This window comes from Zingiber officinale, chromosome 6A (assembly GCF_018446385.1).
Source record: "Zingiber officinale cultivar Zhangliang chromosome 6A, Zo_v1.1, whole genome shotgun sequence".
NCBI lineage: Eukaryota > Viridiplantae > Streptophyta > Magnoliopsida > Zingiberales > Zingiberaceae > Zingiber > Zingiber officinale.
Genome location: NC_055997.1, coordinates 129749924 through 129819324, shown reverse-complemented (window position 1 = coordinate 129819324; position 69401 = coordinate 129749924). Strand labels below are relative to the sequence as shown.

The 69401-nt window shown below is 40.6% G+C and overlaps 7 protein-coding genes across 14 annotated transcripts; 2 read left to right on the top strand and 5 right to left on the bottom strand.

Moving 5' to 3' along the window:
- Positions 1-12261: 12261 nt before the first annotated feature.
- Positions 12262-19390, bottom strand: LOC121998083 (coleoptile phototropism protein 1-like). Of its 2 annotated transcripts, XR_006116432.1 has the most exons (4): positions 16458-19390; positions 16204-16266; positions 16061-16122; positions 12749-12885 (listed from the first exon to the last, which is right to left on the bottom strand). XR_006116432.1 is itself a non-coding variant. In XM_042552834.1 (2 exons), exons 1-2 carry the CDS (start codon positions 14337-14339, stop codon positions 12334-12336), a joined length of 1338 nt encoding a protein of 445 aa, XP_042408768.1. In that variant the 5' UTR covers positions 14340-14609; the 3' UTR covers positions 12262-12333. The 2 variants fall into 2 exon arrangements, 1 of the variants encoding a protein (XP_042408768.1); XM_042552834.1 differs by lacking the exons at positions 16061-16122; positions 16204-16266; positions 16458-19390 and adding an exon at positions 13554-14609 and having other exon boundaries at positions 12262-12885.
- Positions 19391-20089: 699 nt separating this feature from the next.
- On the top strand, positions 20090-22802 carry LOC121998081 (protein Brevis radix-like 1). 4 transcript variants are annotated; one of them, XM_042552828.1, is made up of 6 exons: positions 20090-20275; positions 20795-20929; positions 21453-21838; positions 21924-22059; positions 22129-22514; positions 22583-22802. In XM_042552828.1, the coding sequence occupies exons 2-6, from the start codon at positions 20822-20824 to the stop codon at positions 22659-22661; spliced, it is 1095 nt and encodes a 364-aa protein (XP_042408762.1). In that variant the 5' UTR covers positions 20090-20275; positions 20795-20821; the 3' UTR covers positions 22662-22802. The 4 variants fall into 4 exon arrangements, with proteins under 4 accessions (XP_042408762.1, XP_042408763.1, XP_042408764.1 ...); XM_042552829.1 differs by lacking the exon at positions 20090-20275 and adding an exon at positions 20309-20696; XM_042552830.1 differs by lacking the exons at positions 20090-20275; positions 20795-20929 and adding an exon at positions 20949-21357.
- Positions 22803-22947: 145 nt separating this feature from the next.
- LOC121998079 lies at positions 22948-25672 on the bottom strand. 4 transcript variants are annotated; one of them, XM_042552824.1, is made up of 7 exons: positions 25491-25672; positions 24793-25414; positions 24524-24700; positions 24192-24425; positions 24025-24099; positions 23227-23939; positions 22948-23133 (listed from the first exon to the last, which is right to left on the bottom strand). In XM_042552824.1, the coding sequence occupies exons 1-7, from the start codon at positions 25602-25604 to the stop codon at positions 23083-23085; spliced, it is 1986 nt and encodes a 661-aa protein (XP_042408758.1). In that variant the 5' UTR covers positions 25605-25672; the 3' UTR covers positions 22948-23082. The 4 variants fall into 4 exon arrangements, with proteins under 4 accessions (XP_042408758.1, XP_042408760.1, XP_042408761.1 ...); XM_042552826.1 differs by having other exon boundaries at positions 24025-24096; XM_042552827.1 differs by having other exon boundaries at positions 24192-24380.
- A 193-nt stretch (positions 25673-25865) lies between these two features.
- On the bottom strand, positions 25866-26626 carry LOC121998078. The gene has a single exon (XM_042552823.1). It carries the CDS (start codon positions 26569-26571, stop codon positions 26077-26079), a length of 495 nt encoding a protein of 164 aa, XP_042408757.1. The 5' UTR covers positions 26572-26626; the 3' UTR covers positions 25866-26076.
- Positions 26627-26675: 49 nt separating this feature from the next.
- On the bottom strand, positions 26676-30787 carry LOC121998077 (protein NRT1/ PTR FAMILY 8.3-like). The gene is made up of 5 exons (XM_042552822.1): positions 30666-30787; positions 29761-29842; positions 29318-29535; positions 28678-29216; positions 26676-27612 (listed from the first exon to the last, which is right to left on the bottom strand). Exons 1-5 carry the CDS (start codon positions 30717-30719, stop codon positions 26805-26807), a joined length of 1701 nt encoding a protein of 566 aa, XP_042408756.1. The 5' UTR covers positions 30720-30787; the 3' UTR covers positions 26676-26804.
- Positions 30788-50257: 19470 nt separating this feature from the next.
- On the top strand, positions 50258-53380 carry LOC121998076. The gene is made up of 4 exons (XM_042552821.1): positions 50258-50566; positions 50703-50800; positions 50880-50964; positions 53046-53380. Exons 1-4 carry the CDS (start codon positions 50369-50371, stop codon positions 53133-53135), a joined length of 471 nt encoding a protein of 156 aa, XP_042408755.1. The 5' UTR covers positions 50258-50368; the 3' UTR covers positions 53136-53380.
- A 1666-nt stretch (positions 53381-55046) lies between these two features.
- On the bottom strand, positions 55047-56766 carry LOC121994411 (probable WRKY transcription factor 14). Its single transcript, XM_042548455.1, has 3 exons — positions 56257-56766; positions 55885-56037; positions 55047-55724 (listed from the first exon to the last, which is right to left on the bottom strand). The coding sequence occupies exons 1-3, from the start codon at positions 56748-56750 to the stop codon at positions 55235-55237; spliced, it is 1137 nt and encodes a 378-aa protein (XP_042404389.1). The 5' UTR covers positions 56751-56766; the 3' UTR covers positions 55047-55234.
- Between the last annotated feature and the right edge of the window lie 12635 nt (positions 56767-69401).

Sequence of the window (69401 nt, the reverse complement as noted above, 5' to 3'; positions counted from 1 at the left end):
TCAAGTCTAGTCGAAGGAGGCAGTGAGTCCGACTGACTGGACTATGTGTCCGAGCAGGCGGTCGTCGCCTTACCATCGCTTATAATATCCCTTGAGCCGTTCGGCCTTTATGCCAAATTCAGCCGCTCGGCTCTTCGTTTTGGATGTCTTGACGCTCAACATGGATGTTTGCTTGTCTAAATCTTCTCAAAAATCACGCAAATCCTTTTCATTAAGTCGAAGCATGCGCGGTATGGGCGCATTAATTGCGCCTGGTGATAGAGCGCCACGTGGCTCTTCTCGCGTGGCGGTGATGATCCGTACGATGGGACACCGATTGTTTTGAAATGGACGGTTAGATGATGACTTCGTCTCTCGTGACCTGCATCCGACGGACGAGGCCGACCAGCCTCGTTCGCATAAAGCCTTCGTCTTCGCCCTTACGCTGCATTCTCTGTTTAATTGCGCGTCCTCCGTCGAAGGTGCCCACGGCTGCATCGTTCCGGCTGTCCTAGTTCTTGCCTCTTGGTGGTTTTCGGCTTTCTGGTGATCCTCTCCGTTCATCTTCCCTCAGTAAGCCTCTCCCTTCCTTTCGTTCGGCCTTTCCCTTTCGCGTGGGACTCCTTTCGTCCCCTTGCTTGCGAACTTTTATCTGTCCTCCGTTTCCGAGTTTCTTTCGGCTTCCTTCTTTCTTTTTCTTGGTACTTTAGTCATGGCGAGCACTTCCGTACCCGCTGTTGATGTTCATGGTCCCTGGTATATGACCATGGAAAGTAAATTTGACGAGGAGGGCGCTCGGCGTCTTGTTCGGACGTACGGGATCCCGGACGACCATGAAATAGTTGTAGCCGACCCGACCGACCGGCCCCATAACCCGCCGATCGGTACCATTTGTTTTTTTCTGGACCAATTCCAGGGCGGCCTTAGATTTCCTACCCATCGTTTTGTTTTGGAAGTTTGTAATTACTTTCGCATCCCGCTCGGCCAACTTGTGTCGAATTCCTTTAGGCTGCTGAGCGGGGTGGTCGTCCTCTTTAAGCTGCACAGTATCCCACTCAACCCCAAAATATTCCACTACTTCTTCTACCCCAAACAATCTGAGTTGGGTACTTTTATTTTCCAAAGTAGAATAGGCTTCAAATTTTTTGAGAATATGCCGACCTCCAACAAGCACTGGAAGGAGTTCTTCTTCTATATACGACTTCCCGAGCGGCCAGCATTCAGAACCAAATGGCAGACCGCTGTGCCGACTCAGCTTCAGAAGCAATCCAGCCTACCTTCATGCGGCAAACTGGTTATCCGGTCAGCGGTACAAAATCGACCAGTTGCTTCTCAAGGGGGTGTTGTACATCTTTGGATTATCTCCCGTTCGGGCCAATCTTCCCTACCGCATGGGTAAGGACTCTTTACTCACTTCGCCTTTTTTGTCTAACTGATTTTAATTTTTTCTACTGCAGCTGAAGTCATGTGGCGCTCCAAGGCTACTGATCATCTGAAATTGAAAGTCGTGGAAATTGAGGCAGCTACCAAAAAAGAACTCACCGAGCGGGGTCTAATCCCCAGCCGCCCGGCAGATGCAGGCGAGGGGGGGACGCAGTCCGCCCCTGAAATAGAAGTTACCCAATCCGCTTCAACGGAGGTTGAGCCGGATCCTGTTTCCTCTGCTCCAGCCGAGCTGGGAGTCCCCCAGGCCGGGGGTTCACTACTGGAAGTTCGGCGGAAACGTCGAAGGGACTCCAGCCTTCCGCCGACCCCAGAGGGCGAACCACAGGCGCCGATCGAGATCGCTTCGCCAGATCGCAAGCCGTCGCAGATCAGGACCCCCGTGGCCTCGCCCATCGCACAGCCCTCTGGCTCTCCTCCACGGACTCGTCGTCGCTTACGACGGATGGGCGAGACTTCAACCATAGGGGAGTCCTCGGGCCAGGCGATTGCGGCTGAGGAAGTGTCGACCGACCACCCGACCATCAAGACTACCCTTCGATTCCCATCGGAGGAATATTTATTGTCTGCCGATCGGCCATCAAGCCCCGTTCATGAAATAACCTTGACGGGTCCGCTCGCCAAACTTTTCGAGGACGCCCAGATTCGGGTGGCCCTCATGACGCCAAAGCAGCTCGGCGATAACCACATGCAGCATGCCACTCAGGTAGGTTCATTTTTCTTCCTGCGCCATGCTACTGTTTGGTTTCTGATTTTATTATTTCACTTACAGCATTGGGCGGAGCAAATCGCCACTAGCCATCGGCTGGCCGAGCTGGAGGATCTCATGGAAAAACTCCAAGTCTCGGGGGGTCCATCGGCCGAGCGGGAGAAACAAGCCCGCGAGGCCGAACAGAAGAAGGCCGCCGACCTGGCTACAGAGGTGGCTCGACTTGAAGGATTGGTGAAGAAACGCGACGTAGACGTGAAGCGCGCCAGTAGCCGGAAGAAGCGGGCGATCGCTGATCTGGACAAGATGAAAGTTGAAGTCCGAGCCCTAGATCAGCAATCTAAGGATCTGGAAGCCCAATTAACTGCCGAACGGGATGGACGCTCAGCTGAACGCACTAAAGCGGAGGTGGACCAAAAAGTTCTCCAAGATTCACTAATTGCCTCCCGAGCGGCGCTCAGAAAGTACAAGGAGGGGGAGCCGAGTCGCCTAGCAGCAGCGCGCCAAGAATACCTCCGCTCGGAGCTGTTCGGCGAAAAGTTCGGTGGCAACGTCTCCTCAACTTTCGCCGAGGCGGTCAAGGTCACCACGGCGTACTTGAAGAAGGGTGGCCACCTCCCGGCGGAAATGCACATTCCCGCCTCCGATCTGGCGGCCATGATAGACGACATTCCGGACGGTTTCTTTAACTTCGAACACCCCGAGTGAAGAGTGTTCCTCGTCTCTATCTTGTTTTTGCGTTTCTTACGCCCAGCGCAACCTTTTGTACTTGTCGTTCGGCATGCTTTCCCTTTAATGTAATTATGTTTCTGCTTGCGTCTTCCTGATCATTATCCATAATATTCTTCTGTTTGCTGAACATTTATGCTTAGAGTCAGTCATGCTCTAAGTGTTCTCCGTCACGCGGCCGATCAGCTTAATCAGTTGACTTGTTTTCCTCGAAATCATTTAACTTCGAACACCCCGAGTGAAGAGTGTTCCTCGTCTCTATCTTGTTTTTGCGTTTCTTACGCCCAGCGCAACCTTTTGTACTTGTCGTTCGGCATGCTTTCCCTTTAATGTAATTATGTTTCTGCTTGCGTCTTCCTGATCATTATCCATAATATTCTTCTGTTTGCTGAACATTTATGCTTAGAGTCAGTCATGCTCTAAGTGTTCTCCGTCACGCGGCCGATCAGCTTAATCAGTTGACTTGTTATCCTCGAAATCGTTTAGCGCTTGGCTATGCTGTTTGCATTCAGTGAATACGAAGTATTGGCAAACTGATGGTCGATCGGACTTAATCAATTTAGTACTTGCGAACGCTCGTTATTTGGCGTCCTTAGTTTCGTCCAGTAAGCTCACAGTCGCGGGTTCGACTCTCGATCTATAACGGCGGAGCTCGTCGGAGCGGCTCTCGATCTTTAACGACGGAGCTCCCGGCGCGGATATTTATAGCCGATCGGCGCGGCTCTCGATCTTTAACGACGGAGCTCGTCGGCGCGGATATTTATAGCCGGTCGGGGCGGCTCTCGATCTTTAACGACGGAGCTCGTCGGTCTTCGGCTCGGGGATTTATATATGCCGGCTCGTCTCTCGAGGTTTATAGACGCCGGACCGTCTCTCGATCTTTAACGACGGAGCTCGTCGACGCGAATATTTATAGCCGGTCGATCTTTAATGATGGAGCTCACGGATATTTATAGCCGGCCGCCGCGGCTCTCGATACGGCTCGTCGTCGCGGATATTTATAGCCGGTCCGCGGCGCTCGATCTTTAACGACGGAGCTCGTCGATATTCCGCTCGGCGCGGCTCTCGATCTTTAACGACGGAGCTCGCCGGTATAGTCGGTCGGCGCGACTCTCGATCTTTATCGACGGAGCTCGCTGGCGATATTTATAGCCGGTCTGCGCGGCTTCGATCTTTAACGACGGAGCTCGTCGGCGGATATTTATAGCGGTCGGCGCTCTCGATCTTTAACGACGGAGCTCGTCGGCGCGATTATTTGATCGGCGGCTCTCGATCTTTAACGATGGAGCTCGCGGTCTTCGGCTCGGGATTTATAGACGCCTTCTCCGCTTCCTACGGAGGTTTTATAGACGGACCGCCTCGATCTTTAACGACGGAGCTCGCGCGGATATTTATAGCTGGTCGCGGCTCTCGATCTTTAACGACGAGCTCGTCGGCCGGATATTTATAGCCGGTCGGGCTCTCGATCTTTAACGACCGAGCTCGTCGGCGGATATTTATAGCCGGTTCTCAATCTTTAACGACGGAGCTCGTCGGTTTCCGCTCGGAGGAGCTCGACGGTCTTCCGGCGGAGGGTTTATAGACGCCGGCTCTCGATCTTTAACGACGAGCTCGTCGGCGCGGATATGGCGCCGCTCTCGATCTTTAACGACGAGCTCGCGCGCGGATATTTATAGCCGGTCGCGCGCTCTCGATCTTTAACGACGGAGCTCGCCGGCGCGGAGCCGGTTGGCGCGGCCCTCGATCTTTAACGACGGAGCTCGGGGGGGATATTTATAGCCGGTCGGCGGCTCTCGATCTTTAACGACGGAGCTCGCGGCGGATATTTATAGCCGGTCGCGGCTCTCGATCTTTAACGACGGAGCTCGCCGGCGCGGATATTTATAGCCGGTCGGCGTGGCTTTCGATCTTTATCGACGGAGCTCGCCGGCGTGGATATTTATAGTCGGTCGGCGGCTCGATCTTTAACGACGGAGCTCGTCGGCGCGGATATTTATAGCCGGTCGGCGCGACTCGATCTTTAACGACGGAGCTCGTCGGCGCGGATATTTATAGCCGGCCGACGCGGCTCGATCTTTAACGACGAGCTCGTCGGTGCGGATATTTATAGCCGGCCGCGACTCTCGATCTTTAACGACGAGCTCGCTCTTGCCTCGGGATTTATAGACGCCGCTCCCGGTTTCCTACCAAGGGTTTATAGACGCCGGACCGCCTCTCGATCTTTAACGACGGAGCTCGTCGGCGCGGATATTTATAGCCGGTCGGCGCGGCTCTCGATCTTTAACGACGGAGCTCGTCGGCGCGGATATTTATAGCCGGTCGGAGCGGCTCTCAATCTTTAACGACGGAGCTCGTCGGTCTTCGGCTCGGGGATTTATAGACGCCGGTTCGTCTCCCGGTTTCCCGGCCGGGGGGTTTATAGATGTCGGACCGTCTCTCGATCTTTAACGACGGAGCTCGTCGGCGCGAATATTTATAGCCGGTCGGGGCGGCTCTCGATCTTTAACGACGGAGCTCGTCGGCGCGGATATTTATAGCCGGTCGGCGCGGCTCTCGATCTTTAACGGCAGAGCTCGTCGGCGCGGATATTTATAGCCGGTCGGCGCGGCTCTCGATCTTTAACGACGGAGCTCGTCGGTCTTCGGCTCGGGGATTTATAGACGTCGGCTCGTCTCAGTATCACGTTGTTGGATGAAGGGGAGTCGACTACCACAAAGTTTGTTGTCCTTGTTCTCCGGAGCGGTTCTTCCCCCAAGGAGATAGCCAGTCTTACCTGTCCGACCGGGAGAACCTCGTTGCCCGTAAACCCGTAGAGGGGGGTTGTCATGGGCAGCAGCTCGGCTTGATCGATTTGTAGTTGATCAAAGGCCTTTCTGAAGATGATGTTGACCGAGCTGCCAGTATCAATGAAAATACGATGGATGGTGTAGTTGGCTATCACCGCTTTGATGATAAGGGCATCATCATGCGACACTTCAACTCCCTCAAGATCCTTGGGCCCGAAACTGATCTCGGGCCCGCTCGCCTTTTCTTGACTACAACCCACCTCATGGATTCTGAGTTGCCGGGCGCTTGCCTTTCTTGCCCTGTGTGAATCTCCTCCGGTCGGCCCACCCGCAATAATATTGATTTCTCCCCGGGAGGTGTTGTTTCTGTTCTCCTCTTCCCGAGCGGACTGCCTAGGTCGCTCATTGGACCGAGAACGATCTTCATGCCTTGGAGGGAAGCGCTGTTTGGGAGATCTCCCATATGTTCGCCGACCGGACTCTTGATGCCGCTGCCGGCGGTCGGGCGAAGGCGGTCGACGCGGGCCACCCCGTCGTACGGGATGGGTGATTGAAGGCAGGCCCCGACAGTCGCGGGTGTTGTGGGAGTCTGTATTATGGAAAGAGCAAAACATTGGGGTCCATACCCTCTTTTTCTTCATCTTTGACCGCTTGGCCGCTACCTCTTGGACCACCGGGGACTTCGCATGATGTGCCCGGGATGCCTCAACTCTTGGTCCTCTTGGTGGCTGATGGGCAGCGGGCTGCTTCCGTTCGGCATGGGCCGGACGTTCAGCATGAGTTCCCTTCCGGCGGGCAGCCTCCGCCTCTTCCACGTTTATATACTCATTCGCCCGGTGTAGCATGTAGTCGTAGTCTCTGGGCGGTTTGCGAATGAGCGCGCGGAAGAAGTCCCCTTCCACGAGACCTTGCGTGAAGGCGTTTACCATTGTCTCTGAGGTGGCTGTGGGGATGTCCACCGCTACCTGATTAAATCGCTGTATATACGCCCGGAGAGATTCTCTTGGTTCTTGTTTGATGGTGAACAGGCTTACGCTTGTCCTTTGATAACGTCGGCTGCTCGCAAAGTGATGAAGAAATGCCGTTCGGAACTCCTGAAAACTAGTGATAGAGCCGTCCGGCAACCTCCGAAACCACCTATGTGCAGATTCCGATAGAGTGGTGAGAAATACCCGGCACTTTACGCCATCGGAGTACTGATGCAAGGTGGCGATGCTGTCGAACTTCCCCAAATGATCGTCGGGGTCGGTCGTCCCATTGTAAGCTCCGATCGGCGGTGGTGTGTAGTATTTTGGTAACGGATCCCGATGTATGGCTTCAGAGAACTGTCGGTGAACCTGCTCGGGCGGTGCGTTCGCTCGGGGAGCTTTGCCCTTCCTATGATCCCGAACGGGAGGCTCATCAGATGAAGATCCTTGCTCCCCGTGAGCAGGCGCGATTTCTGGGGGAGTACGGAAGAGTGCCTGAGGGAACCCTCCTGTTGAAACATATTCTGGGCGGTCTGCTTGCGCCACCCGGCCTGCTGAAGCCGAGGTTTGCTGTTGCGCTCGCTCAGCCTGTGCTTTCTCCTTTTGCTGCGCCACTATCTTGGCTGCCCTCGCCTCGACTATAGCGTCCAACTCTTCTTGTGAGAGTGCCACGGTATGTATTCTTCCAGCCTCGTCCATTGCCTCTGCTCGGATGCAGGTGCATTCCCACAGATGGCGCCAAATTGATCCTGTCCGAACCAGGAGTCAACGGACGCTGGGGATGTGGTGCTCCCTGCCGGATCCTCGAGTGCTCCGGCGAACCTCCGGTGAAGAAATGGAGACCTTATATAGACCTCTCGAAGGAGCCTGGGCGCGCCAATCAAAGCAATCACCTGCTTTCGACCATGCCCAGGTATGGGTCTGTCAGAAGGGCATGCCATACCGCTACTGTATCGACCTCTCCATGATGTGACGACACGACCCTCTATCGTGAAATCTTGTGTACGACATAATCATCAGACATGCCTTTGCTGACATCCCATATCCCGAGCCGAACGAATAGGCCGCTCGGCTAACCTTTGTATCCTCGCCCTTATCCTGGCCGAACGGACCACCCGCTCGGCCCTTTGGTTCCAGCCGGGCAGACACCCGCTCGGCCATTCAGTCCTCCCGCCTTGGCGTCGGAAACCCAAGCCTATGGCTAGGTTATCTCTGGCTCCGCTCGGACCTGCTCAACTGCTTGACGCGGCCATTACCCGCTTAGTCAGCCCTCCATCCGTCCTCAGGCTGGGACCCTTCAGGAAGTGGGTCCCCCATTCTTACCGCCGGATCAGATGGATTATATGTCATTACTAGTATTAAACTTGAACACAATAATGCATTAAGTCCAAGGAAGTCAAGACATTTTAGATGTAATAAAGTGTTAGATTCCCAAATTAAGAGAAGTTAGAGTTGAATGATCAAACATAAATAACTTTGAATAAAAGTTTTTAATCATTTATTGTTAAAGCTGGTAGATATGAAAATTTGTTGTTTGATAAGAGAAAGTGTACTAATTATGTGAATGAAGCACAAAGATTAAGATTTGAGAATGGTGATGTAGAAGCCTTGAATAATTACTTTTGTCATATGCAAAGTAGAAATTCAAATTTCCTTTATGTGATTGACGTAGATGAAAATTTTCGCATAAGAAATATATTTTGGACTGATATAAGATGTAGGGTTGCATGTGATTCTTTTACTGATGTCATTACATTTGATACTACATATCTTACCAATAGTTATAATATGTTATTTGCTCCGTTTGTTGGAGTAAATCATCGTGTGAATCTATATTACTTTGTTGTGGTTTAATATTTAAAGAAGATTCTGAAACTTTCATTTGGTTATTTAAATCATGGTTGACACGCATGAGAGGATGAGCTCCATGAGCTATTATTATGGATCAATGCAAAACCATGGAAATTGTAATTCTTGAAATATTTTCGGGCTCTCATCATCGTTTATGTCTTTAGCATATTACAAGTTGTTTCAATATGAACTGTGAAGTTTGATGCTTTCTAACACTTCATTTGTGAAGTAAGAAGGGCCAACACTCTTTTTTGTGGTGACGGAAACTGTATATGGAAAAGAGGAAGCAACTCCAAAAGATATTTCTTTTTTGGTACAATATAGTGAGTTATAATGTCAAATAAAGTGTTTGTGTCATCTCTTTAAGTTTCGTTGAATTGTGTACAGATTTGATGTCTACTCTGGTGAAAAGAAATGTCACTATAGTTCTAGAAAATTATATTTTGGAACGATGGCATAAAGGTATTAAACGTGGATATCAAAGAATCATCAATATTTATGATAATTCGTATCATCATATAGAGGAACAACGAATATTTAAAAATCTCAATCATTGTTACAAAAAATGGGACAGCTTGGGTCAAAAAATGATGAGAGGTGCTTTGTTTTACCAGGGATATTGAAAGAAGCAAAAAAAAAAAGAATTATGGATATAAATGTATGTGATTCATTGGATGGTGATCAGGACAACAACAGAATACATGAGGAATCAAGAAATGAGAGAAACAAATTTTACAGACCACTAAAAGTAAGGTCTCGTGGACGTCCACCGACTAAACAAAAACAATCCAAAATTAAGCAAATTATGAAAAAGGCGAAGGCAAAGTCTCAGAAAAATGTTTGGTTGTATATTTGGTGCAATTTGCTTTTGGTGTTATGTTTTTGTGATAATTGATTTTACTTTTGTTAATTGTTAACGTTAAACATAAGTACATCTATCTACAATGTTCTATAGTTGATAGAAAGTAAGATGAGTTATCAAATTTGAATTCTTCAAGTATGATCAATGATCAGTCCAGTCAAAATGTAAGTTAGACGCATGAAATTTTTTAAATTTAGAATTTATCATTTTACATTTCATTTGTATATGTACTTAGAGTTAATTTTGGTAAGAAATTGGTACTTTTTTATTTAAGAGGCCATTTAAAATTAAAAAATGTGATTTTTAAATTTTGCTACTGTTGATATGATTACAATTGATAATAGTTTGTTAATACTTGTTATTCTTTTTTATAATGGACCTATATCATTTTGGAAATAATATGATGTTAAAGATGTAGAGTCCATAAGTACTATTTTTCTAGCTACCTTTTATTAAAATTATTTATGCACATTAAAAGTCCTGCATTTTCTTAGTTCTGGATTTCTATGTAGACCTAAATAAAGTCCTATATTTTGTTTGATTGCTCTTTTCATAATCCTCAACTATGTTAATCCAAGTTGTGTAAGTATCTAAGATTTTGATTGGTTTACATACAAATTTATTTTAAACTGAATTTATCAGATGTTTCTTCTATAGTGTTTAACTTTCTTTTCTTGACCTTTTATGATTCCTTCATTACTAGAATAATTTCATAGGTTATAGGGTATTTGGCAGAACACCTCTTTGCTGGGAGACAAGGGAGATTGTAATGTTGGCTCTCTCGGGAGTTGCAAGATTTATGTTGAACTTGTACTGGGTTCGTAATGTAATTAGGTTTACATGTAATATACTTCAGTAAAAGACATATTATGTTATTGATTTGATTATTTTTGGACCTTTTATGCAAAATCCAATTAGTGTAACTGGAATTTGAAATTTTTGATGGATCTGATTTATTTGAATATCATATATATTATATAGTAAAAGTGTAAGTTCACTTCCAATACACAAAACAGTCATAAATTCACTTCTCTTTCCACTCCCATACTCCTTTTGAAAACTCCTCTTTACTCAGTTCAAACCCTTGGATGCCTTCAGATGCAAGTATTTTTTTTTCCACTACCAACTAAAAGATAGTAACACAGAAGCACTTGACAAGCACTAGACAAAAGGAAATAGTTCGTGCTCAAGTTGCCTAGTGTCACAGTATATACATAGGACTTACCTGAGTTGTTATGCCAGCATCTGTACCATGAATCCAAAGTGTAGGCCTACCTTTCATGCGGTTATATCTGACAATTATGTCCTAGTATAAGAAAATTTTCATATGAAAGATCAAATTTAACTAATAATTTCAACTATAGAAATCTTTGGAGAAACTTATTATTTTCTAAAAATTTAAGTCATTGCATCAACCAAGAATAACATAATTTCATCCAACAACCCCCAAAAAAAAACCAAAAAACATTGAGAATACACATTAAAAAATTTTAAAAAAAATATTTTTCAACCGTTATTTGCTTATAGCAAATTACATCCATCATCTTAAAATCATCATAATATAAGTAAATACAACTACAGTAATAATAACTTTAAACTCCTATTCACTGAACAAATTTCATCACTCAACTTCATAATAATAGAGTTGTTCATATTCTCCAAGAGATTGCAATCAACTATACATTTAATGTACATATTAGATTTTTTTTCAATTCACTAATCTCTATCTGTAATTTTTTGTTATCCTTCTTTATATCATTAATAACGATCTTAATTCTCTCTAATAATTCTGGATCATGTCATAAGAAGAAGTCATATCCTCTTTCCTTAATATCAAAAAAAATTTAATAAAAACCGAATAATTAAAAAACATATAAATACAATTAGTTTTGAAACAATTTTATATAACGCAAGACTTACTATAAATTTTAAACATGAAAAAAATAGTCTTCCTAAATTGATTTCCTTCCATGATGTCTAGAAAGTAGCTATTAACCCATAATAATATAATATATGAGGAGTTTCACTTTGTTCATCATTCATGCGTCTTTGAGTGAAAGATGTTGATGAACAGCAAATAGACATGAATATCTGTTACTTTGTCTTGTAATTTTTTCATATTAATTAATGTAAAAAATTATCAGCAAACCTAATTGAATATTAAAGATATTGATCATAGAGTGACCAAGTAAAATATTACCCAATAAATAATTAAAAATAATAGTAAATGATAAATCACTTGGCAAAGTACCCAAAAGCTAAAGTCCGTTCAAACTAGCTAAATCTGACCATAAATACATGAACAACAAAATCTCCAATTACAAATCCGTAAAACATAGCATAAATCTATTAAAAGCAGATAAACTTTGATACACACATCAACTCTCGAAAAAAAATTGGAACTGAAAAATAAATTTGAGGAAAAAAACAAACTTAGTTCGTCACTTCTAGAGGCGGCAACGATAGAACGCTAAACTTGGACGAGACAGATAAAGTGAAAGGAATTTCTGGGATCACTTACATCCTTCTAAAGAAGGACGAGATCAATACCTAAGATCTCGAAACCGATCATAAATGAATATTGGTGGAACGGGCTAGCCATGTCGTAACGACAGTTAGGAAAATCCTAAGTAACGAGAGCACATTGGAAAAGCGAAATAGGAAATTTATATACAAGCCGATCTCCGCTGCCTGTGAAACTAGAGTTTTTAATAAGAGACTTCGTACCCTTTTTTTTCACGTAGGATAAATTATTTATTTCTGTTTTTTCTGACAACATATCATCTCTCTATAACAATAATTCATAATCATCAGCTTTTATATTAATTCAATAAATTAAGATATTGCAAATTTTAATTAATTTTGATAAAAAAAAATTATAAGATATTTCCTAAAATGGATTTTTGTCTCTTTCTAAAACGATGGACAGTTCACTTGAAAAAGTTAAGACAGTAGACAATTCCTTAAAAATAAGGTTAGCAAGCACAATTTTAAGAAGATCTACATCTACACAGAGGCAGTTCGGAGAATTTTACTTCCCTGTTTGCTTCGCGCCGGCGTCGGCCGCTCCGCGCTCCTTTCCGACCGGTCCACCTTCTCAACCGCCTCCGAACCACCACGATCCCCACTCCCGAACCAACAAGACCAGCACGCGAGCCACCCCTTCTTCCTTGACACCGCCTTCTTCCTCTGCGCGCTCGCCAGCCTATCCACTTGCGCCTGCAACGCGTGGCAATGCGCGTGCAGCTTCGCCACCTCGTCCCTCAGCCGCCGCACGTCATTCTGCTGCTGCGCCACCGTCTCGCGCTTCGACTGGCACCGCCCCGCCGCCGCCGCCGCCTCGCTCGGGCTCCTCCCCGTCGACGACCAGTTAAAGGACCCGCTCCACTCCGCGAGCCGGCTCAGCTTGCTGTGCTCCGCGAAGAGGACCTGAATCACCGACCTCACCGGCAGCCTCTCGTTCTGCGCCGCGTGCAGCGCCGCCTCCGACGAAAGCTTCCGCGCGTCGATCAGACGGCACAGCGTCTTCCTCTCCTGCTTACTGGCGCCCGGATGAGCCTGCCATCAATTACCTCCGATCATTCAGTAAATCTCACTGTTAATCATGCAGTGAGTAAACGAAAGAAAAGCATATGGTCCCGAAACAGCTTGCTTGGCAGATAAGATTGCAAAGAAAAGGATAGCTGAAGGTTGGAAATGCGATGAACTCTTTACTGCTCCTCTGTACATTCTTCTTCTTGCTGTTTACGTAGGAAATTAATTGCTAAGCTACATTCATCTGGTCCTGTGGTCCTTTTGAAAGAACAGGACAAGGGTAAACAGCCAAGATAAAAACAAAAATTTAGAATAAACTAAGGGTTATCTTAATTGTTGTACAACTGTACACAATAACCCAGGATGCTAAAGCAGATGATCAGCAGATTATACGACAAAGATGTGAGTAAACTAAAACCAAGTGTCACAGGCGAGCAGTAAAGCGGCCGTCTGTTGCGCAAAAGGTGAAACACAAGGGTTTACAGAGGAGTATTATATTACTATTACCTCCTCTGCTTGGAATCCATGGCGATGATTCTTTGAGAGCAGGATTAGTTGCAGATCAAATAATTGAGGGCAATAATACTATTTTTTTGGGTCAAAATTGTTGTTTCTTGATTCTAGATTAAACATTGAAAATGGAAGAAATGAGATGTTAGATTTTGGTAAAATTGGAGGATGGATGGAGTTACTTTAATGTATGTGTCGATGGCCCTGTAGAGACCGTCGTCCATGGCGCGGGCGTGGACAGGAAGCGAGCTCGCGAGCTCCTCGAAGGCGGCAACGGTGAGCCCTGAGTCGAGTGCGGCCTCGGCCAGGTAGGAGTCCACGAGTTTGGCCACCCTGGCGAGGGCAGCGCCAGTCCTGGCTGCAGGGGGGCTGCCGTCGTCGGCCCTGACGAACCGGTGGACGAGCCTCAGGACCATGGCAACGTCCAGGAGGGTTCCGCTAGTGTGGTTGAAGGCGGGAATCATGAGCTCCTTGAGGGAGGCCTCGTCGAGCTGCGCCGCGGCGCGCGCCTCCAGCGCGAGGACGCAGGACGGGTCGGCGCCGACCATGCTGGCGGCACGAAGTAGGCGGAGAAGGAAGTCGCCGGGGAGGGCGGCCTTTTCCGGCGGGAGGACAGAGGCGAGGGTCTCGATGAGGAAGCGCTTCTTGAGCCAGGCAGCGGTGGGGCTCTCCTCGGGGGAGGGGGCGGTGCGGCCTGAGAGCTCGGGGAGCCAGCGGGAGGCGTAGTGGGAGAGGAGGGATCCGAGGAGCTCCGGACGGACGCCCTTGGTTTTGAGGCCGGCGAGAGAGTTGGCGAAATGGTCAAGGTCTTGGACGGTGGCATCGCCGAGCCAAGAGCGGTCGGCCGAAGCGAGATGGTCGTGGTCCTCGGGCTGTGGAGAGGAGGGAAGTTTGTGGCGGCGGATGGTGACGGAGGGAGTGGGAGAGGGAGAAGGCGAGGGAGAGGAGGGAGAGGCAGAGGTGGTCATGGTCGGCGTCTGGAAGAGAGGAAGTGGACAGGGTGTTGCTTTCGGGAAATGGAATCACGAGCGGATATGTCAGCAGTCTTTTTAGCCACGGCTCCAAAATGTTTTAGAATTTTCTTTTCAGTCCAGTAAATGTAACCAAAGCAGCCACCGACTTAAGTTTAGCCCCTTCGGCTGCGACCGACCACAGTCAACTATGTCAATAATTAAGAGTTTAATTAAATCTTATTATATTGGCTCGGCAAAAACTTATTTATCACCCTTTAAGTCCAACTAAATAAATAAATTTATATTCAGCTTATTAATATAATATAAAAATTATAGCTTTTAATGAATAATATTAAATTTATCCATCATAAACAACTTTAAACAAATTTATAACAGTCAACTTATTAACCATCCAAACAACATTACAAATATATAAAAAAACTCAAACAATAATATTTAAATAAATCAAATTTAACTTAAACTTAAATTAATTTTAAATTCGGTTTAGATTAATTAAATAATTTTAAATCATCTCAAGTTATTTATAACCTCCTTTTTTTTATCTTTAAAAAGGGCACAAATAAATAAAAAAACATTAAAATTATATTTTAAAATGTATTAATTATAGAAGTGCCTACCACTTGTTTAGGTAGACGCCTGATGGCCCAATAAATATGTTTTTTTTTTTTTTTTTTTTTTTTTTTTTTTTTTTTTTTGAGTTTGTACCCAATTTGGCTGGCTTAAAATAGTTCAAATCTCCCATCCTCAAATCTCTCTGTCCCCGTATTTCACACATCGCCCCAGCCCATCTCCGGCGGCCTTCGACAACTGTCCCAATCAACACTATAACCCTTGGATAAGGTGAACCCAAGGGGATCGCCATCGACATGATCAGCACCGAAATCCGATCGGATCTAAGCAGGGGCTCAAATCGACGACAAAGAAAAACCTGCTCAGATCCGATCGAATTCCGTCACCGATCGTGTCGATGATGACCCCCTTGGATTCACCTTCCCCAAAGATTATAGTGTCGATCGGGACGACGACCAAAGACCGTCGATAGTGGACTGAGACGACGAATGAGACACGAAGACAGGTGATATTGGGGACAGGAGATTTGAACTGGGCTTGAAAAACCTCAAGCCCTCAGCAGCTATGTCACCCAACTGGCTTATTGAAACCAAGACAATGGACTAGATATTAAAAAATTAAATTTACTTTTTTTATATAAAAAATTAAATTTACTTTTTTTATATAAAAAAATAAAATATAGATTTGAAAATTAGAATTAATATTTTGTTTTTATAAATTATAAAATAAATCTATTATGACATTTATTTTCCACCAAGATTTATTAACGCATTGTCTAATCAATTTATCTATCTCACGATTCACAATATTTGTGCATTTAGTTGTAACTTTTTATATATACTTACAGCAAACAAGCCTCTTAAATAGGTTATTATGGGAAAATTTATTAAGAAAAAAAAACGTGATAGATTTATTATTCTTAAAATTTCATAATAAATCTATCAAAGTAGGTTAAACTTTTTATTATGGACATACAGTCATCACTTTGTCATGGTCCAGAAAATAAGCTCTTTCATGGATCTTAAAGGGTATCCATAGGCCACTGAATCTCTCCAAAGTATCATCACCACTCACAAAAGAAATGCTTGCACAAGACACAATCAAATGATCAGAAGACATGTTCAGAAAGGACAAACCATTGATACCTATACAAAGAAGCAATCCAATGGTTGCTCCAAAGAAAAACTCCTTGCTGATGGTATTGAGACTAGAACAGCCCAGAAGGTTAAAGTTAATGATACAATTTAGAACCGTCGCCCAATAACAGCGCAACAGAATGGAAGCTTACCTATGCATGCAGAATAGGTTTCCCCGGCCCGGATGAAATGATGCTCAAGCTGAACCAGTGAACCTACAATTCAGACAATTACCAAGCTCAAAAGACCTTTTCAGCAATAGCACTTGAAGATAAATTGATCACGTGAAATCATAAATAACAAACAAAGTACTTCGTTCACTGTAGAACAAACAAAACATCTACAAGCACAATGGTCAAAATAATCGGAGAAAGACATATAAAGAACTAAGTTAAATTATTATTACCATCTGTGAAACTGGCATCCACATGAAAAGGAGCGTTTCAGTCCATCCAGACAGTGAACCTACAATCCTTGTCACTTTGTCAGAAAGTTTGCCAATCCGTGCCTATATGTACCTTTAAAGCCTATACATATTACCTTTAAACCAAGATGGAAGAATGTCTGTAGGAATAATATGAATGAAAAATAAATGTTTAAAAACAAGAAAGTTGCGTAAAATGTAAGGCAAAAATAAGAAATATACTTTCACTGGCTTATGATTTCAGGTCCAACTAATGAATAAAGCCTATTGTAAAAAAACAAGAGAATGGAGGAATCAGTACAGAACAAGATATTTACAGGGTTCATCAGTAAAATAAAGTGGAAGATTGAAAGCATTAGGATGAGTATATTAATGCCTGGGAAAAATTAGAGTGATAGCAATACCAGGCAATAGCAACAGGCATGCCATTCTTCTTTAGCAAGCTCCTGATATTTTAGACATATTTTTGTAATTTAGTGAATTTCCTATATTTTTTACTGAACCATAACATCAGGTTAACATAGTCACAACTGAGAAACAAACTAAAACAAAATAATATGGATGAACTAGCATCTTTCTTTTCTCAGTCACTTTTTAATATTGCTAGGTGCCTTCCACCCCAAGACTTTTATTCCCGTTGTTAACCAGTTGTTGAATAAACGTTGCACATAGTCTATTCTTGTTCCACATGAATTCAGGTATTTGTTATATATGGCATTCTAGTTTATCCCTACATAGAGAATTATGGAATAATAAAAAGTTTATAAGCTTAGATGAGTCTACTATTAACTTAGGCATAAGCATTTTAGTCCAAGAGTGAAGCCAGACTAGTAAATGAACCAATACTCTCCTTCAGGTGAGTCATGATAACTGTTATGAGAGAGAACCTAATCTTACAGATGTTGGGGTATTAAAAAAGGTTGCCTATGTAATCCCGGATCCACCATTACTCCTCCAAATGTTGGTTATAGGCTATGAGTTAGAACTTTGGTCTTGATGAGAACATTAAGACTTCAGTGGGGAAGACTATGATATCCTAGATTAGACTTATATGGAGAATTATGGATTAATAATGAATTTATAAGCTTAGATGAGTGGAACACAAAGAACCTAGGCTTAAGCATTTTGGATCAATGGTTGTGCCTCGTAAGTTAATAGGTTAGTTTTTTCACCTAGGCTAGTGAATCGATACCAAAGAACTCCCATTTAAATTTCAACAAAAGAAAACCAGATTGATATTGATTATTCTGATATTGTTCAGAAAATAAATCATGTAGGGAAAAAACCTTATTCTAGATTGGATGTCAATATTGATTTGAAAATCCTCATCAGCCAAAATCCTAAAAGATAGTCCAATTACGAAGGTACACCTAAAGAACTAGTGAAATCTGACTTGATTTTTGGGGTTTTATGGTAATGTAGTGGATATAGTATGTTGGTCCAACCACTTGGAGAATTATTTGTTTCACCTAGACCATCCAAAATTCTATTAATTTTGATCATGGTGGTCTGAACTTAAACAAGGATGTACTTTGAGAACAATTGAACAAAATGTAGCAGGCAGCAGCAGTGAACCTCAAGTCCTATCTATTTGGCATCAACTACATAGTTCATACCCCACCACTGAACATTTGAGCAGATTACTCTACCTAAACCTACTTCATCCAACATTTGCTCGTCTACTTCTCCCCAGTTGATATCTTTTAGTCAGAGATTCTCACTTGGCCTCATTTCAAATTTCCCTTAATCAGGAAAAAAGAAACTACTTGATACTTTTCACATTCTGGTTAATTAGAAGACAAATTATTTTCTGCCCAAATTCAATTATGAAAGTGGATAACTTCTTTATTTTGGTCACTTAGCAAATTCATTTTCCCATCGGTTGGTTAAGCATAAGATCATGAAACTCAAATTTTAATTGGAAGGCTATCTCCGGAGCATCAACATGTTCAGAAGAAAAAAAAATCATTAAGGATCATAGCTTACCAAAGTGAGTCGAGTGACAGTTGTAGCAGCCAGAATGAAGGAGATGACTCCAGGAAGGATGATGTCAGGGAAAGATGGAACAAAAGTAGACCACATAACATGTGCTATCAATCAATGATTAGATGCATAGGAATGAGGATTATCGATCACCAACTACTGTGCTGGCATTCAATGATTAGATGCATACCCTACAACAACCAATTCCAATCTCTATGGTAGTTCAGGCAAAACAAATCGTTTTTCTCCAAAGAGACAGAGCGTCTACCAGCCAAGGAACGGAAAAAGGGCGGCATTTGTTGCCTGAGAGAAGATTGCGTGCATTAAGGACGATCTGGGGGAGTTGGAGGAGGAGCAAGGGGGTGTTCGCAGCTTCTGCGAACTTGGAGGTCAACGAGTCCCATTCCTAGAGGAAAAGAAATGAAAATAGAGAAAGGATTTTTTTTTTTTAAACTCTTTTCTAATCTACAAAATGAACCGATGACCAAGGCTCGATCATTCTCCTTTTTTTCTTCTGAAAATTCATTACCTTGTCGCCCGGGCGGATCGAATCAGCCGATGTGACGGAGAGCGGCGACGATCGCGGGCGGGAGATTGCGGATGCGGGAAGGCATTGGTTTGGGGTTATTAGCCATCAACGTAGTGGCATGAGAGTGGAGCAACGGACTCTCGCAAGGACTGGTCGCGAAGAGCGAGGAGGGAAGAGGTGGAAGGCTCCATAGCCAGGCGACGGACGAAGGCGGAGCACCGGAGCGGCGAGATCACTTGATCGGATCACGGCTGTGTATATATAGAAGGATTCGCAGCCGCGGCGCAGGAGAAGTGAGGCGGCGCGCGCCGCGTGAACCGTAGCGAGGCGAGGAAGGAGCGGAAGCGGCGGGGGGAGTGAGGACTAAGGGAAACGGACGGCGAAGGTACCGACGCGTGGCGGATGATGGCTGGTACACATCCTTCACCTTTAATCTAAGAAAATATTGAAGACAAAATTTCAACGATATCCCCAAATACAGGGACAATGAATAAAATAAATAAACGTTTTTACATAAATTATATTTCAAATTTATCAATGCCCATTCTTCTACCATAATTAACCCGACCAATGGTACTTTACTTAACGAGTAAAACAAGGAGGTAGAAGAAAATAAAGCTAAAGTTTTGCGGGGGCAATGAGCTATTCCTTTCTTGGAATGGAAGAAGAAGAATAAGAATAAGAAGGAATGGAAGAAGATGAAGAAGTGCTTTAACGAAAGCCTGTATCTTTACAGCATCGCCAATGAAGAACAAAGCCTGCCTTTTCTAATGCGCTGTGCTTGTAACTTTGTTTACTGCAACTCCCATTTGCCTCACCTCTCTTTAATTACTTTTCCTTCCTTTCACTTTCCTTCTTTATTTTCTTCTGTCTCTTTTTTCTTCAAACAAGAAAAGTTTAATATTTTCGAAACTTCAATTAGCTCTGGATTTGATTAATTGCATTCGTTGATTGTAAAAGCAGGAAGAGCAGTACCAAAGCTCAAAAAGAATCCTACTCGATTAAAGTATAAGTAAATTTTTTTTTAATGATATGAAGACTTTAAGGGGTAGAATTATAGTTTTCAAAGTTATGAGGGGTAAAGAGTGAGATGTGCGGGTAAACGTTGGACGACGGAAAAGATGAAGTTGCATGCCTTAAAATACGCAGACATGACCAACAGCTCCATTTCCGCTTCGAGCTCAGCACACACGCCGCCGGCGCATTTACTCTTAATCCATCACCTTCCTCTTCCTCAAGAATAAGTGCTGCAGGCGTTTCATTCAGCAGTGAACGAATCGAGATTTAGGTGAGATTTTCCGGTTTCAATTTCGGCTACTCTGTGCTGTTTTTTTCCGCAATTCTTTTTGGCTTCTTCTGATGCCGACCAAACAAGTGACGGATCTTAATTGCGCCGCCTTGTTGTCGCCTTGTTGTCTTGTTGTCTGCCATACTTCTTCTGATCAAGCTTAATCTTCCATCCATGGCGTGTGACTATGTGAGCAATGAGAGAGAGAGTGAGAGAGAGAGGGGGCAGAGGAGCAAAAGCCTGGCTCTGCTCTGCGTGGTGCGTAGCTTGCTTCCTCCAGTCTACTTAGCATCTCTTCGGACAACGCGTGCGTGCATCATTAATCCTGCCTCCCCTGTTTTGCACTGTTCCTATCACAAGCTTCTCCTTTGCCGTCGTCGTCTTCTCCGAGTGATCATTAAATCCTGGCAAAGCCCGAGCGGTGCGTGCACTGCGTCGCCATTAAATGGGGCGCGTGGGCTTTGACATGCAGTGGCAAGAGCGACTCTCCCTCCTTTGTGACCAAAGTTTAGTTTTCAGGTGATCGAGAAGCTAGGCGAAGACGAGATGTTGGCGTGCATCGCTTGCTCCAAGCACGGCCTGGACGACGGCGGAGAGGATGCGGTGACCAACTCAGCCGGCAACAAAGAGGCCAGCAAAAGCCTCACCTCTCAGGTCACCTCCAATTCCTTTCTTCATACGCTAAATTTCAGTTTTAAAACCAAATTCGAACCAAATGAAAAGCCACAGGGCGTGTGTGAGACAGTGAGAGAGGGTGAACAGAATAGCTGCAAAAGTGACAATGACCATGCGATCAATGAACCAAGGCTGTCAAAGCAGAACAGTGCAAGCATGACAAGCTTGTGGACTGCGAGGTGCAGTTCCAAATTGGATAAAGCTTGGTCAAGGTAGAGGACGAAGGCAAGGTCCCATCTCACTTTCTCTCCATGCCACAGCTCGAGTGAAAGAGAGAGAGAGAGAGAGTTGATGGCGGAGGCCTCGATCTGGTCTTTTTAAAAAGGAGAGGAGTTCTATGGGGAAAGAGATCCCTTGGCGGTAACAATGGGGATAGGAATAAAGTGAAGCAACAGGAGCACTCTGTGGTGGTCCTCCGCTGTTAACAGCAGTGTTCATTCATGTAACAGAGCATTAACGGCTTGATTATGAATTGAATCGTGAGTTTGATCTTCGTCTACAGATAAAGGACATGGTGTTGAAGGTTTCTGGCTCTTCTCGCCAGTGCAAAGGCGGAGGAGGGAGCTCGTCGTTCCGGAGCAAGAGCTTCCACCCGCACCACTACTTCGACGACGGCGAGATGATTGCTGTCGCGCGGAGCCACCACCGACGTCCTCTTCGGCCAGCTAGTGCGAAAGCGTGGGATGTGAGTTATGAGGAGGCGAGGAGCAGCACAAGGTGGACCGGCAGCGGCGGTGCCGATGCAGTCGCGGCGGCGCTGGGGAACGTGGTGCTGGAGGACGAGGGGCGGCCCAAGGAGTGGGTGGCGCAGGTCGAACCGGGGGTGCACATAACCTTCGTGTCGCTCCCTGGCGGCTCCGGCAATGATCTCAGGCGCATACGATTCAGGTTCGGGGGTTCCATAACCTCACTATAACTTCTGATCATTGGATTGCGTTCTCAGCTCTTTAGCAATGGCGAATTGTTTGTGTAGCCGGGAAATGTTCAACAAGTGGCAAGCACAGAGGTGGTGGGGAGAGAACTACGACAGGATCATGGAGCTCTACAACGTCCAAAGATTCAACCGCCAAGCTCTGTCTCCACCACCAAGATCCGACGACGGCAGCGAGGTTTGAACAATCCCTTGTTTCCTTACTGAATCTTAATTGCATTCCAAATCGAAGTGCTGAATATTTCAGAGAGAGTCATTCTACTCGAGGGTGGGCTCGATACGGGAAAGCTCAGCCGGCAAAGACTACCGCAGCGCCACCAGACGTACAAACCGGCCGCCTTTGACGTCCACCGCCGGGAAGGGAGTGTGTTATCCGTTCGTGCCGGATCCATCCGAGCAATTTTTCCCCCACCACCTCCACTACGGCGCGGGAGTTTCCGGTGTCAGGGCAGAGACCTCCTCGGTGGACGCGTCAAGGACCACCACCTCGTCCAGGGACGAAGCTTCCATTTCCATCAGCAACGCCAGTGATATGGAGATAACAGAGTGGGTGGAGGAAGACGAACCAGGAGTGTTCATTACCATCCGCGAGCTCGCCGACGGCACTCGAGACCTCCGGCGGGTACGATTCAGGTAATGAAAATGGATCCACAAAACAGAATGCAACCATAACCGCCAATTCTAACACGTTGTTTGTGCAGTCGAGAAAGATTTGCGGAGGTTAATGCGAAGCTTTGGTGGGAGGAGAACAGAGAAAGAATCCAGGCGCAGTATCTATAGAACTGACTCAGCATCAGAAACAATAAACGAAAAATAGGACAGAAAAACAACTGAAAAACGAAGTATGTTTGACTTGTTTTGGCATTCAATGCATTTTGATCCTTGTGCTGGAAAAACATGCTTTATTCTCATATATATTGTAGGAAGTTTATATCGTTTTGAATAGCTCTCTAGTAACCAAGGCGAAGAACAACTACACCAATATCATTTCTCAATAACAGAGATTGAGTGCTTCATCATTTAGCACTTCTTTCAACCAAGACAAAAGAAAAGAAGCACACAAAAATTGCACTTCGAAATGATAAAAAATTTAAGTGCTGAAGGAACCACGGTTTCTTAGCAAAATAACAAGATAAAAGACAAAAACGTTGTTCTTGAACTTGTCTCAGCTCTCCTATCATCATCAACAGCTTGGCCTTCATTAGACAACGCTGTGATTGACATCGTTAAGAGCTTGTCTCTTTGTTTCCACCTGATCAACAAAAACACGAGGATTCTTCTTATGATTAATCTCAAGGCTGAAGTTATAAGCATACAACAAAAAACAATCGGATTCTAGCAATACCTCGCTGACATTGCTTATTATCTTCTCCTTGTACACCTTCTTCAGCTTTCTGAGGCTCAAGTTTTCTAGCACATTTTGCTCATTATCATTTACCACCACTTGTGTGTTCAACTCAGCAGAATAAATGCCATTCTCTTTGTCTGCGCCAGAAAATTGAAATTCAATTGTGTCAATGGCTTCACCTGTTGGCTTAGCAGGGGATTCTTCAACTTTGGCTGAGATTTCATCAGATTCTTTTACTGCTTCCAACATCTCATCGTCGCGACCAGCATTGACGGCAGGAATAGCAGAAACCTCATCTTGCGAATCAGAGTCGATTACTTTTACCTCATTGTCAGAATCAGGAATTGAAGGAACCTGATTCTGGATGATGGAATTTACTGCTACACCAGGAATCTCATCGTCACGGTCAATCTCTTCAGACATGCCCTTTTCATCTGTAGCACATTTGATTTCATCATCCTCTTCTTCCTCGGTATGTTCAGCTACATCATCTTTCGTTATCACTAGGTTCTCTAAAGAAATTATGATCCCCTGGACAGGCGACGCTTTGAATTCACAATCGGTCTCAGGCACTAGTTCTCCAATGGATGCTTCAGTTTCTTGGATCACCTCTTCTTCATTAGCATCAGTTGCTCCACTCTCCACAATTCGATCTCTATCAATGCAGACTTCATCTTCATTTCCATCAAAGTTATCTTTGATTTTAACACCTAAAACGCACGTAGATTACCACGATTCAGTAGCTAACAACAATGGAAATGTGAAGATAAAAGGATTAATAGAGCCCTCGTTTACCTTCATGATGTTGGACTACACTTCCTAACTCCTCATCAGCAAATCCTTCAACTTCTGGAGCTATTTCATCAACTTCTGTATTCATATCCATCAGTTCCTCTTCTTCATCACTCTTCAAAAACTAAATGGAATCGTGCAGAAACAAGACTTAATAGAGTACCATTTACCTTCATGATGTTGTGCCACACTTCCCAACTCTTTCGCATCATCAAATTCCTCCGCTTTTGGAGCCATTTCAGCAGCTTCACCAACTTCTTTTGTAGCCACATCCATCACTTCCTTTTCGATAATAGTAGACTCGGCATCTGGTGTTTTCCCATTCTCTTCAAGATTATTGATCAGAATATTAGCACCAACTGCCACCAAATTACAATCTTTTTCACAGTGATTATCAACTTCCTCTGTAGAGAAATCCAGGATGAAGCTCTAAGATTCTTCAAAAAAAAAAAAGACGCAAAATTTATAGAGGAATAGACCCAAACTGATCCTTCATTTTCACCTTTGTCCAGTTGCTTTTGATCTGAGCCTACAGATACGGCAGCAAATTCTTTGTCTTTCGGAGTTATTGCAGCTTCTTCCAGAGAACGCTGTGGAACAACAGTGTCAACGGCCACCAAATCACAATCTTTTTCACCATTTTTGACTTCCTCTATCGGAGCATTTCTGATCTCCATGCCTATAATCGACACAGAAGGTATGTAATTAGATTAAAGATAAAGCCTTGAAAACAGAGGAAGTAATTGCCCAAAGTCGTTTCATCTTCTCCACCTTGTTCCAGTTCTACTTCTAGGAACGAAGATCCGATCTTGACAGCAGATTCCTCCGTCTTAGCCCTAATTCTTGCACTCCTCCTCACGGTGGACGTGGCACTATCTTCTGTCGCTGCCCTAGTAGACTGCCTCGTAATCTTATTACGGCGAGCTGTAACCCTAGCTGAAACGACTGTGTCTCCGTCCTCTTGATCCACCGCTACTGGGGTTATAGCCACCTTCCTAGTCGCCATCCGCCGGCCAGTTAGGGAGGCCGGAGTTTTCATTGCGTCCGTGGGCTGTTCTTCCTTAGCCTCAACGTCCTTTTTTAGCCTCCTCGTTGGCGGCTTCATGGAGCTGCACTTCGTAACGGTTAACGGCGTGGCCTCAATGAGGGTTTCTTTCTTCTCCTCCTCGATTCCATCTTCTTCTCCTTCAACACCCAATCGCCAGATCTCTGAGGCCTTTACAGTCACACGACGAGCCCGAGGAAGGGGGCTAGCGGGTTGCTCCCTGGTCTCTATTGAATCAAGAGTCACCGATTCCGCATGCAGTCGTCGGCGTGAGGCAGCCTTGCGCGAAGAGGGCACATGGGGAGTCAGATCCTGAAGCGCTTCTTGGGCGTTCTCCAACGATCCAGCCTGATGGTCCAAATCAACCGAATTGATTACGCTATAAAGACGAGGCAAAGAATATAGGCGATAGAAGATATCTTACTACATGGAGAGCTTGGAGGGCGTCGGCCATGGCGACGTTGGTGATATTGGCGGGGACGCGGTTCTGCTTGCATAGTGCTTGAAGCTGTCGCCTGGGCATGCTATGGAAATCCATGGCTTCCTCTTCTTCTCTCCTCTGCTGCGATCGCTGTGTTCTCGATTAGGGTTTTGACCAACCTGGCCTTGGAGAAGGGAGCATCGGGTAAGGGAAGGATATATATATAGGCCTGAGGAGAGGAGAGGGATGAATTTGAAATTTCGACCGTTGTTGCCTGCCTTATCAAATTTGATATGAGAATTCGGCCGTTTAAGGGTTGCCTTATCACATTTGATTTAGTTTTATTAAATCTTACAAATGGATATTATGAATTTGAACTTTTATCAATTTAAAATTATTATTTTTATTATCATCAGATACTACAATAAAGAGAGAAAAAAATGTGCGACAAGCATTCATTATTGATGAGTTTACATGGAACTAACATCTATTATTAAAGCTGGCAAAAGATTTTTTATTTTTCGAACAGGCCCTTCAAGTTCTCCATTTCCAATAGTTGCCTCAAAGAATCTAGGGTTTTGGAATTGGTTCAATCGTCGCCGGGGGCGAGGAAGCGGTAACGCTCCTCGTAGGGGCCGTCGAAGAGAAGGTCGGCCCCAAACCACTTGGGGTAATGAACAAGGTCGCCGGCGACAAATTTCATGTATCGCTCGCCGGACTTGGCGCCCTCGGGAACCACCCGGACCTCGCCGCTGACGACGTACACCTGCTGTTCCACGTTCCATTCCCAGGGGAGGCGGGACCGCCCGCCGGACTTCCACACCGCCCATCTGTCGACGCCTAGCTCCGCCATCCTCTCCAGCGACAAGCCTCGCTCGACCCGCACATTGTACACGACCTCTAGAGATGGTTCGGGCCGCGAACAGGTCACTGGGATCCCACTCGAAGATGCTGAAGAAAACAACGGGGAGCGGAGGAGGCGGAGGCGGAGGCGGAGGCGGCGGCGGCAGAGGAGGAACTTGGTAGGCCGTATGGAGGTCAGAGGGAGCAGCGCAGCGGCGGGAAGGCAAGGGATGGCCGCCATCGTCCCTTCGCATCTAATAACTCATCTGTTTCGACCAATTGAATTTTTATAAATTTTGTCTTTTTCTATAAATCGATAGAAAAATGCATCTTGATGACCTTCCCTTTAAATCCGTCCAAAACGGCCGCTCACCAGCCATTTGTAAGGCAAAGTTTTACAATGAAAAACCTTTTTGAAAAAAACATCTGAGACGAGCATAATTGTTTCCACACAACATCGTTACAACCCCTCTTTTAACTCTCTGAAATGACTTTCTTCAAAGTATAGCTCCCTGCCAAAGATTGATACACAAAAAAGTTCACTACCGATAAGCCCGCCAGTGCCAAGAAATAGTAATCCAGATGGCCTTTGTTTAGATCGTCTGGGATCCAGCCCAGCTCTCCCTCGCCCGATGTTACCTTGGCTATAACTGTGATGATGAAGGAATTCAAGTAATTGCCTAGAGACATTGAGAACAGAACCATTGCTGTGCAGATGCTCTTCATCCTGTCAGGTGCCTGAGCGAAGAAGAACTCTAGTTGTGTGATGTTATTGAAGACTTCCGAGCTGGCCAGGACGAAGAACTGTGGGAGTTGCCACAGGATGCTCAAGGTTTCACCAGCTTTGGCACTCGCTAATCTCCTGCTCTCATTGCAAGCAGCTGTTAACATAGCCAGGACCAGTAGGAAACGGCCAATTCCCATGCGCTGCAGCTGGGAAAGTCCAGTTCCGTTTCCTAAGTACTTCTTCGAAGCTGGAGCAATGAAATTGTTGTAGACGAAAACCCAACCCATGACACTTATGATCTCGAAGGAGCACAGGGATGCCGGTGGGATAGAGAATGACCCGATTTTGGGGTTCATTGTGCTACCTTGCTGAATGAAAGTGGTAAACATTTGAGCAAATACAGCCGCGTAGACAATGCTGTTAGCCCATATTGGTATGAGTCGCAGGAACATCTTCAATTCTTCTACTTGAGTGACAGTGCACAGACTCCATGAGCTCTGAGGAGAACCATCTTTTAAATCTAGGGCAGACATTGTAGCTGCTTTATCTAAGAACCTGAGCACATGATACAAATTGGAATGATTTTAATCTTTCCTTAATTCCAAGGAAGAATCAAATGAATGGAAAGAAATGGATATTGAATAGAGTTAAGATATTAGAGTTAATAGGGTTGTCATTTGTCACATGTTTATTTTCCACATTGATACTCTTGGTTTAGGTTACCTAGAACGAGTCCTATGCATACATATATTTATCCCCTTATAACATATGCAATAGAACATTTACCCTCCAAATTCTACAAACAAAATATTAAGTTGCTGAGTTTGATCCAAAGTTGCCAGTCAATCACTTTCAAACTTGATTAGTATAATTTCTGTGGAGAGAATTAGAGTTTTTGAAGAAAAAAGTTATTGGTTATTCCAGCCTCATTTGGTTAGCAGAAATAAATATTTTTAAAAAACAGATGCTACATCTTTTATATATAAAGCCCGCACAAGTAAAGTTACTGGACTGTCTAAATGAGGTATATGTTGGTTAAGTAGGTGGAGTTATATATTGATGGTTTATCCCCCGGGGATGCAAGAACTTTGGGTAGTAACAATAATTTTGTAAATACAAGACATACAACAGAAAAAATCGTATTCACCTAAAACATTAGTCAGAGTTTTATCCTTTTTGCCGGTGAAGAGCAGAAGGAAAAGCCATTATTAGTGTCATCACTTTGTTTCAAGAATTCAACTGGAGCATATTCATCCAATTCATTTCCAAAGAGATTTTATCAGTAATCTGCTTATGTTGTCCTAATAACTAATATTAACAACAAACCAGATAGATATCCAACTATAATGTTGTCATTTTTCAAAAAGAAGAGTACACACCATAGAGCAATTCAGATGAAAACAAGAGCATACAAATCAAAAGAATTTTTTTTTCAATATATTTCTCAAGATAGTTGTTAATATGATGTTTTTTGTTGTTTTTCCTTGGTCAAAAGTTGTATTTTTTGTATATAAAAATATTATCTATGTTTTTTCTAAAGCTATTTTATAAAGAATGTGTGATGGGAACTATCTAATTCAATTCTTTTACACAAGGAAAAAGATAACTATAGGAAAATACCTGAACTCATTTGTATGTGGCAATTTCTGTTGCCCACCAGATGTGATCTTATTGATCTCAAACAAGAGACTGCTATCCCTGGGAAGTTCTGCATTCCACTTTTTGTAGGAGGCAACCAGTACCTGAACAATGCTCTCCAAGGGGCTTCCACTTGGCAATCGTCGCCGAAAATTTGGTGTGCCCAACACAAATGCTGCTAAAGCTGCAGCCATGCAGATTGTAGCAATGCAATAGCCAAGCCCCCAATCTATATTCTCCTGTATCCATACAATAAAGGTTCCTGAGGTAAGTGCTCCTAAGGTTATGCAAAGATAAAACCAACCAAAGAAGGCGCCCTTTCTTTCTCTTTCTAAGGGAATCTCATCATCGAATTGCTCTGCGCCAAAAGGGAGTAGAGCTGCCTTGACTCCTCCACTCCCAATTGCAACAAGATATAACCCACAAAATAGAAAGGTGCTAGATGAATGACATGAGCCTCCCTCACAATCAGAGGACTTTGATGTTGCAGAAAAGGCGGAGGAAGTGACGGTGACCATTCCCTACCCAACAAGAAAGGTGTATTAGTAATTGGCATAGATATAGGGCTTAATTCTGAAAGAGACAATCCCTCAGGAACATAGATATAGGGCTTAAATCTTACTATGAGATATACTATAAGGGAGACCAATATTGTTTTGTAATTTCCCCAGTAGGTATCAGCCACAATAGCTCCAAACAATGGTGTTAAGAAGCATGTCCCACTCCAAGTAGCCACATTTGCTGCAGTTGCAGCATTGTTTCCATGGAGAACAGTATGAAGGTAAACAATCAAGTTTGCTCCAATACCATTAAAAGCAACACTATCCAAGTACTCAAATCCTGCATGATGACATATGCATAATCAAAAAATGTAGCTCTCTATGAATATATATCTATGGCTTTGATATATACATCTAACAAAAATTTAGTTGATAATGCTAATTGATCACATGCATCTAGAAAGACAAGAATTTTGTGAAGTTGAAAGTTATCATGGGAAATGAAAAATCAAGAGATAATAATTTGTAAGAATGCTGAAGACAATAATTCAACTTGAAACCTTACCCAAAATAATAGCTGATGCTTTTGAGTTGCTAGGCTTATGATGCGAGTGAGGACCATGGTGGTTAGATTCATCCTCCGAACTCTGAAAGAGTAGTTAAATTAGTAAAACATCTGGTTCACTGCAAAGATATGCTTAAAGCAGACAAAGAATGCAAAACACAAAAACAACAAACATAAAATCAAACTGAGTGATTCAATCATAAGGCTGACTCTCGAGGGAAGGAAAAGGAGCAGATCTAGAAATATAAAATATCAACTTCATGAGCTATCAAACTAGAGGATGTCAATGTTTGCATAAGCAATCAATTTTTTTAACTAATTTAATTTCTTTGTAGAGGACATAAGGACAAAATAAAAAGGAAAGACTAAATATCGCCAGCAAGATTCCTTCTGAGAGTCACAAAAAGTGGCTATAGCTAGAAACCATCTTTTACATTATTGCAGCACAACAAGGAATTTGCTTTCTTGAGTACCAAGTTACATCATAGGCTATTGATGTCCTACTTCTCTGGATCCGAAGTAGATCTACTTTAAAACAAAAATAAAAACTTAAACTGTCAAGATATTACAAAGACATAGATTTCGCAGGAATCCTTATCAGATCAAAAATCCAATCCTCAATCTCATCAAAGAGCATTGCTTGCATTTTAAGCCACTACACCTCATCCGAGCTTACCAAGCAGAGGGATTCGGGGATTCTCATTTCAATATACCTGATTCACTAGACACATAACATTTTAGGGTTCCCCAAATCACTCAATTCTAAACTTCCAGTTCACAATGCATCAAGCACAAATTTCTGAGATCTAGAGATAAAAATGAAACAAAATACCTAGACACTTTCACTCCAACAAATCAAGCAAAGGATTGAAAAATGCAGCGACCCGAAAGAAGGAAGTGATTACCAGCAGGATCAGAGGACTCCCTTCACCTCTCTCCATGGAATCATCTCTCTCCATTGCCGTGTCACGAAGAGAGTGAAGAAGCGAGCGCAAGGGATGAAGAGCTTTCGAGCGCTTCCCCTCCATATTTATGTAGCTGCCTTTCGAAATACTATCTCACCCGATATGAATCGCAGCAGAGTATAGTACATGCGGTGGAAAACATCACCGTCGGATCAAAACACGCACGAATCCAGATCGGGCGCAAGTGTATCCAACGCTCCGAAAGGTGGGACGCAGAGAAAGATATATGCAATCACACTCACTGGCTAGCAGTGGGTGGGTGATGAAATCTTTTAATCTCGTCCATCAAGTGGAAGGCAAAGAGCCATCGAGCGGTTGAGAGGCACAGGAGATCGCTTAGGATTGAATTCAACAACCAACAAGTCAAGTCAATAAATTTTGACTTCTTTTGATAAGATGCCATTTCCCCCTCTTATCTATCTATTATTTATTAATCCGTATATTTTTACTAACAAATAAAAAATATATTTCAAATTAGATATTTTATATTATTAAATTGACAAGAGCAGGGGAGCCATTTCCAAGTCATTTTCATGAGGCATATAAGCAACATGGTGGTTACTGATTAGTTTGAATCTGTTTGCCAAAGCAACAAAAGAATACAGGTGGTTGACATTGCCAACCACTTTCTTTTGTGTGGTATTCATGTCATTAATTGCTTCCTCCCGTTGCTTTTGAATTACTCAATCTTACCATTCAGTTCAATCCATAGAATTTACAGTGAAGGGACGATCATTGAGGTCATATCATAGGTTCACCATTACTTATAGCCCGCCGTAACACTAATAACAAAATAGTAGCTCCTGTACGTAATATATCTAGAATAAAGGCCGGCTTAAACCTATTTAAGGTCTAGGCGAATTTTTTTTTAAAGTTTTTACGTTGTTTTAAAAAAAAATCACTTAAATTTTTGCATTTAGACTTCGGTCAAAAATTTTAAATATTTTTTTAACAAATTAAATATTAATTTTAAAAAATATTTTTTATACAATTTAATTTTCTCATTTTTTAGATGTAAAATTATTAATTAAATTTTTATATTCAAGATAACCTAATTTAGAGAAATATAAATTTTACGGTATTAAATAGAGTATTATTATTAGATATAATAATACACCTTAAGTAGATAATAAATTTACAATTCACTTAACTAAAAATAAGTATATTCAAAACTATTTTAAAATGAAGAATTATAGAAGTATGTCTAATTATTTAAATGTAAGACTGATAGAACGTTCCTTAAAAAAGAAATAAAATTTAAAAAATAATAATAATAAAATAGGATAACAATATAAAAAAAAACATGCTCCGCTCAACTCATCATCATTTACAGAAGCACGAAAAAATAAAGATCACAATGAGATTAAACTAGCTATTATCATTTATAAAGAACTAAATGGAAACTTTTTTAAGCACTGAGCAAAAGAAAAAAATAAATCATATTTTTTATTACCTAAATTAGAATAATTATAAATGATAGAGTGAAGATAAAGGAAAATTAAATCATTCTAAATAAAAGTTAAACTTAATGTCTATCAAGGAAGCGAAATGGTAAAGATATCTAACTCATTATTGCTAAAAAAATAATAAAATCTTCTATTTTGATCTGACACAATATGGATGAATTTATGAATATTTGAATTTAATAAGCAAAGAGCATCGTAATACCGACTGAATCAGTATGTTAGTGTTAGGTGGAGACGTGGAGTTTCTCTTCTCGAATCTCAATGAGCAAGAGAAGCACAGAGAGGAGGAATTGGATCGGAAAAGGAGAAGAAGGAGAATTTAAAAAAAAAAAAAACTAGCATTTTTATTTTACATTGTATGATAAGATAAAAAATTTTAATTCATATTCTTATTAATTAAAAAGATTTCATCATCAATAAATGAGAAATGTAATGAGAGTATGTTATGATTGAGAGATATTGAAGAGGAATAGATTATGTTTTATAAAATAACATTCATAATTAAAAATAAATTTAATTAGTTAAAAAAAGAGTCCCTTTGTGGAGGCCAGATCCTCTGGTCCAAAATTTTCTAGACCAAAAGAGGTCATATTCATTCATTAGTTGGGTGGGCTAGACCACACCTATTAAATAGGTGGGGTCTAGCCCACCCAACCAATGAATGGATAGGGGACTAGAGGGATTATGGACCAGAGGATCCCCCACTCTATTGAGATCTTTGTGAAATCTATCAAATGATAGATTGAAATTAAATATTTAATCATGTGAACTCTATTCTTTTTCATTCTCTTAAAAAAAATATACATAAAAACATATTTAATATATTAAAAATAACAATCCCAATTTTTAGAAAATGAGATTGTACACTCTTTTATTATGTGGGTCCTATTTTTTTAATTCTACTTAAAAATATATTTAATATATTAAAAATAATGGACTCTAATAAAAGTTGGGGCTTAGGCATAGTCAATGGATATAAATAGAGACAGAGTTAGATATTTTATAAAGGAATAGAGTCAACTAAATATTAAATCCCTCTTTTAAAAAAAATTGAGAGGAGATGGTGGAATCAACTAGATATTAAATCCCTCTTTAAAATAAATTTGAGGTATTAATCTCCTCTCCTAAAAAAAATTTGAGGGGGGATGGTGACCACCACCTGCCCCTTATCCTGCCCCGTTTCGTCTATAAATATATATTTATTTATATATTTATGATGTAATGTAATTTAGACTAATCTTAGATACTCTAAGAGAAGAAAAAAAAAATCAAGTGAAGTTCACTACTAACGATTTTGGTATATTCTCCTGGTTATTGGCATGTTAAAAAAGTCAAAATTTAAGGAGCGTTTGGTTCTTTCCTAGGAATAGGAATCGGAATGAGAATCATTGTATTGTAGAATGAGAATGGGTATGAGCATGGATATCACTCTTAAGAGCAATGTTTAGTTAGTTGTATATCTTCTATCGGAATAAATCAAAGTTTCCTTTTTTACCCTTAAAGGAAAATAAGAGAAAAAATTAGATGTGAGAGAAAAATATGATGAAAGAGAATGATGAGAGAGAAAGTATTATGAGAGAGAAAGTGTGATAAGAAAGAATGAAGAGAGAGAAAGTGTGATGAGAAAAAATGAAAAAAGAGAGTGTGATTGGAGAGAGCATGATGAGAGAAAATATGATATAAGAGAAAGTATCATAGGAGAGGATGAAGAGAGAGAAAATATAGTGAGAAAAAATGAGGAGAGAGAGAGTCATGAGAGAGATTGAGGAGAGAGAAAGTATGATGAGAGAAAAAGAGAACGGTGAATATGATAGGGGAGATTGAGGAGAGAGAAAGTATGATGAGAGAGAAAGTGTGTTGAGGAAAAAAGGAGGAAGTGTGATAAGAGAGATTGAGGAGAGAGAAAGTATGATGAGAGAGAAAGTGTGATGAGAAAAAAGAGAAAAGAGAGTGTGATGGGAGAGATTGAGGAGAGATAATGTGTGATGAGAGAGAAAGTGTGATGAGGAAAAAAAGAAGAAAGAGAGTACGATGGAAGAGATTGAGGAGAGAGAAAGTATGATGAGAGAGAAAGTGTAACGAGAAAAAAAGAGGAAAGAGAGTGTGATAGGAGAGATTAAGGAAAGAGAGTGTATGATAAAATGATGAGAGAGAAACTATGATGAGAAAGAAAATATAATGAGAGAGAATAAGGAGAGATAAGTGATATGAAAGAAAAAATAAATACATATATTTTGATATTTGATATTAATGAAGAAAATTTTAGTTTTAAGTCAAGGGTTTTTTTTGGAATAAGGGAATATTTTGATTGATAAAAATAGGGTAATGACTCATTGAAGGGGAGATATATGGGAATGAATTATTATCCAATTTCAAGGATTCATTCCCTTATTTGTATTCCTATTCCTATAATCCAAACATTAACAATGAGAATCAATGATTCTCATTCCCATTCCCCACTTCTATTACCCTAAACCAAACGCCCCCTTACTTATTGATATACACAATTAGATTGGGTCATCACTTATGTGAATTTGGATTGTGCATGATTATAGGATGTATTGAGGTCTAACCTAGCAAACTTATATATTTGGGTAAAATTATATTTAATTAATATGGTAAAGGATGATTTGTTCACTTTTAACATTTTTATCAATTTATCCCTAGATTAATACGGAATAGATAAATCATAAGGAGCAATTAGTCATTACTGCAATAGCCAAGACAAGTTCAGACGTGTTAAATTTCAACCATATAACTTAATGTGACAAAATCCTATGTTTTAATCATCGTACCATCCGAGAAACAAAATTATATTCAATAAAGCCCCCTAAAACATATGGTACGAAGATAAAACACTCGAAGGAACAATTAAGAGGATTATAATTCAAATATTTTATAGATCGACATTTGATTGTATATAAATTATAAATTTGATGACTCAGTTTCAATTGAATTTGAGTATAGCTGATTTAGCCCCTAGGGCTATAGTACAACGGTTGGGTATTTAGGTTATCATCTAGATACCTGCGGTTCGAGTCCGAACTATGATGAATTTGTAAGAATTTTTCTTTCAAATGGGGCACGTAACTAAAGGATGTTGAGCTCCTGGGCCGTCCATTACGAGCGCTTCCCGATTTATCCTAATGGCCGATGAAAAATTTCTATGGGATTGGACTGGTCACCCAGGCTCGACATTACTCAGTCTGATTAATCTTTTTTTTTTTTGTGTGTGTGTGTATAGCTCATTTAGTTTAATTTCATTTTGATTATTATGCATTTAGTTTTTTTATAGTAGATATAAATAATATTTAATTGGGTTTATTAATATTTATGAATAAAAGTATTTTATAAACAAATTGACTTTATAAAGGTAAATTGTAAGTGTGCATTTTACGCAAACTTTTTCTTTATGAATCGATAGTCTGGGTAAATTATGAGGAAAACCCGTGTTTAATTTAGTTTGGCAAAAACTTGAGTTGAACTCGAGCACCCCAACATCCGGAAGATTTGGAAGCACCGAATTGTTCCGGGATCAATTGAGATCGTCTTTTACGGTGGAACCGAAATAGGATTGGTGGAATTAGGATTGTAAATGAATCAAACGTTCGTGAATAAGTTTGGTGTTCGGCTTGATAAGAGCTTGTTTATGTTCGTTCAATATACATAAGATTAATTAAACAAACAACCTTGAACAACTTGTTAAGGTAAACAAACAAGTTTGAACACATATGTGTTCAGCTCGTTAACGTTCGTGAACAACGTTCGTTCACGAATCATATTTATAAATAAAACTCTTTTCAATATCCTAAATAAACAATAAAATAAAATAAAATAAAATAAAATAAAATAAATAAGTTTAAATTATCAATCTTAATAACCAATCAAACAATTAAAAGTTTCAAATAATCAAACAAACTTGAATTGAGAGCTTGATAACATCTAAACGAACCAAGCTCGAACCAAGCTCAAGCCAAGCTCAAGTCAAGCTTGAATTGAGAGCTTGATACCATCTAAATGAACCAAGCTCAAGCCAACCTTCAAACAAGCTCATGCTTATAAAAAATAAACCAAGTCAAGCTTGAACACTCATTTCAAAAGCTTGATTCATTTTAAGCTCGGCTCGGCTCGATTATCTTATCAAACAAGTTTGAACATCCCAAAACTCGACTCGGCTCGGCTCAGCTCATTTACAGCCCTAGGTGGAATTGTAGAAGATGGATGAAATTGATAAGATCTACATTATAATTGATCTTACACACGATTTACATTTTTTTCGGCACCGGAATCATAGATAGCCCCCTCGTCAACGGGCAACGATAGCGGAGGGAATGTGCTAGCGTGTGTGAGTAACGACACATGTGAACTTGCACATTGATAGTTTCTTGCCGTAGGAACTCAAGGAAGCCATTTTTTGACAGCTGACAGGGACGATAGGGATGTGCAAGCGCATGGATGAAGAGAGGAGCGTGGTGAATTAAAAACTTAATTCAAAATCTTAGGGATGTTTAATTTAGGGAAATAAAAATATAAATAAAGAAATAAATCTTAATAATTAGACAATAACTCATTCTCATATCCATCCCTCAATCAACTATTACTTTATTTTTATTAATCAAATATTTCGTTAATATCAAAATTAATCTTAGGAGCTGCCCCCTTCTGCTCTCTCCCTCTCGTGTGTTCTACCACCGACAAAAAAAAGGAAAAGGGGTTTTGCCCTTTTCGTTGTCACCGCTACCACTAGAGGTGTAAACGAATCGAATTGAACTGAATATGTAGAAAAATTTAAGGCTCGAATTAGGTATATTCGAGTTCAAGTTCGATTCGAAGCTCGAAAAATTCAAAATGTTTGGTTCGAATTCGGTTCAAATTAAGGCTCGGGTTCGAGTTCAGCTCGAAATATTCGAACATGTTCGCGAACTATTCTAATTATTGATCGAAAATATATTCGAAAGGCTCGAAATTTATTTATTTAATATATATTTAACTTATATTAATAAATATTAAGGCTCGTGAGCAGCTCGCGAGTGGCTCGAACAATATAATTTGAGCTCGAGTTCGGCTTGAAAAAAGTTCGAACATGTTCGAATTCTACTCGAATTCGATAAATTCGAATACGAATCGAATATTTTTCGAATCGGCTCGAAAAACTTACGAGCCGACTCGATTCGTTTACAACCCTAGCTACCACTCAACTCCACCAGCCAGCGGCCCTCCTGCTAGCCACCAGCCGCCTCGACGCCTGCTAAAGTTGTTGTCTCAAATAGGTGTCAAGACCAATCTGTTGCACATGGAGACTGCATCGGCCGAACTACCCTGCGTCGGATTTGTTTACGATGGCCAAATTTTTGTGCAGCGAAACTATGCCACCAGCACTTCCTTCCCTCTTGTACTGTTGCTCACGCAAGGAAGTCCCCATAATCAAACTTATTACCATTCTCAATCATAAATTTAAACCAAACGACCCCTAATTAATTAATGAACTATTATCACCGGCACACTGATCGTAGTGTTTGGATTCTAATTTATATATATATATATATTACTCCTCAAAGTAATATTATACAAAATCTTTTTTTTTAAATACTAAAATAAAACATAAGAAGAGAGAAGTTTAAACCTTAGAGAAAAAAAATCTCAAGAACCTAAGATAATAAATAACAAAAAAAATTCTGTTTGAATCTAGGTGCCCGGGTTGAGGTCTAGGCGTCTAGCTTCAATCTAAGCGCCTTGTACAGGCACGCGACATTTCATTCGTAGTATATATCTATCTCTCTATATATATAATTTTAACAATTATAAATAAATTATATTTATTTATTATATATTATCAATGATGCAGTGATATAGGGAGGTCTACCTGGCATGAAGTCAAATGTCAAGGTGGAGGTCAAATTCAAGATGATCAATGCCCAATTGTCAAAGGGTTGAACGGAAGACAATTGAAACGGTCGGTCAAGTCAGTCAGTGTCTGACTAGCGGGAGACACGTCCGAGCAGACCACTCGTCTAGCTCGGGATGATATGGAAGACATCCGACACTCATTACGTAACAACAGGATTGCCAACGGAGATCGGAAAAGCAACTGAGGTCGGCAGAGCAGAGGGCTCACGGCCAAGCGGCTACCCCACTCGACCAAGCAGCGGGACCCAGCCGTGGACGGTGTGGAGTACCAGCCGAGCGACTATCCCACTCGACCAAGCGGCGGGACCACTATAGTATCTCTCGACGTCCTTTTGGGAGGTAGTGTCGCTGAAACGAGGCATGGTCGACAAGCAGATCATACGACGGAAGCTTTTGCTGTCTTGTCAGGGATATGTATGCCCTGTTAAGGTAGGGTGTCAGATGCACTTTCCTCTTTCATAGGACATATTGGAGAACGTGCCCATACCTCGAGGAGCGTGCATGTTGCCCCAGGGCTCTATATAAAGGGGGGGTACATCACCGACAGAGGTATGCGTTATCTACTGTTGTGCATAGTTGTACAATTGCTCCACTTATTCTCCACTTCCAGTGATTGACTTGAGCGTCTGAGGGCCAACACCGGGGACCCCTTCTCTGGCTCGATACTAATGTTACTTGTTTTGTAGAGCGGAGAGAGGTCTACAGTCGGTCAACGAAGCTGTCACATCCCCAGCTTTCCACCTTCTCCCTTTCAAATAGGATCATTTTGACGCCATCTATGGGAACGTAGCTTGCATCCGAACGAGAAGATGGATGACGCTGGACGAATCACCATGGTGGCGCTGACGCAAGAAGAGCTTGACATGTTGATACAAGCCCGAGCGGTAAAAATAGTGGAGCAACAGTAACAACAGGCATTGGCCGAGCGCTATGCTCAGGAGCTCACAACATCAACCGTAGGTCGGCCGACTAAACGCGATGACTAAGCGGACCAAATATCCACTCGAGGGAATAACAAGAAGCCGACCAACATGCATAGGGAAGCGCCCAATGCACTTATCCCCTTCCACCGAGCATTGTTCAGGACCCTATCTAAGGAACGGGGCCGAGCGGACAAGGATCGAGGATCTTCTTCAAATGATGTGCACGTTCGGGACACGAGGAAAGGGAAAACACCCAGGGAGGATGATTCGCCCAAGCGGATCAATCAGTAGTTTTCACAGGGGATTTTGAATGACACTCTGCCAAGGCATTACACTTCGTTGATAATCGGAGAGTACAACGGAACCACCAACTCAGATGACCACTTGGCCAAATTTGACAATGCGGCCACACTTCATTAATACACTGATGGAATTAAGTATCGGGTCTTCCTCACCACTCTCTCCGGATTAGCACAACGCTGGTTCAAGAGGTTGTCGGATGGATCAATCTACAACTTCAAGGACTTCCGAGCGACATTCTTATACCACTTCGCCAGCAACCGTTGCCATCAGAAGACGAGCATGAATTTGTTCTCGCTGAAGTAGGAGCTTAGGGAAGCATTAAGGGATACATCCAGTGTCAATCAAGTGGCCATGGACATCCCAGCGGTCTTCTCAGACGTGCTGGTAAATGCCTTGACCCAGGGGCTCACTGAGGGCGAGTTCTTCCAATCGCTCATTCGAAAGCCGCCAAGGGACTTTGGTCACCTGCAAAGGAAGGACATAGAATACATTAATGTAGAAGAAGTCCAAGCGACAAGGAGGAGGGAGATGTCAGCCGAGCCCATGGCAGTGCCCAAGCGGCGTTCGTCGAGTAGCCATCAGCCTCCCAAGAGGCCCTGATCGGGGGAGCACAGCCATACAACGAGCCAAGGATGCATGTCATGCAGCATGTGGCGGTCGATCACCCAAAGGCTGCAAGAGGGAAAGTGTGGACGCCAATGTTTTGTTCCTTCCACCAGTCGATGGCGCACGACACTCATGACTGCTACTACCTGACACCCATAGCTACTAGACCGTCTCCATGGGGATATCACCGTCGATCCCCATCTCCTGATCGGTGACATAGGTGCCGATCAGCCGGGCGAAGGGAGGAAGAAAGGACGACGGCTGAACCGCGCCATCATCATACCTTGGGAAGGAATAACCCAAGTTCCTCCCGAGCCTCTGCCGAACGGAGCAAGCCTTCAGATCGAGAGGAGGAGAACAAGAGTAACTCCGTTCGGGGAGAAATAGGAATGATCGATGGAGGGTCGACCGACAATTATTTCAATCGAGCGAGGAAGTCACACGCTCGGCGACTCGATATCCACACCAATGGCTGCAGCAAGAAGAGGGCTGAAGGACCCAAGATAAGTTTCGACCCCAGAGACTTAGAGGGAGTGGAGATCCCTCACGACGATACGTTGATCATCTGAGCGGTAATTACTAATTACAATATTCGCCGAACCTTTGTTGATACAGGGAGCTTAGTTAATATTATATTCAAGAAGACGTTCGATCAGCTGCAAATCAATCAGGGCGAGTTGTTGCCCATGACGATTCCACTCTTCAGATTCACAAGCAACGAAATGTTGCTGATCGGCTAAGTCCGCCTAGCCATTTCGCTTGGAGAGGAGCAGCTAAAGAGGCCAAGGATCATAAATTTCATTATGGTGGATACGTCGTGGGCCTACAATGTCATATTGGGCCGACCAACACTCAATAAGTTCCGAGCAGTAGTGTCCACCTTCTGCCAGAATATAAAATTTTGGGTGGACAACAAGGTAGACGTAGTCAAGGGTGACCAGCTGGCTGCTCGGCAATGCTACGTTGAGATGGTCAAGTTCGAAGCAAGGGCCACCCGGAAGAACATGCGCTTAAAGGTGAAAGCTATCATGGAAGAAATCCGATCGGCCCCTAAGCGCAAACCTTCTCCAGCCCTACAGGGCCAGGTGAGAGGTACGTGAGTAAATACATATATACTTGTGTAAGTGTATATCTTTTGGATGCTAGATAAATATGAATAAATCACAAGTGTTCCAGACTCTTGCGTCAATCGGCCAAGTTAAAAGTCGAGCGACGACTATAAACCCTTGTCTACGTATTGTAACCATCGAGCGGCGACGTTAAACCGTTGTCTTCATCAACCGTCGAGCGGCGGCGTTAAACCCTTGTCTTCACTAACCGTCGAGCGACGACATTAAACCCTTGTCTTCATCAACCGTCGAGCGGCAACGTTAAATCATGGTCTTTATCAACCGTCGAGCGACGACGTTAAACTCTCATCTACGTCAAAAGTCGAGCGGCGACCTTAAACCCAAGTCTTCACTAACGATTGAGTGTCGACCTTAAACTCAAGTCCGAGTCTTCAATAGCCGAGTGGTAGCTATAAACCCGAGACTATAACGGAAAATAGCTTATCGCCCGCTCTAAGGCTGGGGCAATGCCGAATGAAGAAAATCGACAAAATGTATATGCCGAAGATAAAGCCGACCAGGAAACACGCTGTTCCAAGAAGCAACAATTTTTACTAAAAGGTGGTCGCTCGACAATCTTGAGTTGATCGATTGGATATCCAAGTGAGTAGTACAACGTCGACCGGTGGGCCACGAAACTACACTTAGAAGTTTTTCGCTAAATGGTAAACGGTTCATAGTCCTACTTGAGCCTGAGTAGCAATGCATGGACAAACAAGTGGGAAAATATAACAAGGAAACGGTGAACGGCGACGCGTGACGAAATGTAACTAAATAAGTAAAAAAATCGCCGAATGGGCGATCATCATTAACACTTAGAAAAATTCTTACAAGTTCGGGAGGAGTAATACAAAATGAAACAACCTTCGCAGGAGGGCTCACTCGAGGTAATTCAACACATTGTCAGGCAGCGACTCGGTCATCTTGTCCAGTTAATGACCTAGATCGGTCAGGATATAACTGCCGCCTTTCAGCTAGTTGAGCGTCCCATTGATGGCAAGATTAAAGAGATAAAGAGCCCGGTCGGTGAGCTGGTCATTGAAGGCATCCAAGCGGAGGTAGTCCCGCTTCATGAGATGAAACCTGTAGGTGCAGCGGAGGCCGACACGCGGGGGGGGGGGGGGGGGAATTGTTGAAATCAAAAACACACTATACCCTCCTCGGATTTCAACTCAGAAAAGCAATAGTAAAATTAAAACAAGCAAGGAAATAGAAATTAAGTAGTAGACAGGATTCAACCTGGTTACAACCAAGGAGGTTGTTAATCTAGGGCAGTAGAAAAAGCTCAGTAGAAAAATCTCCTTAGCTGAAGGCGGAGAATCCTTTTACACTTTGGAAGCTTAGAACTATTGCTAGGAAAGAGTACACAGTTGATTGCTTGAGTTGTTGTCTCTTTCCTAGCTCCAGGGGCCTTTATATAGGTCCTGGAAATCTTATACCGAGAGTCCAAGGTGCCTCCAACAAGGTTCAAGGCGCCTCCAGCTCGGTCAGCGGATAAAACTTTATCCGCAGCGCAAACGGTCAAACTGACCTGGCTCAAGGCGCCTTAAACTAGCCTTTCAAGGCGCCTTGAACATTTTTAAGGCGCCTTCAATATGTTTAAGGCGCCTTCAAGGTTCCTGCTACAGTAATTTCTGTCTCTTTTGACTCCTTTTCTTCTTCGCTTTGACTTCCGAAGCTCCGTTCTTTTGGGTGATTGCGGCCAACCAAAATATGACTCACCCGAACCCAATTCCCGGCCTTCTCCTCGAGCAGGCTTCCGTCAGGCTTCTCGTCCCTCGAATGCCGTGCACGTTCTTCTCGCTCCACCAGAGTACTCTTCCGCAGCTCTCTCGTCCTTCGGACGCACCGAGCCCGTCGGCTCCCTTCCCGTGTCATCCTTCTCGCTAGCTGCGTCTTCCGCTCGACTTCCTGTGCTCCTAAGCTCCTGCACACTCAGACACAAGGATCAAACACATAGCAGGACCTAACCAACTTGATTGATCACATCAAAACTACCACGGGGTCCAACAATCTCCCCCTTTTTGATGTGCATCAACACAAGTTCAAGTTAGGGTTAAAATAGACATAAATAGTAATTTTAAAGGAAATTACTAAACTAACATAATTAAGCATAAATTTACAATAAGTAAAATTGCAACACAGTTTAGAAAAAAATATAAAAAATTTTAATTTTAATTTTCCTAACTCCCCCTCAACTTGTACTTTTCTCTCCCCCTTTGATCACAGCAAAAATGAGGTCCTAATTAGAGGGAACATTTTAAAAATTCCAAGTAAATGAACTTTTTAGAATTTTTCAGAAGAATATTTCTAAAAATGAATTTATAAACAAAATTTTCAAAAATATTTGATTAAACTTTTAAAGCATTATTTAATTCTAATTTTTAAATGTTTTTTCAGAAAGTTAATTAAACCTTTCATTTCAATATTTCAGCTTGCAGGTTGTGGCGAGATACTAGGCCTTCTTGGTTATTGGAGCAACAACCACTTCCTTGACAAAGCTTTATAAAGAAATTTACTGTTTAATTTCCTTCTCTGAAAGCGCTAAGTCTAATATTTCAACTAAGATCAAATATTATGATTTTTAAATTTCCATTTTAACTTCTCATAATTTCTCAATTCACAATTTTTTATAATTGTAGCAAAAAATATTGAGCATGCAGAAAATTGTACATTTTCTATTGTTAGTTTGTCAAAATCTCTTAATTGACAAATTGTGTCTTTTAACTCAATATTCTTTAATAGTTTTTCAATTTTTAATTCAAAATATTCTTTCGACGAAATAATTTGTAATTTACGAAAATCTTTCGGTAATATTTCAATTGAATCAATTAATTTGCCAAGAGGTGGAGACCATACCTGACTTACCTTGTCGGCGGATGATTCTCCCCCTATTAAAGTCTTCTGATATTTCTCCCCCTTCATCGATGCTCATTTGTGATGAGCATTCTAGGTCTTCAAGTTGGAGTTTGGTTACTGGTTCTGTCTCGTCACTTACCTCGATTTCGGACTCTTCTGACGTCAGGTCAGTGTCCATCGAGGAGTCGGATTTAACTTCAATTTGTTCTTCATGGAGTCTTAAGAACTTTTCCCAAAGTTCTTTTGCACTTCGGTAGTTGCCAACTTTAACGAGATCTTCATCTGGTAGTACGCTTAGAAGATGAAATTCAGCCCGAGCGTTTGCCATAGACTCGTCACGTTGGTTATTGGTCCAGAGGTGCATCTTGAGTTCTTCTCCATTCGTTGTCTTTGGTGCTTCATAACCAAATTTCATTATTAATAAAATATTTAAATCTGTGTTAAGATTACCTCCATCCGGTGTTTCCACGTCGCGAAGTTTCCGTCGAATTTTGGGGGATCAATATTCGCTCCGGCCATCGTCTTGATCGTAGTGCTTCAGTTGCCGGTTAGTCCTTTTGAGGCGATCAGGCTCTGATACCAATTGTAGGTGCAGCAGAGGCCGGTAAGAGGGGGGATGAATTGTTGAAATAAAAAACACACTATACCCTCATCGGATTTCAACTCAGAAAAGCAATAGTAAAATTAAAACAAGCAAGGAAATAGAAATTAAGTAGTAGACAGGATTTAACCTGGTTACAGCCAAGGAGGTTGTTAATCCAGGGCAGTAGAAAAAGCTCAGTAGAAAAATCTCCTTTGCTGAAGGCAGAGAAGCCTTTTACACTTTGGAAGCTTAGAACTATTGCTAGGAAAGAGTACACAGTTGATTGCTTGAGTTGTTGTCACTTTCCTAGCTCCAGGGGCCTTTATATAGGTCCTGGAAATCTTATCCCGAGAGTCCAAGGCGCCTCCAACAAGATTCAAGGAGCCTCCAGCTCGGTCAGCGGATAAAACTTTATCTGCGGCGCAAACGGTCAAACTGACCTGGCTCAAGGCGCCTTAAACAAGCTTTTCAAGGCGCCTTCAATGTTGAAGGCGCCTTAAACATTTTTAAGGCGCCTTCAATATGTTTAAGGCGCCTTCAAGGTTCTTGCTATAGTAATTTCTGCTACAGTAATTTCAACCTCTTTTAACTCCTTTTCTTCTTCGCTTTGACTTCCGAAGCTCCGTTCTTTTGGGTGATTGCGGCCAACCGAAATAGGGCTCACTCGAACCCAATTCCTGGCCTTCTCCTCGAGCAGGCTTCCGTTCGGCTTCTCGTCCCTCGAACGCCGCGCACGTTCTTCTCGCTCCACCGGAGTACTCTTCCGTAGCTCTCTCGTCCTTTGGACTCACCGAGCTCGTCGGCTCCCTTCCCGTGCTGTCCTTCTTGCTAGCTGCGTCTTCCGCTTGACTTCCTGTGCTCCTAAGCTCCTGCACACTCAGACACAGGGATCAAACACATAGCAGGACCTAACCAACTTGGTTGATCACATCAAAACTATCACGGGGTCTAACAAAATCAACTGGACTCAACACCCTGATAAGCCTTGAGGGCCGCTCGGGATGCTTCCAGGTCCGCCTTCAACTTGGCCAGCTCATCTTCTTTTACGGCAAGCTGGGTCTTCGTGGAGGAGTGTTTGGCCGACCGACCCTCCCGCTCGACATTCAGGGAGGCCTCCACCTCCTTCAGATTCTGAGCCAACATCCGAAACTCTTTATTCTTGATTTCCAATTCTTCAATGGCCCGAAGCTTTCTGGTGTTGGCTGAGTGGATCTTGGACTCGAAGGTGTTGACCTGTTTATTAAGCCGAGCTAATTGAGTAGCCTGCTTGACGATTTTGCTCTTTTCTACCTCTAGCAGCTCGGAGCTTCTCTGTAGATCATCCTTTAATTGGGCCACTTTGGCGCTCATCTGCTCTAAGCACGCCTGTGAAGTAGACGATTAGCCGCTCGGAGCACGCAGTTGTTGGACTTCGTGCTCCAAATAGGCGAGCCTGTGGCATATGGCCAGATTCTCTACCCAGAACTGCTTAACAGGGAAATTGTAAGAGCCGAGCTGATAAAAAGTAAATGCTAAAGCAGCGTACATACCCCAGTAGACATCTGGGTGTGACTATTGGCGAGCTCCCCAGGTGAGATGATCGTCGCAAGGGCCCGTGCATCAACCTGTTGGTTAGTCCTAGGAAAATCGTACCGGTTCCACTGTACAAAAATTTTATACAAGTGTCGAACCTTTCCTTAAATAACCTATTGTGTTCTTTAGAAGTTAAATTAGGAATCGCAGATGGAACTTAACATCATTGATTCCAAATTTAACTTATCTGTTCTTGATGATTTAGATTTGGATCGCAAGCGGAACTTAACACTATTGATCCAAATCCACCTATGTTATTAATTCTATTAAATATTAATTTTCAAAATTGACTTCCAGAACTGCATAGCGAGGCACATGACCTTCTTAGTATGGGAGTATCCACCACCGCCTAGACAAAGCCTTTTAAGGAAAACTAATATTTAATTTCCTTAAATAACTCTAGGTTAACCAAAAAGAACAATTGAATCACAAATTTGAAAAATAAAACAAAAGAAACACAAATTCGAAACAAATCCGAAAACTCTAGAATTATATGCCTCTTGTGTTTGATATTTCCAAAAATAACTATACAAAGAAAACTAGTATGATGCGGAAAACAATTACTAGTTATACCTTTCTTTGTTAACAAATAACCTCTTGATCTTCTACAGTATTCCTCTTCTTATCCCGGACGTTGTGTGGGCAACGATCTACCGAGATGAGAATCCATCTAAGCCACCTTCTTCTCCAAGCAAGATTCGGCCACCACATAAACTCCAAGAGATGTGAGGTTCGGCCACCACCACCAAGCTCCAAGGGATGTTAGAAACAAAGCCTCATTTCTCTCCTTCTCCTAGCTAGAACCGGCGACCATAGACTTCTCTTGTGTTGATGCCGCCGACCATAGACTTCTCTTGTGTTGATGTCGCCGGCCATAAAGGAGGAAGAGAAGAGAAGGAGAAGAGACCCTAGGGCCGACCACACCAAGGAGGAAAAGAGAGGGGAAAAATAGAATAGAGTCGTTAGTCATGAAGGCACCTCTACCCCCTCTTTTATAATCCTTGGTCTTGACAAATAAGGAAATTTAAATAAAAACTTCCTTAATTCTTTTGGCATGAAAAGGGAAATTTATTTTAATTAAAAAATAATTTTCTTCTTATTAAACATCATGGCCGGCCACTTTAAAATCCCAAACAAAGAGAGCTTTAATCAACACAAGAATTAAAACTTCCTAATTTGTCTCCGGAAATTTATAAAAAAAAAATTCCAATAATTTTTCCCTTCATGGTGGATTGTAAAAAGGAAATTTTATAAATTAAAATATTTCTTTTAAACATGTGGATGATTTCCAAAAAGAAAAGTTATCTCTAAAAATTAAAATCTCCTTTCAATCTACAAATAAGGAAAAATATCAAATCTTTTCTTAATCTTTTGTAGAAACTTATAAAAGAAAATTTTAATTTTTAAACTCTATTTTAAATCATGAACATGGTTAAAAAGGAAAGTTTTCTCAAAATTAAAATCTACCTTTCAATCTACAAATAAGGAAAAATTTTAAATTTTTTCTTAATCTTTTGTAGAAAACTATAAAAGGAAAGATTTAAATTTCAAACTCTCTTTTAAAACCATGATATCCACATAAGAAATAATTTTAATAAAAATCCCTCGTTGTCGAGCGGATCCTCGTGCGAGCCGACCGGTTGCAGGCCACGACCCTCCAGCTCGGCCACGACCGCAACATTGATCTCTGCATCCGCGAATTTGCAGTTGCCGACCAGACGTGCTCGCAACATGATTCGAGCTGCACAAAAGGAGGAAAAATCAGTTAGATTCAAAGATTGGGAGAAGAAAAAGCATACCTAGGCTGGACGAAAGCTTCGTGTGGATCAAACTTAAGCCGAACACGTAGAGAATGCCCTCCAGCAGCAACTTATGGATGTGATCCTTCTGACCAGCTAAGCTTGAAGCTGTCTGCAGATAGTCCGATCGGCTTTTGTACTTCCTGAGATCAAGAGGGTTCGCCACCTCTAGCTGCCAACTGGTCGAAAAATCTGGCTGCTCGTGAAAGCAAAGAAAGAAATAGTAGTATTTCCAATTCTTGTTAGAGGACGACATTTTATCAAAGAAGACTAAGCTCATTCGGGATTGGAACAGAAAGGTCCCCAACTCAGACAGTTTTGGATAATAAAAGTAATAGAAGAACCGAGGAGTCAAAGGAATGTCGTGTAGGCGGAACAAAACTACTACCCTGCATAGCAGCCGAAAGAAGTTCGGCACTAATTGATTAAGGGAAATATAAAAATATTTACAGACTGTGAAGAAGAAAGGGTGCCAATAGTGAAGAACATTGGAGTAGTTTTGTCCGACGGTGAACTGATCCCTAAGAAGCATAAAAAACCTAGTGGTGGTTTATGAGGTCGGTCAAAAGCAGAAGGAAGAGCAATTTGGTAACCAGGGGAGAATTCATAGGCGAATTTCAGACTCTCAGTGTTATCCCCGTCGAACCTGGATTCGGTGGAAGTATACCAGAGTCTAGTGACAGGGATGGGGGGTTGCGAGAAACTGGCCATCGAAAATAGACTCAATGAATATCAATGAACATATTGGAAGAAGAAAAAGAGAGGAAGCTTATAGGAAAGATCGCCGGAGAAGAAGAGAAGGTGGAGTGTTGCGGAGGAGCTCGAAAACGAAGGCACGCGAAATGAAGAAGATGGCGACACGCGCGAGATTTATAAACCTTGCGGTTGATCAACCTGAGTCGTCCGATCTAGGTTTGCGAAAAACTATGAGAATATCCAACCATTGAATTTGAAAAGGCGCCTGTCACACCACCAGCAGATATCCGCCTATCACGTCAAACGTGCAGCGACAGAAAGTGGGACACGTGGCGTTCAGTCACCGGACGTCATTAATAAGACTTAATTAAAAGGTATGACCACGTGCTCGGCTATAATGATCGAAGATTTGCACGGTCCTCAAGAAATCTAGATGACGTCAGGGCGTTCGGCGAGGCACGCAAGGAAAAGAGAAATTTCGCCAAGTGTTGTCGCTCATCGTCTCGACCGGACACAGATAAGCGATTATCATATAACCGATCGCCTGAGGCACAATTTGCTTGGAGGGCTTGGGTCAAGCAACAATTACGAACCCAGCCTGGCGATGCGAATCCGAACGGCAAAGACATGGAAGCCACCGAAGACTCTACTGGTCCAGTTAGTCAGACTTGCAGCCTCCTTTGACTAAACTTGAGGGGGAGGCTTGTGATGCGGCGATATATGGAGGCCTGCCTAGCACGAGGTCAACTGCCAAGGTGTAGGTCAAAGTCAAGGTGGTCAACGCCCAGTCATCAATGGGTTGGACGAGAGACAATTGCAATAGTCGGTCGGATCAGTCAGTGCCTGACCGGTGGGAGACATGTATGAGCAGACCATCCGTCCAGCTCGGGATGATACGGAAGACAATCGACGCTCATTACGTAGCAACAGGATGCCAACCGAGATTGGAAGAGCAACTGAGGTCGGCAGAACAGAGGTCTCTTGGTTGGGCGGCTATCTCGCTCGACTAAGCAACGGGACCCGCCCGTGGACGGAGCAGAGTCCTGGCCCAGCGGCTATCTCGCTCGGTCAAGCGGCGGGACCACTGTAGTATCTCTCGACATCCTTTTGGGAGGTAGTGTCGTTGACACGAGGCATGATCGATAGGCGGATCGTACAACGGAAGCTTCTACTGTCTTGTCAGGGATATGCATCCCCTGTTAAGATATGGTGTTAGACGCACTTTCCTGACAACTCCTTTCATAGGACATATTGGGGAATGTGTCCATGCCTCGAGGAGCGTACACGTCGCCTCCCAGAGCTCTATATAAAGGGGGTCCATCACCGACGGAGGCATGCGTTATCTACGGTTTGCGCATAGTTCTACAGTTGCTCTACTTCTTCTCCACTTTCGATGACTGACTTGAGCGTCGAAGGGCCAACGCCGGGACCCCTTCCCTTGCTCGGCATTGACGTTACTTATTTTGCAGAATGGAACGAGGTATACAGTCGGTCAGCGAAGACATCATATCCTTAACTTTTCACCTTCCCACTTTTGGATAAGATCAATTAACTTATTATTAACATTAATATTCTTATTATTAATTGAATTTAAAAATAATTTTAATCATATATTAAATTGATATTTAGTCTCAATCCTCCAACCAAATTTAAATAAATTTTAAGTCTATACTCCCGACTGGCGATTCTACGAACTATGCAACCCAACTTCACTGAACCGGACCGCGATTAAGAACCCTAATCGTTTGGCAAATCCTTCCAATTTCCACACTTTTGATCTCGCCTTTCTTCCTCCTTTGCGGGCAGCAAGGAGAAGAACAATGCAGGGGCGATGGCTCGCCAAGCTAGGTCGAGATTTGATCTCCTCTTGTCGTCCCTCGCGCCTCGATTTACCTTCGCGATGCCTCGCCTCGATGGCGCTTTCCGTAAATCTCTCCGTACCTAAGCCCGTCTCTGCTCGTAGTCGTCGCAACAAGCCGCCAGGTTTAGGGTTTTACCCTATCTCTCCTCTCCTTCCGGTGCGATTTTACAGCAACTCTGTAGCCTTTAGTTCGATTTATTTTCTCATTGAAATTCGATTCATCTCTTAAATATTTGATTTTTTTTTTTTTTGTTTTGTTTTGTCTGTCCGCTTCTAATACGGTGGTTTCTCAGGTGGGTCAAGCACGCTTTTATGCTGCAAAAGAGAGATCGAGGGCGCCGCTGACGCCGGTTAAGTCTAAAGTCAAGAAATATAAACTCAAGTCTTACTCGTAAGTTTGTTTTATACTTCTTTTCGGACTGACTTTTAATGTTTTCTTTGACACTCTTTTACATGATTTTATTTGTCAGATCCTTTAAGTCCAGATTTAGGACAATGAACGATGGGCAAATAAGGAGATGGAGAGCTGGAAAGCGACACAATGCACACTTGAAGGTATCATGTTCTATCTGCTATATTGATAATCATAATGGAATGATAGGTTTTAGGTATTTGTGTTGGAAAATTGTGAAGAAAAACTAAATTAATTAAATGAGAATGGTGGGAATTAATACTAATTGGCGAAGTGGAACGAAATTTGAGAAATATTGATTTCAGAGCTGCTGCTCCATTTTAAATTAACCTCAACTTCTGGTTGATTTCAATCAAGAGACCTCATCCGCTGTCTTGATTGAATTGCTAGTAGTGTTGTAGATTTCTTGAAAAACGGATACTTGACATATTGTAACCAAAAAGCTAAACAATTCATTAAGAATTACCAGTAAAGGTTTATGCCTTCTAATTATAAACATTTTGGTCAAACTGGATTTGTTAATTTGAATATTTTCTGAAATGAATTGTATATCTCTAAAGATCCTTTTTTTTTTGTCTGCTCAGAATCAAGTTATAACTTATAATATGTGGGTTTCAATATCATTAGTTATTTGACCATATCAGTTTAGCATTGTCTAGGAGATTTACAGAGCATGGAAATCATAGGAAGTCAGTGTAGGCGGTCTTAAGGAAAATGGAACAAAACAGAATTCTCTTATTGGAGTGCCTCAAAATGTGCCTTTCTAAGGGGTGTTGGTGCAACTGTTGCAGCTAGATTTTTACCTATCTTTATGAAGCAATTGTTTATACTAAGTGGAGTGATTTCGAATTCAATTATAGAATCTGTGGGAGTGCCTAGGGAAGAATGCATTAGAATCAATAGGCTATTGAGTTGTAGCAGTTGCCAAAGAAGCAGAGGTGTGTGGCAGTATGTCATTGATAAATAGGAACAATGAAGCTAGACATACAATGACATCTATAAGGTAAAATTCTTGTTGGATTTTTGCAAAGCCTACTTTCATGGTACATCACCAAATTAGAAAAGTATCCATGGTTTAATCAATTTGAAAATTTTCCAGTGGATGTAAGGTTGACTTTGAATTCTTCAATAAAGAAAAAAGGGTGGCTCCCCATAGATAATTGAGTCTATCTAATTTTTTTTTTCCATGGTCTTAGAATCCAAAACATACTAGTGTGTAGAGAGGATTTCTCGTTAGGATGGGGAAAGTTGTTTACGTCATTACCAATTGTAGATTTGTCTCGATAACAAGAAGACTCTTGGCCTTTCCCTTAATGGGTTGTTGACCTAAGAACGTTGGAATGATGAGTCGTCTGCTGCGAGCGCTTCCCGATTTATTCTAGTAGCTGATGGGAAACTTTTGTGGGCCGGGTCGGTCACCCCAAGTATTAGTTGGCGTAAGCTGGATACCTGGTGCCTACTTAAAAAAAAAGACTCTTGGTTTGTCCTAACCTTCTTGCTCCCCTAAGTTGTAAATTTCTTGACTTCAAAAACATTTTGACTGCAAGGGAAACTTGTTAGAATTTCACAGCTTGGTAGCTTGGTCGTATCAAGTGAAAATTTGACATTTTAGAGGGTTGGAGCTCATAGCCTCATACTCTTATGGCCACAAAAAATTGGTAAGGTGTAGCAGCTCTCTTTGCCCATTGTAATTAAGATGTGATTAGGGAGTCACTAGAGGTTACCCTACATTAAGAAGTGGGCAAAAAAAACATGTTCCAATATCTGATTTAACCCAATCTAATTTTATCTAACCCAAAAGTTCATCTGTTTTGATTTCGTATTGTTTCACAGATCAAAAAGTATAATGTAATATGTTGGGTTCATATGGATATTTAGTTTGAAATAACAATTAACTCGAGTTACATGAACCTGTATTAGGAACAATTTCCAATATCTGATTGAATAGGAACCAGCTTCTCAAGGTAACTCAAATTATATGAACTTGAAAGATGCTTCTGCAACGGTTTGAAGAGAATCACATAGAATAATCTGAGGAATTTGTTGCTGATCTCACTTTATAACAGTTTCAATTTTTCTGCGATTGTAGTGACTGAAATGCAATTTCTTTTTGGAAGATTTAGGATCTCAATTGACACTTATTTGTTTCTAACAATGGTTGATAACTTATGTTACACCAAACCATTTGTGTTGTGGTTAACTGAAATTATGGTGGTTTATGCAGTCAAAGTCAGCGAAACGGAGGTTGAGGCACCCTGAGATTGTGCATTTAGCTTATGCAAAAGTTCTAAAGAAGCTGAACTTTTGTGGCTAGCGTGCAGAAGCATTTTTATTATGATTTCTAAGTTAGATTGTCTCTCAATTTAAATCAGCAACTTTTCCAGCATACTTGTGCACTCGAGGTTGATGTTTAGCAGCTTAATAACCATGACTTTAAACCTTAATTGCTGTGATAAAGCAGTATGTTCCATTGGCCTTTTCTTCCATGAGAGGGAACATACAACTCATTTTCTCTTGCTCTTCTGCCTTCTGGTAATAGAAACAAGTTTACCATAGCCATTTTATTCGTGCAAGTTTCTTCATTTATGTTGTTAATTTGCAGGTTTTTGATTTTTCTGAAATGATGGCAAATCCTTGTCCTTCGAAAATTGATAAATGTAATTGCTGATTACCCTTTTTCTTACTGATATGTCAAGATATTTAGTCACCTGGACGAATAAATGTTTGGACATGCCAAACGTCATTGTTTTTGTGGAAAATTCAATTGTCACTAGGGGAATTGGAATTCTTTTTTGAGTGTCAATTTGTGTAGACATGATTGGACATCGAGGAATCTGAAAGTCATGCAAGATTGGTCTCAGTTCTGTAGCTCTGATAATATGCCCACAAACGTCCCTCCGTGAATTCTTGGCTTTGGAATTGGATCCTTAATAATTGGCCTTGTACTGGACCCATTCTCAACATGTTCCTTCCAATTTGATCGTGATATTTGGTTCAGATCTCTCTGTCTTGTTTCTCCTGTAATTGATTCTAGGCCATTCTTGTATATGAAATCAATCTGTTCCAGCTTCAAAACAGCTTCAAAATGGAAAAATTATAGAGTAAATTAAAAAAATTAGAATAACACCGAACCATCCTATCAACAGCTAAGTGAGGTTTGTTTCTTTGACACCATCTTCTACTTAATATTCCTGACCATTTGATTTGTTTAAGCCACATTACTAACTACATTTTGAGTGGTGACAAATAGTTGTCGAGCCAGACATGCACCGTGGTCTGTGGACTGCCATGAAAAGCTTGTGATCGACGACAACAAATCGTTTCCTACAGCATGAAGAATAATGGCTACAGTGGTCGCCATATACATAATGTTGCACTCAAAGGGTTCGTGATGGCACATCAATCAAAGAAGATCAGTCATATTGAGCATGAAGATCTTGGTTTTCAAACTGGAAGTGACTTTTATAATGGAGAGAAGATTGAAGGGAGTTATTGGTGTCTCATAACTTTCTGGGTCAAAATCATTATGTTCTGGGCCAATGATCATATTCTTAAAGTCAGCTTCAATATCTAATCGATTGCAAGAATGATCTATCTACTCAAGAGGATTAGATTTGTTGTTCATTACGCACGACTTAAATGAAAATAAGTATAGGTGCACTTTTTTAAAGGAAAAAAAGCCAATTTCAAATGTTATTTTATTTTTCAAAAAAAAAAAAAAAGTCTAATAACTCTGTTTGATTTGTAACTTTATTCAATCAGTATCTCAAACATGTACTTATGCAACTGTTCCTTGTTTCTCTTTCTGACTCACCTGCTTGCTTTTGTGTCCCGTCCTGCAATATTCCAAACCTGCCTACCACTTTACAGTCGCCACCTCCCAATCACTTTCTTTAATTTAATCAAATCCCCAACTGTCAATTTACTCACTGTTCTTTATTCTAAACAAACAGCTATACTTATACGCACACAAAGAAAAACTATCACTGCGAAAATGACATAATAATATCTCACTTTGTCTATCTGTCTTATCTATCTATTCTTTTGTATGAAGCTAACAGGATTATAAAATAATTCAAAAAGAATACGTGGTGATCAAATGAGAGTTTGATACCAAAATAATAATAATAATAATCATAATAACAATAAGGAAGGATTTAAGTGGAAATAATAGATTTGTTAGATTTTATGTATTAATTGACTTAGATATATGATCACACTCATGTTTGGTCTATTGAAATGGTTCGTCTAATTGTTATTGTATCTTGACTACAATACAAAGGAACTAATTAACAGAATAAAACAGCAATTTTGAATTCAAAAAGGTTTATAGCTAGACCTCGAACAAGACTCTACGTTCATGGCTGTTCCAAGGTCTGGTCATAAACCTATTTCCTCCGATGGCTTCATCAATCAAGAGCTGCCGGTGTCCCAATCAAACATGTCGAACAAAGGATCGGCCATGGCCTTCGCCGCCATCACCTCTTCCTCCTCCTCCTTCTGCTTGTCGTCTTCCCCGAACCCTTTGGAGAAAATGAGGTTCATTGGGTCAGACTCGAGCTCGGCCAGATCAGAGAAGAAGTCATCGGGCTGGTCCGGATCAGGGACCATCGGCTTATAGTCAAATTGATCATCGTCGGTGGCTTCTTCTTTGACTAGGCCGGGAGACATTGGCCACTGCTCGATATCAGGGATCGTCGGACCGGCGGTGGAAGGGGGCCTTTGGGACGACGGCTTGGAGAGGTGGGAGCGGATGGAGCCGGCGAGTGCGTTGCGCTGGGTCGGCCAAGGGTGGTTGTGTTCGGAGGTGTAGGTGATGACCAGCATGTTGGGCTCGGTGCGGCTGCGCTCCACCTGTTTCCGGGCGGAGCAACCCTTTGAGCTGCTGCATCTGTAGTACCCTCTGCTTAATTTGTTCCATGCATGCAAATTAATCCATAATTAGCACAATAATTATCATATTGCATTTAACTTAACAAATCAGATCTCGGTTAGTAATTAGATCAGGGCTCACAATGAGTTTGTTCTCGTCATGTTAATCAGAGAAATTAGCATAATCACACCTTGGATAAGGAGAACCCTTGATTGGTTTCTGCCCGTACTTCCTCCACGCCCAGAGATCTGATGGAACCACCTCGCCGGCGCTCGGCCTGTTGCTCCCGGTCACCGCCGCCGGTGCCGCCGGTATGCACACCACCTTCTTCACCTGGCTTTTCCTACAACGTTATATGTGAATTTTACAAGTGTTGCTCATCTTAAAGATTAAGATTGAAATGAAAAGAGATGAAGAAAAATTTCATGAATTAATCTTTTTTTTTTCCTTTACGGGGAATTTTGTTCCCGGTCAATCTTTTGTCAGATCAGACAAGAGCATTCATTTGATGGAATCTTGTTGATGTGAGATGACAAATTAAACTTCCTATCTCATTAATTACCTCCGTTTGATCCCCGGAGAAGCGCCATGGGGCGAGATCTGCACCCCGCCGCTGCAGGCGGCGGCGGCGGAGGCGGCCACCTTCATCATCATCTCTCCTGACGCCACCGCCGGCGTCGGCCTCATCAACAGCCGCGACGACGACGGCGGCGGCGAGATCGTATGCAACTGCGGCAACAGGCTGGTGCCGCCAATTATACAACTCGCCTTCTCCGGAGGCGGCGCAAGGAGCTGCTGCTGATCTCTGCCGTCACCTCCTCCGATGCCAGCGTAGGCGGCGAAGGGGTTCAGCAGCGGGTCGCTGACGTAGGTGAAGGGGTCGCCGAAGTCTCTGTTGAGCTGCTGCTGCTGCTGCCAGCTGGCTGGGTCGTCGCCGAGGAGCGGTTTGACGACGTCGGCGTTCGACAGAAGCCCGGTGCTCCGGCCGCCTGCACGGACGACATCGGCGAGGTCGCCGTGATCTTCGTCCATCCTCTGGAAGTAGTAGTCACACATGCTGTCAATAACTTAACTGCCTGAACGATGAAGAAATTTGTTATTTCTATTTTCAATGAAAATAATTTACAATCTTATATTAACATTTTTTTAATTTAATAAGATAATTGCGCCACCATCCAATTAATTGATTTCATGTAATTAAGAATAAAAGACAATATATTTCTTGTTTTATTTTATGATGATGATGACGACGCCTTGTATTAAATAAATCCGCATTGATGTCGTATAATTATTTTATTTTTTATTTTTTATTTTATTGCAATATGCTCAGCTTGTGTGTCTAAAGATTACAAAAATCAGAGAATCTCGAGGAAATTAAGTGTAAATTGAGTACATGAAAAAAAAAAATATGACTAAATAATTTTTCTTTTTAATAAGTTTAAAGAGACATGTTCAAAAGACAATTCTTAAATCGCACCCTTTGAGCTGTTTCAAGTAGTTCTGCCTCCTTTGCTTTGAATTGTTGGTTGAGTTGTCCTTCTCTATTAATTAATAACCTTTCTCAGTCTTAATTTGAAGAAATTGCTTGACCAGATTGAGTTTATAGATGAGAAGTTTTTGTTGTAGGGATTAGAAAGTGATCTTGTTAGCTTTTCTTCTATTTAAAATATTCAATTTTAGAATTGTTGGTTGTTAATTTCTTAGATGTTTTAGAGCACAAGACATTCATTACTATTTTTAACTAAAGAAATAAATCTTAATGTACAAATTGCGCAACACCAGTTGTCACACTAAATAAAATTATAAAAGTGAGATGTATAAATATAACTCTCATTACAAGCCATTACAAATTATATAATTAACACTAGTTGTTATATATAATAAACAAAGTGTGAGATGTGTAAATGTGACTCTCATGACGATCCATGCTCGGGAGGCTATTGCCATTTGAAATTAGCAAAATGCTTTAGCATAATTATCATCTAATAACTAATGAGATGATGCTTCACCTCTTTTCTAATTATCTAAGAGGTTCAAGGTGGCGTACATATATATAATTACTACTTAATTTTGTTACTGATTTAATTGTATCAATTAATTTATTTTTATGCACCATTTCTTTATCATGAATATTCCAATGTATAATTTTGGTCGATACGTCCTTTTCATTACTAGTATATCTCTTTAATTCTCACAGTAGCATTTACTGATCAAAAGGAATCATTGCCAAACAATTAATTTACAGTCCAATAATTACTAGTTTATTATTATTCATGAACGAGTAATATCGCGTATATAGAATTCTTAAAAGGTTTACAATTAATTTCAAAAATATTTTTATAATCTTAAAAAGGCCTAAAGACTTTATAAGAGCACTAAATCTTAAACTCTTTAAAATTATCGTAAATTTTAAAGACCTACTTGACTACTCATCTTAAAAACTCCTTCTATATATATAAGTTTTATCGTACAAAAGGATGCCTTAATTATCATAGACTTACTTGACTACTCTTAGAGAATCCCAGTTAACACATGCTACCTGACACTAGCTAGGCTCCTGATAATATAATTAAGGTACTAATTAACTTTGTTTAGAGTAGATTGATTCCATGGACAATGTGTATCTGTATATATCACCCACGTTAATGCATGCATGCATGCATGGATATAAAAAATCACGTTGATGCTTTGGAGATAGTTTTCGACACTGTGCGTAGTTATGTACGTAGTCATTATTGCTTCTCCTTCTGTCATGCTGAGACAAGCATTGGGATGCTTTAATTAATCTTATATTTAATGGTGAGAGAAGGAGATTAGAATAATGGCCTACACATAATTACCATGCATGTGGCTAAAACTCACCCTGATTAATTAACATCAATTAGGGTATTGAGGCGTCCTTGAAAAGAGAAGCCCTAAATATAAATATGACAAGTGGTTCCGCTGAGGACTCTAACTCCAAGAATTAGATTAATTAATTAATTTCATAAAATAGATTATTGTAAATATATTTTTTTATAAAAAAACTAAAATGATGTCGTTGAGTTGCAAAATTAAGCTGCAGCGGGGAGAGAGACATGGAAATAACGACGCCGAGTCTCCATCGGACCGGGTTGCCGACAAGCATGCGTCAAACGTCACGGACCGGCCGCCCGAGGATTGGAGTGGCCCCACGCCGCATGATCTTGACTGGACGGCATTGATTTGATGGATCACGAACCAAAAAGATAAAAAGTCAAGCTCGAGTGGACGACTCCTCCCCAGTTCGAACCGGCAGAATCAATCATCTCATTCACCACCACCGTCCAGAACAAATATTTTAAAATGTTAAATATTTTTTTTAAATAAATGGTAATTATTTTATGGTGAAAATACAATTTTTCTACTAAAAGTATCTATTATTGAATAAAAATAAAAGATTTTAGTTTCATATATGAAGATTTTTAGTGGGCCAACGTGCATATTGGGTCTCCCGGGCTTTTACATTTGGACTAGTAAAAGTTTGTGATAAGAATAAAATGTTTTTTTATATTTTTTTTACATAAAACAATTAATATCTATAAAAAAAGTAAAAACTTTGACATGTCTAAAAAAATGTCTTGGGATCCATCGGAGAGAGACATGAGATATATAATGACAAAATAACCATTTAAAATATCTATTTATAATTATTTTTCTCAATTAAGTAAAAAGTCAATTTTGATCAGAATGAAATTATTTTTTCTCCGTTGTCGATTGACACTTGCACTAAGTCAAGATTAAGTGGGAGCAGATCTCCTCGTCCTAAAATAACTGGAATAGAAATAGAAGATGATTCATTTTTAATTATAGTTAAATTATAATTATGATTCAATCGTAATTGATTGAGATTCTTCCCTGTATTCATTTTCTCCATCAGAAATAAATAATAAAATAAAATTGATAAATTTAGAAGGTAAAGTTCGGGACTTCTTGCGGCACTAAGGTACTATATAATAGACTCGTCGGAGTCTAAGTTTGACAATTTTGTTCTCGCCGGAAAGGGATTTCGTTCGAGTATGACTCCTGAATTCTTGGAGGCGCAGGTCAATGGGTAGCCGGATCTCACAGCAGAGTGGTACGACGACATGATGTATTTATACCAACGCAAGTTGGGGCACCAAGTCTCCTTGAAGCTCAAGGAATTCATTCACCTACCTGTTATGTTGTTCAAGTATTTCTTCCTTGGCACATTTTTTAGGGTCTTCAGTTAACCAGTTCTAGGTTGGTTTGTACTTGTCATACAGAATAATGTTGTCTACTGGATCTCGACTCGAATACCGTTTTTTTATATGATTCATTTTGTTATACGGTTGGATCTATGGGATTATTGACACTTTGATGCCAAAGTTTTATAAAGAAACAAATCTTGAAGGTTAGTACACTTCAAATTGCGATGCTCAAGCAAAGGGGGGAAGAAAATATAAAAAATTTCAATATATCACACGTATTATACCGACATATACTGAACATACCAATATTAACGATATATCAAAAATTATAGTACAATATTATATCGAATAAATTTTCTTATAAATACAATATTATATCGAATAAATTTTCTTATAAATTACTTATTTTTCTAATTAATACCTACATGTCTTTTATTAGACTTTAGCCTTTAAACAATCAAACTAATCAGCCTAACCCAACAACAAAAACTTATCGTCGTGACTTTTTTTTTTTTTGACACTTATTGCTCATTGTGCAGATGATTTATTTTCTAATTAGTGTGAATACTATTTTTTAATCTAATTTCGGTATATGCGGTATTGTAGATCAAAAGTAGTTTTATCTTTATGGCTATGTAGACTTTTAACCAATTCTCCATTAAAATTTTGGATTGAGGTTTTATATTTCTATAACAATCCTTTTCTCGGGATTTTTTTTCTATAGTTCAGAACGAATACGGTTGCAAGCTTTTGCTATTTTGCAATTCATGTATTGATATATCTTCTATTTTGCAATTCATGTATTGACATATCTTCCAAGACATATATACACTGAGTTTTCGTAATTTATTATCATCCAAAATTTCACCAGTACCATAGGTCAAGTTAAACTTTTGTCATTTTTTAATTTAATTCTAATTACCTTGCCGGATAAATTATTTTTAGAGGTACCAACTAGTTTGGAGCCTCTCCTAAATTATTGATTTTCCTTTTAAGATTTTTAATTTATAATTTAAATTTAAGTTTTTAATTTTGAATTAATTAAATTGGTCAAATTTTCCTTTTTTAAAGGAGTATATTTAATATTTAAATTTTTTTTTCAATTTTAATTTTATTAAGTCAAGATTTTTTATTATTTAAGTTTTTATTAGTTTTTTAAATTTGAATGGATTAAACTGTTTGAATTATATTTTTTTAAAAATTTATCTCTTAATTTTTTTATTAACCGTTAATTTTGAACTTTCCTTAATATTTAATTTTAAATTTTCTTTAATATTTAATTTTAAATTTATTAAATTCAGTTTTAGTTTTATTGAAATGTTTAAATTATCCTTATATTTTCTTTGTCTTTTAAGTTTATATTATTAGTTGAATTTATTAGATTAGTTTTATTTTTAAAATTTGATCTTTTGCTAATTAAATTATCTTGGTTTTGGATAGAATTTTCTAAATTGATATTGCCTGGATTATTAAATACTTTATTAAGGTATTTATTGATTTTATCTAAATCTATTTTCTCATTTTTAAGTTTTAAATTTGAATTTATTTTAATGTTTGAATTAATTATTTTTGAATTTTTACTTAATTTTAGATTTTCTGAATTATTTGAATTGATTTGGTCATTGTTTTGTTTGACCAAGTCAAGGTTGATGCTGATTTGATCAAAGTCTTGATTGACTTTATCAGGATCTAGATTATTTTGTGGTTTTGAATTTGAATCATGTAAATTTAGATTATCATGTACCATACTTGGGATAATTTCATACTTATCTAAATTATCATGTAGATTATTTAAACTACTATTGACAGGGGTATTTTGGTAAATTATGCTAACCTTAAGTGCATCCCCTATTCAGTAGGCTCTTCCGTTGGATTTGACTCGAGTCTGGATTTGATTTTGACTTGATCGTCTAACTCCAATGGCTCCTCGTGAAGGTTGGTCAGACAAGTCCAAAACTCGTGGGCATCCTTGACCTTTCCTATCCTGCAAGTAACTTTGTTAGGTAATAAATCTGAAACTAATTTTATTATCTTTTGGTTTGCTTTCTGTTGGTGCAATCGACCCAAGTTTCACTTGAAGATGTAAACGCTCTTGATGTGGTTCTTCCCGTTCTTCCCGGTAAATAAGGTAGAGGGTTGAACTTTCAAGACTTCTTTCTCACTTGTCTTGGACTCTTTTTCCTCACTTGAAGATGAAGACGGTTCCACTTCTTCATCCTCTTCGGATGTTGAGCTCGTCTCCACATTTGATTAGTCCTTCTCCTCCTCTTGGACCAATGAGCTCTTCTCCTTGGGCTCCTCTACTTCTTATGCTTATGTAGGATCTTCATGAAGAGGAATCACTTTGCTCCATAGCTCATGAGCATACTGTTAGAGTGTATACTAAAAGCCTAGCTTTTGGTATAAACATTTATCTAGAAATAAGAATCACATTGGTCAAATGTCTACATTTGTGATAAATGTAGTTGTTCAATTAATTTATATTGTAGATAACATGGTGTGTGGTGTCACACACAGAGGATCATGTTATCAGTACCTTATAAATTATAAACAGTAGCTCACGACCAAAATGGAAAGGAACAAACCATTAGAAGGTCGTAGTGTAATTAGGTATCAGTTTATCTTGACTGTATAATTACACTAGTACACTTAGAGTGTATTGAGTAGGACCATTTGAGGTCGTTTCTTTTATACTGATTTTATAAAGAAACAAAGACCTCGGTTATTATGGAAGTGTGTGCTCTTAATCCTAATATAATAACAAGCACATATATTTGATATTTATTTCTTTAATTTATCAATGGGTGAGATTTAGTTCGATGAATCAATAAGCGCGATAAGTTGGGAAATGGTATCACTTATAGTGTGTGTTGTTGATTATAGAAGGAAACTGTGTCCTAGAGATACTAGGTTGATAATGTCCTCAAGAGGAGCTCATAAGGATTGTCATGTTAAACCCTGCAGGTGGACCTAGTCCGACATGATGATAAGGTTGAGTGGTACTACTCTTGGACTAAGATATTAATTAAGTGAGTTGTCAGTAACTTACTTAATTAGTGGACATTTGTTATCTTAAACACAGGGAGACTAACACACTCATAATAAGAAGGAGCCCAAAATGTAATTTGGGATTGGTGCGGTAGTTCAATAATAGTTCTCTAGTGGAATGAATTATTATTGATAAAATTAAGTTGTGTGTTCGGGGCGAACACGGGATGCTTAATTTTATCGGGAGACCAAAACCAATTCCTCCTCTCGGTCCCTATCGTAGCCTCTAGTATATAGAGATTTATACCCACCGCATACCCACCTTCTTACCCATCCAATGGGGCCGGCCAAGCTAGCTTGGAACCCAAGCTAGGGCCGGCCAAGACCAAGTGGATGAGCCATGAAGGTGGCCAAAGCTTGGGTCCCAAGCTTGGGTGGCGACCACTAGAATATTAAAAGGATTTTATTAAAATTATTTCTTATGTGGATATCATGTTTTTAAAGAGAGTTAAAAATTAAAAATTTCCTTTTATAACTTTCTACAAAGATTAAGAGAGAGATTAATCTCTTTCCTTATTTGTAGTTTAAAAGGATGGTTTTAATTTTTGGTTAAAACTTTCCTTATTTGTAAATCATCTACATGATTAAAAGAGAGTTTAAAATTTGAAATCTTTCCTTATTTGTTGATTAAAGGAGGATTTTAAATTTTAAGAAAACTTTCCTTTTTAAACATGTTCATGATTTAAAAGAGAGTTTAAAAATTAAATATTCTCTTTTATAAGTTTCTACAAAAGATTAAGAAAAGATTTGATATCTTTCCTTATTTGTAGATTGAAAGAGATTTTAATTTTTAGAGATAACTTTCTTTTTATCCACATGTTTAAAAGAAAGATTTTAATTTATTAAATTTCCTTTTTATAAACCAATCATGAAGGGATAAAATTATTGGAGAAATTTTTATAAATTTCTGGAAATAAATTAGGAAGTTTTAATTCTTGTTTAATTAAAACTCTCCTTGATTTGAGGAAATAAATGGCCGGCCATGTTTTAGTGAGAAGAAAAATTATTTTAATTAAAATAAAATTTTCCTTTTCATGGCAAAAGAATTAAGGAAGTTTTTATTAAAATTTCCTTATTTGCCAAGACCAAGGATTATAAAAGAGGAGGTAGAGGAGCCTTCAAGGGTGAACAACCTCTATTATTTTCTCCCTCTTTTCTTCCTTGGTGTGGCCGGCCTCCTTCCTTTCTCTTCTCTCCATCTTGTGGCCGGACCTCTCTTCCTCCTTGAAGATCAAGTGGTGGCCGGATTTTAGCTTGGAGAAGAAGGAGAGAAAGCTTACATCCCTTGGAGCTTGATTGATGGAAAAAGATCTTCATCTCTTGGAAGCATAGTGCTTGGCCGAAACTTGAAGAAAGGAGAAGAAGGTGCTTTGGTGGTTTCTCATCTCGGAAGATCGTTGCCCACACAACGTCCGAGGTTAGAAGAGAAATACGGTAGAAGATCGAGAGGTTTTCTATAAGGTATAACTAGTAATTTTCTTTCCGCATCATACTAGTTATTTATGGAAATAATACCAAATACAAGAGGCTTCGATTCTAGTATTTCGAATATGTTTTTCGAAGTTGTGTTCTTTTATTTTTCTTTTCCTTGTGATTTGATTGTTCCTTTTGGTTGACCTAAAGTTATTTTAGGAAATTAAATATTAGCTTTCCATAAAAGGTTTTGTCTAGTCGGTGGTGGTTGTTCCCATATCCAAGAAGGCCATGTGCCTCGCTACGTCAATACTGGGAACCAATTATGGAAATTAATATTTAATGGAATTAATAACTTAGGTGATTTGGATCAAACGTGTTAAGTTCCGCAGGAGATCCAAGTCTAAACCTTAAAGAACAAATAGATTAAGTTTTGGATCAAACGTGTTAAGTTCCGCAGGCGATCCAAAATTTAATTTAAAAGAACACATGGTAGCTAGGAAAAGGTTCAGACCTTTGTACAAAATTTTTGTACAGTGGAACCTCTAGGTTTTCCGAGTAGCAACCAACACATACTTGTACTCACCTACACGCGACACAATATTAGAAGGTAATAAATTCAATACAATTCTAATTATCTTCTTGTCCGCCTCCGATTGTAGCCTTTGCTCATCGGTCCAGTACTGTGGCCGCAAGCGCTTCCCCTTCTTGTCCGTTGTAGTTTCGAAAGGAACTTCCAATGCAGTCTAATGGTCCCAATCCATTTAGAACCAGGTCTCTAAACACTTACTCCAATAATCAAAATCTTCTCGATCATATAGAGGTGAGATTCGGATATCCCATCCTAATGGTCCTTCAGCCTCCATCTTCTTCTTCTAGCACGTGCTCCTATAGCGGTTAGTCCTACAAGAGCACTTCTCACTCTGATACCAATTGTTGGGACCTTGATCATCGGTTAGAGGGGGTGAATAATGTAGGGGATCGGTGGTCGACTTGAAAGGGGGTTGGATAGCTAGGTCACCCCCAACTTTCGATTCTTTTCTACAAGGTTAGATTACGCAAGCGGGAATACAAAAACTAAAGCAATAAAGATAAGCAAGAATACAAACGCTAACATAATCCTTTACGTGGTTCGGAGATTGCTTGCTCGTACTCTACGACGTGTCCTTGAGGTGGACGAACCCTTGATCCTTCGATGGATCAATCCTCGACAATCTCCGGCTAGAGTTTACTCCTCGGTGGAGTACAACCTCTCACAAATCATTCTTCTTCTTTTACAAGATAGAGATTAAGAATGGGAAGAAGAGTATGGCTTGGAAGCTTTATGCAATGACTTAAGAATTATTCAACAAGCATGAGTAACCTCTTTCATGCCCCAAAGCCCCTCATTTATAAATGGAGAGAGTTGATCAACAAATCAACTCAACCCGACATCAGCCGACTGGTCCATGCACCAGTCGACTGATGTAGCCGTCAGACACAGCCAACGACTTTTTGCAGAAGCCATCTTCTACCAACGGCTGTGTACTAGTCGACTGGTCATGGGACCAGTCGACTGGTCCCCTTAACCGAAGAGCACAGAAGCATTCTATGCTTTTTGTGAATTGGGATCAGTTGACTGGTCCATGTACTAGTCGACTAATACCTTATATTCACTTCCACTCACCCTCTCCGGAGTCGCCTTTGAAGCCCTCTTCCTCGGCCTTCGTCCCTCAGATGCATCCGAGCCCGCGACTCCTCTCCGTGCCATCCTTCATGTTGCCTTGAAGTCTGCTTCCCTTGGCTCCACTCCATTGCTCCTTGTCCGACGGTCCCTCGGATGTCTTCCACACCATCCTTCACCGACTCAAGGATTTGAGCCCTTGGATGAGCTTTCCAATCTTGGTCACACCAAGTTCCTCATATGTTTCACCAAGTCCTGCAAGACTCAAACACATATCAAACACATATGAAAGTCTAACTTAAACTCTTTGACACACACATCAAAACCATGATCATATCGATCAAACTTGGGTCAATTTCACCAACAATCTCCCCCTTTTTGATGTGTGACAATATGTTTAAGTTAGGTACAAATGATAACTTTAAAAATTACAAGCAATATGTAAACATGAAGCATAAAACTAAACTCCCCCTAAACATATGCTCTCTTCTTTAATTTTCAAGTTTTGCACACAAGTATGGAAATAAAAGATTTCTAACTTAAACCTATCCATTTCTCCCCCTTTGACACCATCAAAAGATTGTACCAAACAATCATACACTATATTGCATCAAGTATGATCAAATGTTGACCAAAAAATTGAGTTTAGAAAGCAATATAATGCTGGAAGGCTGGTACCAGTCGACTGATAGCTGACACAGTCGACTGGTACACTCTGAAACTGAATTTCAACCTTCTTTGGTCAACTTCAGAAATTCATAAAAAATTCTAGAAAATTTGAAAAAATCATGAAATTTTGAACACCTATTTCTTATAAGGTCCTCTAACTAGGAAAAGGATGTTTCCATGAAAATTCATCATATTTTTGAAATTTTGACCAAATCTCAAAAACCTTGAAAACATGAAAGTTTGTATCAATTTTAAACCTTGTTTTGAATTCATATGTTTTAAAATAACTATACCACAGTAAGTAAAACATAGAATTATTTTCAAAACATTTAAAATATCTAACTATGATCTATGGGCAAGATGCCCATTAATTAAACATTTACTTTCCCCATAGTTGGCCTATGATCACTAAAAATTTGATACATTTCATAACTCATCAAAATGCCATAAGCATAAGTGAATTATTTGTATCATCCTAGCATCTCACCTTTATGGTTAAAAAATAATGCAAGTCATTGTGAGATGAAATAAGGCAACCTCTACTTAACCTTCTTTTATCATGAATTTATGTCAAGGCTAAGTGCTTCCCCTTAAGGTCTCAAATCAACTATTTTTCAAATATTTGAATTATGATTTCAATGGTTGACTAACCCAAAATCCTCTAACCCTTGAGAATTGACTTTGACACCCAATAAAAATTCTTTCTAATTAGGTTAACCAAATATTCTTTAGGGATCCATTTTCTATCTATAGTTTTGGTTTTTGATTGTCCCCTAGCAAGTAGACAATGATATGTCTTTTCATTGTTGGGTTCATTGTATCCTAACCCATTTTGATTAAAACTTGCCATTTGGCTCCCAATAATCATATTTAGAGGTTTAGAGGTAATTTCAAAATTTCTAAGGGCATTGGTAAGGTATTCTACCTTTTCCCTTAAGGCCTTATTTTCTTCTAATAAACATAAATCATTTGAATTTAAAGAAGCATGCATATCATTGTCCTTAGAACACATATATTCTAATTTTTCTTCAAGCATGCAAATATCATGCTTCAAAGATTTGTTCTTTTTTTTTTGTCTTAAACAAATCATCATTTGTACTTGAAATAATTTTAATTAAAATATGGGGAAGAAAATTATGTACCTCACTTACCGAGAAGTCTGAATCCGAAGTTTGACCTCCCCCTTCACTTGAGCTCCCTTCTTTATCTTCACTTGAGCTCCTTCCTTATTCTCTTTCGGATGAGGTGGAGGCAACATCATCAATTCCCATTAGAGCAAAATGGGATACGTGGTGTTCTTCTTCCTCCGATGACGATGGATCATCCCATGTTGCTTTTAGGTTTTTGACTTTCTTCCCTTTTTCTTTTCTTCTTTCTTCTTTTCTTCTTTCTTCTTTCTTCTTCAAGAGAGGACAATTATCTCTTATGCGTCATTCTCCTTGACAATTATAGCAAATGATCTTTCTTGCCCTACTTTTGCTTCTTGAGCTTTTCCTAGCACGAGATTTGTTAGAAGAAAAAGATTTAAATGCTTTTCTTATCTTCCTTACCATATATTGTTGGTTGGTCCTAGGAAGATCGTATTGGTTCCACTGTACAAAATTTTTTTGTACAAGTGTCGAACATTCCTAACAACCTATTGTGTTCTTTAGAAATTAAATTTGGAATCGCAAACGGAACTTAACATTATTGATTCCAAATTTAACTTATCTATTCTTAGTGGTTTAGACTTGGATCACAAACGATACTTTACATTATAGATCCAAATCCACCCAGGTTATAAATTTAATTAAATATTTATTTCGGAAATCGGCTCCCAGGTCAAACATGGCGAGACACTTGACCTTCTTGGGTATGGGAACATCCATCACTGCCTCGACAAAGCCTCTTAACGAAATTCAATATTTAATTTCCTTATATAACCTTAGGTTTAACCAAAAAGAACAATCAAATCACAAGGTCGACAAATAAAATAAAAAAAACACAACTTCGAATTACAAATATGAAAATCTAGAATCTCTAGCCTCTTGTGTTTGGAATTCATACAAAAAAAACTAGTATGATGCGAAAAATAATTATTGGTTATACCTTTCTTTGTAAGTAATAACCTCTTGATCTTCTACCGTATTCCTCTTCTTATCTCGGACGTTGTGTGAGCAACGATCTACCGAGATGAGATCCACTAAGAAACCTTCCTTCTTACAAGTTTCGGCCACCAACCTTCAAGCTCCAAGGGATGCAAGAGCAAAGCCTCCTTTCTCTCCTTCTTCTCCTAGCTAGAATCGACCACTAAGGACTCCTCTTGTGTTGATGCCGCTGGCCACCAAGGAGCAAGAGAAAAGGAGAAGAGCAAGGAACTATGGCCGACCACCACCAAGGAAGAGAGGAGAGGAAAATAAAATAGAGTTATATCCCATGAAAGCACCCCCCTCCCTCTCTTTTATATTCCTTGGTCATGTCAAATAAGAAAATTTAATTACAATTAAAATTCCCTTTATTTTCCTTGCCATTGGTTAATAAGGAAAATTTAATTAAAATTCCTTTTAACCCTTATTATGGCAGGCCACATCACAAGCTCCATATAAGGCAAGTTTTAAAACACAAAATTAAAACATCCTTATTTGTTTCCGGAAATTTTTAAAATAAAAATTTCTCTAATATTTTTTCCCTTCATGGTTGGTTATAAAAAGAAATTTTATAAATTAAAATATCTCTTTTAAAACA

Bases quoted from the DNA above. Each gene is read 5' to 3' on its own strand.
- LOC121998076 (XM_042552821.1), top strand. From the start codon at position 50,369: ATGCAGGGGCGATGGCTCGCCAAGCTAGGTCGAGATTTGATCTCCTCT. The intron at 50,567-50,702 runs GTGCGATTTTAC...GTGGTTTCTCAG, and splicing joins CTATCTCTCCTCTCCTTCCG to GTGGGTCAAGCACGCTTTTA. The intron at 50,801-50,879 runs GTAAGTTTGTTT...TTTATTTGTCAG, and splicing joins TATAAACTCAAGTCTTACTC to ATCCTTTAAGTCCAGATTTA.
- LOC121994411 (XM_042548455.1), bottom strand. From the start codon at position 56,750: ATGTGTGACTACTACTTCCAGAGGATGGACGAAGATCACGGCGACCTC. The intron at 56,038-56,256 runs GTAATTAATGAG...ATAACGTTGTAG, and splicing joins TCTCCGGGGATCAAACGGAG to GAAAAGCCAGGTGAAGAAGG. The intron at 55,725-55,884 runs GTGTGATTATGC...CAAATTAAGCAG, and splicing joins AAGGGTTCTCCTTATCCAAG to AGGGTACTACAGATGCAGCA.
- LOC121998078 (XM_042552823.1), bottom strand. From the start codon at position 26,571: ATGGCGGCCATCCCTTGCCTTCCCGCCGCTGCGCTGCTCCCTCTGACC.
- LOC121998083 (XM_042552834.1), bottom strand. From the start codon at position 14,339: ATGACCACCTCTGCCTCTCCCTCCTCTCCCTCGCCTTCTCCCTCTCCC. The intron at 12,886-13,553 runs GTAACTCCATCC...AATTGATGGCAG, and splicing joins CCATCGACACATACATTAAA to GCTCATCCGGGCGCCAGTAA.
- LOC121998077 (XM_042552822.1), bottom strand. From the start codon at position 30,719: ATGGAGAGAGATGATTCCATGGAGAGAGGTGAAGGGAGTCCTCTGATC. The intron at 29,536-29,760 runs GTAAGGTTTCAA...GTCATCATGCAG, and splicing joins AGCATCAGCTATTATTTTGG to GATTTGAGTACTTGGATAGT. The intron at 27,613-28,677 runs GTATTTTCCTAT...TCATGTGCTCAG, and splicing joins CCACATACAAATGAGTTCAG to GTTCTTAGATAAAGCAGCTA.
- LOC121998081 (XM_042552828.1), top strand. From the start codon at position 20,822: ATGTTGGCGTGCATCGCTTGCTCCAAGCACGGCCTGGACGACGGCGGA. The intron at 21,839-21,923 runs GTTCGGGGGTTC...TTGTTTGTGTAG, and splicing joins CTCAGGCGCATACGATTCAG to CCGGGAAATGTTCAACAAGT. The intron at 22,060-22,128 runs GTTTGAACAATC...TGAATATTTCAG, and splicing joins GATCCGACGACGGCAGCGAG to AGAGAGTCATTCTACTCGAG.
- LOC121998079 (XM_042552824.1), bottom strand. From the start codon at position 25,604: ATGGATTTCCATAGCATGCCCAGGCGACAGCTTCAAGCACTATGCAAG. The intron at 25,415-25,490 runs GTAAGATATCTT...TTGGACCATCAG, and splicing joins CCCTCCAAGCTCTCCATGTA to GCTGGATCGTTGGAGAACGC. The intron at 24,701-24,792 runs GTGGAGAAGATG...TGTCGATTATAG, and splicing joins AGAAGTAGAACTGGAACAAG to GCATGGAGATCAGAAATGCT.